The sequence below is a fragment of the Nelumbo nucifera genome, chromosome 2 (assembly GCF_055504915.1).
Source record: "Nelumbo nucifera cultivar China Antique chromosome 2, China Antique-T2T, whole genome shotgun sequence".
NCBI lineage: Eukaryota > Viridiplantae > Streptophyta > Magnoliopsida > Proteales > Nelumbonaceae > Nelumbo > Nelumbo nucifera.
The window spans coordinates 63,608,111-63,674,996 of NC_142650.1; the positions used below are offsets into that span (position 1 = coordinate 63,608,111).

The 66,886-nt window shown below is 35.2% G+C and overlaps 3 protein-coding genes and 1 non-coding gene across 5 annotated transcripts in view; 2 read left to right on the forward strand and 2 right to left on the reverse strand.

Moving 5' to 3' along the window:
• Positions 1–2,136, reverse strand: part of LOC104607666 (Calcium-binding EF-hand family protein) — a 4,616-nt gene extending 2,480 nt beyond the window's left edge. Inside the window, exons 1-2 of the mRNA XM_010273343.3 lie at positions 1,604–2,136; positions 1,465–1,511 (exon numbers count right to left, since the gene is read on the reverse strand). Coding sequence (XP_010271645.1) covers positions 1,465–1,511; positions 1,604–1,940 — 384 coding nt within the window. The 5' untranslated portion in view covers positions 1,941–2,136. The remainder of the gene's footprint in view (positions 1–1,464; positions 1,512–1,603) is intronic.
• Positions 2,137–23,453: 21,317 nt separating this feature from the next.
• On the forward strand, positions 23,454–46,999 carry LOC104607665 (Thioredoxin family protein). Of its 2 annotated transcripts, none has more exons than XM_088898847.1 (12): positions 23,454–23,885; positions 24,282–24,346; positions 27,479–27,599; positions 27,829–27,847; positions 28,676–28,795; positions 30,861–30,930; positions 32,049–32,092; positions 32,221–32,250; positions 33,317–33,376; positions 33,476–33,543; positions 46,366–46,423; positions 46,556–46,999. In XM_088898847.1, exons 1-12 carry the CDS (start codon positions 23,581–23,583, stop codon positions 46,646–46,648), a joined length of 1,053 nt encoding a protein of 350 aa, XP_088754973.1. In that variant the 5' UTR covers positions 23,454–23,580; the 3' UTR covers positions 46,649–46,999. The 2 variants fall into 2 exon arrangements, with proteins under 2 accessions (XP_088754973.1, XP_010271644.1); XM_010273342.3 differs by having other exon boundaries at positions 23,456–23,885; positions 27,527–27,599.
• Positions 47,000–50,506: 3,507 nt separating this feature from the next.
• On the forward strand, positions 50,507–54,197 carry LOC104607740 (alpha carbonic anhydrase 1, chloroplastic-like). Its single transcript, XM_010273441.2, has 6 exons — positions 50,507–50,693; positions 50,964–51,178; positions 52,564–52,670; positions 53,215–53,317; positions 53,420–53,602; positions 53,827–54,197. The coding sequence occupies exons 1-6, from the start codon at positions 50,627–50,629 to the stop codon at positions 53,953–53,955; spliced, it is 804 nt and encodes a 267-aa protein (XP_010271743.1). The 5' UTR covers positions 50,507–50,626; the 3' UTR covers positions 53,956–54,197.
• Positions 54,198–62,592: 8,395 nt separating this feature from the next.
• Positions 62,593–62,811, reverse strand: LOC148802270 (small nucleolar RNA U3). Its single transcript, XR_016083216.1, has one exon. It is a non-coding gene; the product is annotated as a small nucleolar RNA U3 (small nucleolar RNA).
• Positions 62,812–66,886: the final 4,075 nt, after the last annotated feature.

Below are 66,886 nucleotides of genomic sequence, written 5' to 3' on the forward strand. Positions count from 1 at the left end.
TTATTATTGGCTCAGGACCATTTTGGTTGTTCCAAACCAACTAAAACCCAAACTGACTATATGTATAATTGTGTATATGGTTATGTATATGTACATTGACATATTAAGATACTCCCAATCTAATACCTATTTTCTTTTTCACCATAAAAAAATACTTTGTTCTCATGAAATACTTGTAATATTATCATATTATGATGTCCAAAACTCCAAATGTGTCAATTTAACAAATAAGTAGGTTAATTGTCAAATTATAGGTCCAAAATATAACTACCAATTATTATAATCAGGTTTTATTGGGTCAGACCCAATAGTCCCAATTACAGATCCTATAGGGACTGGTGCAGAACCAGATCCCACACCAGACCAGACCTGATCAATTGACAGCACTAACAACAAGGCCTCAAAAGAGGCAAGCAAGATAAAAGATAAATAATGTTATAGATAACAAAAACCCAACCAAAAAACAACAAACCCCAAGTACAGCTCATTCCTCCCATACCCTAGCAAGGCCATAGTAGGTGATTTAGCTGATCTTGGGAGTACTTTGATCAAAGATATTCACTCTGAGCACCAATATTCCAAACAAAAATAGGTTTATCAATTAGGGCTGCAAATGGATCAGATGTGGATATGTAAAAACATAAATTCGAATTTGATTCATTAAAAAATCTGGATACCCAATTCGATTAGAAAATCAGTAAATTTGCAGTCCTAATTTTTTTGTGGAGGACATAGCAAGATAAAGTTTTACGAGAAATTATCCTAAGGATTAAAGCATCCTTGTTAACAGTCTGAAATCAAGATAAGAATGAAAGTATGAAATTGCTCCTTTACTGTCAGCAGACCAAATGCCACAACCAATTCCAATTGGGTCAAGAAAAACATTTTTAAAGATATTCACAAATATATCAGAAATCTCATGGTCTCATAAACCTCTAAGAAACCCAAAATACTGAGAAATCCTAACAAGTAACAATGAATCAAAGGGGGAGATAGGAGTATTCTTGAATTTGGAGATGGTGCACTCTAAGGAATCTTAAGCATAAAGAGATATTTATTGGAAAAAATCTATCCACATGATGACAAAGAAAATATGATAACAATCAAAGGCAAGGAGCACCACTTAAATGATTCTCAAATGTTTCAGGTGGCTCTGGAAAGTCTATCCCTAGCACTAAATGCCAATGCTACTTGTTCCATGAAATCAACGGCTGCAATCCTCAGACTCAGGGTGAACTGGATCTCCAAAAAACACAAAAATGGTAGGGATTCAAAGATATTTATATTTTAAAAAATGTGATATTATTTAGTAAAGTTTGTTTCTCTGAAATTTTTAATTCTGGAAGCTATAAATGTCTTCCAAATGGGGCCATCAAGCATTCAATTTACTAGGTATTTTTATTCCACTTAAGATTTAACCATTATTATCTAGAAGAGTAAAGAGAAACCAAGAAAAATACTTACTCGCCATTGCCCAAGACAATTCCATAGGGCAGCAAACTCAACAGGCCCTGTAACAGGAGAGTATATGAACGTCAGAGAACTTCAAACCCATATAAATTTTCAATAAAACTAAGAAAAAAGGGAGAACTCTCACTCTCACCTATCCTCGAAGGCTCGGTAGGATTCTTGAAAAGAAACATAAGCAACCGAATTGTCCGGAGACTGAACTTCTGATAACCCCAAGAAAGCACCTCCTGCAACTCATTCTTGTCAACAAACCCACTTCGGTCCCTATCGATCATCTGAAAACTTCTAATAATGTCCGGGTGCGTCCCCGGTGGAAAATACGGAGCATAGCTTGGAGCAAGAGCTGAAGAGTACCCATACGAGGAAGACTGTCCGTATGACTGGTGGGAAGAAGAGTATTGCTGAGCGTAGCACATTGGAGAAGCAGAAGGTGCATAGCTTTCATGTGTGTATATGTTATAATTCGCCATGAAAGGTGAAACAAAGATTTGGCGAGAGAAGATTGAAGAAGAAGAGAAAAGGGGTGAGACCTAGAAAATGAAAATTTACGTTACGTATGAAGTCTGAACCAGGAAATGGACTTCAAAGAAACGGCGTTATTTCATATTTGTATGCAGTTTCTGCGTGTTTCACACTGTTGCAGCTTCGCTTGAAACTTCGAAACGGGAAAAACCTTTAAGTTGCGTTTGGCTACAGCGCAAATCTATTTATATTAATGCAAAATTATGGTAGCGCAAATGATTTAAATGGAAATTCTGATTTATTTTCGTTTCAAGTCCCACCTTAGTACCTTATTTTATTTGATTTTAGTGAAAATTAAGTAAAATAAAATAAAATTCAATTAGAATTTACCTCTAACGCAGAAGCCCTCTCAAACGGCCAAACGCGCTCTCCAACGAAGGACTTAATAAGTTTCCTTATGAACACCCAACCCATGCGTATTCACGAATCACGAGACAAGGAGAAGCACTCACGTCCTTCGGAAGTCCTTCCAGGTATGAGCGTAGATATGAACTGGGTGGAGGGTGGGGATCAGGTATTGGATGAAAAGGAGGCAGTTTTTGCCTCCCGATTCCACGTAACCGCGTAGCAGCAATTTAGACCGAGCTCACATCTGAGGCAGCCTTAAGCCTTAAGGCCCATTTGATGACTAAGTATTTGTTAAAATTTAAAAAAAATACTTGTTTATAAGTATTTTTATAAGTATTTTTTAGAAGTACTTATTTTAATAACCCTTAAGGCTGTTTAGTAATTCATTTTTCAAATCATTTATTGTGTTTTTAAGTATTTATTGGGGTGAGAATGTTTGGCGAGCTACTTTTCCCATAAGTATTTGTATTTACACAAATGACAATTTTAACCCTTACTTCACTCATACATATATACAATGCTTTTCACATGTTATACTATATATTTCAACTGAGAGCCACGTGAATCTAATTAATAATAATAATATTATTATTAACAAATAATGAATAATATTGATAAATAACAAAATACTACCAAAAAGTGCTTTTACTGCATAGATTTTACAAATTACTTCCAGAAAGCACTTTCAAGGTGCAGTTTACACAAAATACTTCTAGAAAATACTTTTAAGGCGTAGTTTTCATAAAATACTTCTAGAAAGTGCTTTTAAAGTATAGTTTACACAAAATACTTCCATAAAGTACTTTTAAGGTGTGGTTTACACAAAATACTTTCAGAAAGTACTTTTAAAGCACGTTTTACACAAAATACTTCTAAAAAGTACCTTTAAGGCACAATTTACACAAAATACTTCCAGAATGTACTTTTGAGACATTGTTTTCACAAAATACTTCCAGAAAGCACTTTCAAGACGCAATTTTCACATAATACTTCTAGAAAGTGCTTTTAAGGCGTAGCTTTCACAAAATACTTATAGAATATGTAATTAAAGATCAATTTTCACAAACAAATTCCCTGCCCATATTTGTTTAATGTGCCCTAAAGTAATATAAAAGTGCGAACATTTGTAAAATTGCATATCATTTGGACATGTACAACATGCCCAATGTAATAACTCCAACTAGTAGAATACATGTGGATGCCTAGTACACATAGGTTAATTTGGATGCATCATTCCGACTAGACGGCCTAGCAATTGAAGAATCATGTAAAACTATTAAACAATGGAATTGACAATCTGCTTCTTTGTATGTTTTATATGAACAAAATACTGCACCACTGTATTGATGGATCTACAAGTTGCATTCGGCCCAGGTATCGTATATACCTGGATGACGACTAATGAACACTACGTAGTATTTCTTACCAGCCATTAATAACTTGTAATGAGAAAATATATACTATCTATTAGATTAACATAAAGTATCTAAAACACAAAGTTCCAACATACAATAAAGTCAAAAATATCCGCATTTGATGCATAATGTTTATCAAATCCAAAGAAAAACAAAAACCAATACCACCAACATTGGTTTTGTTGACCTACGCCTCCTCAATGGTGGCTGAGTTTTGTCATCATATATTGCATCTGCAATTTGTTGCCTAAGCAGCAACATTTCTTATTGTTGATCCACATCGCCAATAGCAACCTCATCGAAATCTTCACCACTTGTTTCAAATGGATGTTGAATTTCGATCTCTTCATCATTCTCAAACTCATTAAATAGTGTGTCTTTGTCCTAGTTGTCTCGAATGAAGTTGTGTATTGCCATGCAAGCCACAACTATCAACCATTGTGTCTTTAATAAATAGCATGGCATACACTTCAAGATAGGGAATCGAGCCTTTAACACACCAAAACTTTGCTTGATGACACTTCTCAATGAGGCATGGGCATTATTGAAATACTCTTCCTTTGTTGTAGGCTTTCCTCCCCTTCAAAAATTAGGTAAGTGGTACCGTGTATTACGGTACGGTGCCATGTAGCCAACGGTGTTGGGGTACACAGAATCAACAACATAATACTTACTTAAGAATAATAAAGAGAATATGAATATATTTTTACACTTCATATAATACAGAACAAATTGCAAGAACAAATGTAGTCATGTGCGGTTCCATACCTTGTGGTGGATGCAGGAAATTATATTTTGGATTACGTACGGCTTCATCAAATATGCGGTAGTCATGTGCGGTTCCCTCCCATCTAGTAAGAACAAATGTAAATCGCATGTCGAAATCACATGCGGCCATTACATTTTGTGTGCAAGGCCCTTTTCTATGCCAGTACGGTGTTTGCTTATCAGTAGAGGCCCATGCTGATATGTGTGTCCCATCAATAGCCCCTATGCAATTCTACCAAAAAAAAAACAACCATTATTTATGATGTAGCTTTAAAATGGGCTCAGAGTGTAAGAATGCTACCTTGAAATATGGCTAATATTTTGGATTCTGGTGGATGTGTGAAGGGATAATGTCAAAGTTGGGAATGCATATTATTGATAATGAGAGCTTGACTATCGCCACCAGCATATCATTCAAAAAGCGACTAATTGTCTCGCCGGAATGTTGGAATCACTCTTGCATCATCTGGTTCCTCTCATTATGTCCAACAATATGAAGGAAAATGGCTAGTTGTTCTTCCACTGAAATATCTCGACTATTTGCAATGAGGCCACGCTCTTTCAGAGTATTGCACAGTCGTATAAATATGTCTTTGTTCATACAACAAAGTTCATACAATTGGTCATTGTGCCCTTCAAGGAGAGACCTTGTGTACACTGCTCTTGTACAGTCCATGGTGTGTTTGGGTTCTTTATGAACCCAAGTATCATAATAAAACTCACTCACCATAGAGACAACATTCACAATGCACTCATGCTCATCATCGGTATCCATCACCCCATTGTAAGAGAAGCTACTATCGGAATCCGACTATGTATCTGATATTACTTCAATCTCTGTTTCAATTTCCTTATCAATAGCCATCTCTTACACTATCATGCAATTTAGTAAAGACAAACAAAATTAATAATCAATGAATGAAGACATAAATGCAGAAAATATAAAAAACACACATTTAATTAACATTAAAATATAAATCAAGTCCAATAATAATCCTACAAAATACTTGTCAAAATGAAGAATACTCAAGTTCTCTAGTCTATGTGGCAAACAAAAGTAAAACACAAATTGATACAAATAAGTTTCACACACTATTGGGACACTCATACAACTCTTGAATCAACCTCAATCGTAAGGCAGGAGACCCGATCGCAATAAACAAGTCACGGAATTCACCCTTTATGAACTGGAGACTAACAAACATGAATAAATGACTCCCCTCCTCAATCTCAGGGATCTCTTTTAGGAAGTTAAAGCATCGTTCCATAGAACTTAGCCTCTTGTCCTGACCAACTTTATGGGCAATTGATAGCTTAAATGTAGAGGCAATTCTGTCCAGATTCTTGCCAATCCGCATAGCACCCGACATCTTCTTTTTCTTGGTAGAGCTACTACTCTCCCCTATTTCTCTGTTGACAACTCTATATGAGTGAGTGCTTGTTGGAACCCTTCCAACATCCTGCATTGTTTTAGATGCAGACCTAGGTGTCTTTGGTTCATGTTGTAATTCCCCATCCATTTGGTCATCATCTAGAGTCGGTTGGGTTAACGGCACCACCTCTAGTAGTGTACCCTCATTTGGTACCCAACTATCGTAGCCGTGGGCAACTGTGCCACCAAATATAATGTCCAAATCAGTCACATGGGGAAGACCCTTGTATCTAAATTAAGCCGCATCAGGGTATGTCTATCACACAAGTATAGAACTATGTAAGGTTCTGCATAACAAAATGATTAAGCTACATGTTTATTATGTTAAAAATGCTAAGTTACCCCATACCTTCGGATAGTCATTCTAAAAGTCATCTCCAGCAGTGAATATTTCATTTCATTCTAACAAGTCATCTCCAGCAATGACTTGTTACAAGCATACATCCACCCAAATTTTATGCATTTTAGGAGTCCACGTAGCCCGAGAACTCCCCCCATTTCTCCCTTGACTACTAGCCATAACCTACTAATTATGCAATACTAATTATGTTAGTATTGACCATAAAATAGAAGAAAAAATGGACAACAGAATAATATACCTAAATCAAAGTATATGAATTATGTTAGTATTGACAAGTATATGAATTTGTTTATTCTTATTCAAATCAAGTTTTGAATTCAGGCTTGAGCCTGATATTTTGTATTAATAAAGGGGCAAAGTTCGGCCCAAACATGTCCCATGAACTAGAACATACCATCAAAGTTTTGGATGAGCTAATGAGGATTGTCTTTACTACTTCTACTATTAGTGGGTGTGAAAAGAGAGGATTTGATTTGACTTAAATACTTAGGGAAGACCGTTTCATTCTTATTTTGTCCTAAAATCCATGATCATTGAAAGAGGGCCACATATACTTGATTTGTAGGAAAGACAGCTTTTGCCTAATCGAATTCATAAATTTATAGTGAGGCTACATAATCGGCACTATTAAAAGAAACACAACACATACTTCATATTGTTCAGCATAACGAAACTTGTTGAAATCAAGACAAATGGTTGCAAACACAACTCATTTGCTTTGATATCTTTAAATGTTTATTCTATACGATCTGCTCTAGAAGGGTCATTTTGATTGGTTATTCCATTATTTTGCTCATTCCTCAATTCAGACCAGTTCATATTTATTGGAAACACAAATTAAGAAAAGATCTTATAAACCATGATTGCATTCTTTCAGTCAAATGTCTATTTATTGAATATAAAATATAAATACTGAGAGAAATTCCAACTGAAATGTTGGGAGAAATTCAAGCATGCAAGCATAATATAATGAAAATAAAAAATAATCATAAAAAAAAATATATTAGGATTCTATCTCATCTCCATGTTATACTAGACCTTTCCCTAGGAGGCAACTGAGCTTGTGAGCCCCGTAAAACAATTTTAGGCCCTATGTTTTCGGATTTCTCCCTAGATTCTCATTACATGATTTTTCTTCTAGTCTTTTATAGGAAAAAGAGCTTCCTTCTGGGATTTACTACATCTTAGGTAGACACTAGGCAGATATCATTTTGTTTGTATCAATAACATAAAAGATTTATTGAAGTAGTAGAGATGAAGGTACTATCATAACCCCATCCAAAGAGGCAAATTGATTAACAATAGATCAAATCAAAGAAGTACAAGACTCGGAATAGCTGATCCATGATATAGTTTTCTCCTCCCGACTGCATCCTTGATAAGAACATCAGCTAGAGATGTAGTCAGTCCTGGATATCTAAGGTAGATGTTCACTCTGAATGCCAAAAGATTCGACCTCCCTAATAATAATATAGCATGGAGTCTGGGGCCAAGGGTAACTGATGCATCCACCTAATAATAACATCTGAATTTTTTTGGATGCATCAGTAGAGCAGATTTTAAATCTAAGAGCTGTCTTGGGTGAAATCACAAGCAACAAATATGTGGGTTCTCTCACAACTGGCCTTATAGGGGATACATAAATGAGGTGACAATTTCCAATACTTATGTTGCCACCAAAGCATCTCATCTGTTAATATTCAAATGTATCATAGTTGGCAATAAAAGGATCTTCAAACGCCACCTTGCAAAAATCTCATGAGGTAATTTTCTTAGTTTCCACTATTCTCCTCTTCTTTTAAACATTGCCTTTTTACTATTGAACCTGCCGTTCTTTATATCTTGAAAATGTTTTTGCTTCCACATCATGTTTATGTTAGTCACTCTTGTTTGATTGTTATTATATGAATATGTATATAATATCTATTACTTTGTTAGGCTGCAGAGAGGCTCATTCTGAGTGAAGGAGAACTCAAAAATGAACTTGAAGAATTTCACAGTGACCCTTAAATATTAGGTGATCAGTTATTTTAGGCTTACTTATGAACCTTTTATTATTTGTTGTAGTTTACTCATATAAGTTTTATCCATATAAGGAAATGTTTGTTTTGGAAATTTTGAAGGCAATGGAAGATTATTTTTTTTCTCCTTCATAATTATTTTTTACTCAAATTAATAGTATAAATAGTCATAAAAATTGATAGGAGCTATATTCTCATAATCAGTGGGGTTCAGATAATAAGAAGTTAAGAACATTTATAATAAACAACCATTGCAGGCATACCAATCAATCCATATCACGAATATCAAAAACATATCAATCCATAATAAACAACTATTCGGATTTCTATTTCAGAGATTTGAGATCGATCTCTGTTTCAGATTTATGTTTTAGAGATATGAGATTGATCTCTATTTTAGAGATCTGAGATCGATCTCTGTTTCAGAGATTTGAGATTGAGCTTTGTTTTGAATTTCAGACTTCACGCAACCAACTTTGTCATCACTCATCACATATCAGAATGAACGAAAACAAAACCAAGAAAAAAATACAAAGATCGATCTCTATAGAGAACTAACCTCTTGTTGCCAGTCGTCGTTCGAGTAGTAGATTCCACAATAGTAGACCTACAAAGAATAAAGTTCATGTTAGAAAAAAAATGATTATATGAGAAACAAACTTCAAAACATAGAAGAAAGAGGCCAAACGACAATTCCGTTGGCCACTATTCCTCACCGCCGATCATCGCCGGTGGACTTGCAATTGGTGGTGCTGCTGCTAGGGTTTGAGGTTTGAATGAATGAAGGAGGAGGATCTATAACCCTCACGGGGGTATTTTAGTCATTATAAAAATTTGTCAAGGGCTGGTTTGTCCTATTTTTTTGAGAAGTACTTCTTCAAGAAGTATTTAAAAAAAGCCTACTTGAAGTCACTTTTTCAAAGAAGTACTTCTTTAAAAAAAGGTACTTCTTCCCCACTTTTTTACCAAACATCCTTAAGTACTTAAAAACCACTTAATGTGTGGTCCCATGTCTTAAAAGAAGTACTTCTTGTAATTATTCTCAAACACTACCTAAGCAATCGTTTGTGGCAGGTGTTCTAATTTTTTAGCAGAGACCCGTGAGATACACAGGATTTATTAATTATATTAATATTTTTAATAAAAATGATAAATTATTGTTAATTACTTAATAAAATAATTATTTTTCCCATAGTATATGTTAGTGTTCTATTTCATCTTTTTTTTTTACTTTATTAATGATCAAATGTTATATTTTTTTTGTAAATATCACTTAAATATTTAAAATACTTAAATATTAGTAAATATATACAATTAAGCTATAGTCATAATCAAATTAATCTATAGTTAATTTTTTACTCATAATTAAATTAATCTAAGCCCGAATTCAAGGTTCTAAAAGCACTATGACATTCTTAATTGGACTGAACCGAACCGGGTACAATCCATGCATGCTTTATGTTTTGGGTTTTAACTATTTTTAAATAATATTGAATCTAAAAGAGCTATGGGTAGGGGTGGATGCGAACCGAGCTTTTTACGAGCTATTCAAGCTCAGCTCGGCTCGGTCCAGACTTAGCTTCGAACCGAATTCAAGTTGGAATACTGAGCTCATTTACTAATCAAGCCGAGATCTAATATTATGCAATTCGGTTCGTTAGCCTTGCGAGCCTATTCGAACCCTGTATATATAATTTTTATATTTATATATAACATTCGTATATAATTATATAATTTATATTTAAATTTATTGGTATACACACTATTTGATCCCTATTGTATTTTATATTTTCTTACTTTATCTAATGCCTGGGATGGGAAGGGAAAGAAAAAACCCTCGATTGAATCTTGAAGACTTGAACTGCTGAACTCAAACTGGTTTGAGACGAAACTGCAAGTCTGCAACTGTGAAGACGAGTAGAGAGCAAGTGCGAGTGCGACTATGCAAGTGTGCAACAAGTGAAGACACCACCACCGAAGAGGACTGATTACCTACTGTTTGCGACTCTGTGACTCCAGGTTTTCTTCTTCTTCTTCTTCTTCTTCTTCTTCTTCTTCTTCTTCTTATTTCACATTTTCTCATGGATTCTGCAGGGACTTTGTAATTTTGGTTCATCTTGCAAGTTGCATCCACGCCATTAAAAAAGGTATTTGAAATCTGTAATTTTTAGTTGAGGAATAATAACATTCATTCTGATTTTCTACACGTCATTTTTTAATTAGAAAGTTGTCTCCCAAATTAAATTATAACATGCATGGATACTTTTTCTTTTATTTTGCTCTTGGTTAGGGTTATTTTGTTCTCGCATAAACTAAAGTGAAGAAAATGAATGGTTTTGATCACTGATCAGAAATTTGATATTTTTCTATTTTGGTTTCAATGTAAAATGTTTATGGAAAACAATCATAATCAATTTCCCAAAAGAATTTTTCATAGTTGTGAATGAATAGAGTTGGGTTGGATTAAAGTAGTACCTCCAAAATTTCTATAAGAATTAGGGTGGATTTGATTTGATGGAAAAGGGGGGGGGGGATTAAGGTAGTACCTCCCAAAAGAATTGCCCATTCTAATTCTAACCATTTGGTTGGGCCGAATGGGATTTCAATTCCCATGAGTTAAGTTTATTTATATGTTTATAAGTTTATTTATCCTGAAATTCATGATTTAATATATAATAACTAGTTAACATTTTTTAAGTTTTTCACCATATAAATGCTTGTTTGACAATCTTAAAAGGGACATCATATCTAAATGCATATATGAAATTCATGTTGCATATTCCAAACATGAATGGGGATAAGTTCAATTTTGAATTTGCATGAATGCTTGGTTTTTCAAACTTGGTAACTTAATATGCTTGCCCTTTGTTTCTATACTGTTGATCTCGGAATCTTCATGTTGTAATTAAACATGCATGTGATGTGCATTTTATTATGGATTGAATATTCTTTTAATTTCTTATGCTGAATTTGGATTCTTTTTGTATATTACATAATCAGACAAGTTGTTTTTTCTCTGAAATATTTCTCTGATAAAATATATTTAATTTTGGGCATTTGAAATTTTTTAGAATGCTGAAATATCCTTAACAGAATTGAACTCAAAACTTAAATGTTAAGTATATTTATCAAAAAATAAACTTATATGTCAACTTAATGAGCATACTTCTGTTTCATTTCTTTATTGAATTTAAGTAAATTTTGGAAAATGGTTGAATGTCATTTTCAAAATTCTGGTCTTTTGGTCTGAATAAAGTGTTCTGTCTTTGATGTTGTCATTTTAACTTTCTCTAGTCTTGTGTGTTGACTAGTTAAGTTTCCACCACGTGCAAAGGATATGGAGGGACACATTATTTTTCCCTCGAAAATGTTCTCTTTAAATAATAATTCTGTGATGAATGTGTGACACAAAATTTTCTAGATGGCTTAGCTGGTAATATTCGGTGGAAATAGTTGCCACTTGTGATTTGACTTGAAAACTTGTGTGACCGTGAATTATTTTGAGGTTGTAAACACTGAGCTTGGATTTGAGCTCGAATTCGAGCTCGGATAGGCTTGGATTCGAGCTCGAGTAGGCTCGGTTCATTTCGAGCTTGAGCCAAACTGAGCTCGAATATAAATGTTTTTTTTAGCCGAATTCGAACTGATATTTCTAGTTCGAATCTAGCTCGAGGCTGAATTCGAGCTTGATGTTTTATTGTCGAACTGAGCTCGAATAGTCAAGTATTCAGCTCGGCTTGGCTTGTATCCACCCCTAGCTATGGGGGATGGACTACCCCCATTGTGTAGCTCAATGAACAAAAAGAAAAAAAAAAACAATAAAAGATCATGGGCCAAACTCTGACATGTCTTAACAATTTTTAAGGTTGCTTGGCCTAGTCCAACCCACACCTCAAATTTTGGGTTGAGATTAGGGGTTGCTTAGCTTGGCCTTATCCGCTAGGGCCATCATTGGACTCCAAAAGTTTGATACCTTATTAGACTTTAAATTCGATTATCCCAGATTTAGATGTTAGAACTTGCATTTGATTAAAGGTCCAAATAAAAACCTCAATACCAACCCAAAACCGAAAACCCTCAATGTTCTATTCTTCTTCCTCTTTTTGTTCAAACCTAAGTTTAGCCACTAGCCTACCACCAAAGCCTCCATCTTCATTGATTCACTGCCCACCACCAATACTACTGACGCTAAGTATTCTCTCCCCTCATCTTTCTTCTTCTTCTTCCTGTTGGTGGACTTTGTTCACTCTAACCCTCCAACTCTGCCAACCAATGTTCTCCCCTCCTCTTTGGCAGCTGCGGTAGTTCTCTATTTACCGCACAACAAGCTCTCAACTTCTTTTGGTCTTCTTCCCTCTTTCCTTCTCCTCTTCCTCCTCCTCCCATTGCCTAAACCCTTAAAAATGTGATTCAACTAAATCACTAAATTCTTTAATTCTAATCTCTACATTATGCAACATATACATTAATTCTTTGTAGTTTATTTTATTTTAAATTTTTAATATTTAATTTTTTAACTATTGAACTTGAAATTAATTAATCACTCATAGTTTTGTAACTTTTGTTTACATGTTTTCTCAAATTGAAGTTCCAATTTGATCTTTGCTTTAGGCTTTCAGTCCACCAAATTTGGCGAAGATACAAGACAGTCCACCTAGTTGTTCAGTTTTGTAGGTTCACCTAAGCCCTCTTGAAAGCTTGAAATAGAAATTTAAACTTGAATAAATTGATTTCATATTTTGAATTTAGGTGATATTGATACTGAAATAGTTGAAAATTGAAATCAATTTTAGCTTATCATGTATGCATTATATTCTTTGAATTGATATTATTGAAATGCCTTTCTGATGGTAATTTTAGTTAGATTTTTAAATAAAATAAAATTTTGTTAACTTTTTTAAATTAAAAATTTAAAATTATAGGAAAATGGAACATACTTCTAGTTCTAAGATGTCAGAACAACAAACCATGAGTTCTACACCTTCCACTCGTGGAAAGGTTGACCCTATATGGAATCATTTTACCAAAGTCTGTGCTACCAATGGTTCTAAAAGTTATCAATGTTTGTATTGTGGATTAAATTACAAAGGAGTGGGAATTAATAGAATGAAGAAACATCTTGTTGGAATCAAAGGAGAGATAGCTTCTTGTAAAAAATTCCTTATGATGTTCACTTCCAAATGCAAGAATATCTTAAAGAAATTACTAATATAAAGAAAGAGTCTAAGGAAGCTTTTGAACAAATGAACCCTTATGGATGTAATCAAGGGTCAAAGTATTGATATGCCACTATGTATTAGTAGAGGCGTATCGATACTTAAAATAGCACGCTTTTATATTTTTTTAAATTTTTTTAGTTTTTTTTTAATTTCATTTTCAGGCCTATTTTTAACTATGTTTTGCATTAACAAAGGTTGGTTCTTGAAACACTTGTAAATAGGTGTATCGTAAAGTGCCTGATATAATATGGGGCATATTGTATCAAAATTTTGAACCTTGGATGTAATGTAGATGTGAATGAGAAAGAGATGGATGTGGATGTGCAAGAAATAAATTCAACAAAAGTTCATCCAATACACTTAGATGCTAAAGGAAAACAAAAGGCTAGTAGTGGAATTGAAAATTATTTTGCACCTAGACTAATGCCATGATGTCAACGACCTTCTCTAAAAAGTGTTTTAGTCAATAAAGAGGTTAGTCATCAAGCTAATATGGCTTCTAGGTGGTTTTTTTATTGTTATATCCCATTTAATGCCTTGAATTCAATTTATGTTCAATTCACAATAGATGTTATCTTAGCAATTGGTCCTATGTATACGCTTCCATCTTATGATCATATGTAGGCCAATTTATTGAAAAATTGTAAGAAAGAATGTCAATTGCTTGTTGATGCTTATAGGGCTAGTAGGGAAGACACTAGATGCATTATAATGGTTGATGGTTGGACTGATATTAGGCAGAGACTTAAATTAACTTCTTGGTACATTCTCCTAAAGGGATATGATTTATGAAATCAGTTAATGATTCTGATGTTGTGAAAGATTTAAAGACATTGTTTAATTTGTTTAAGAAGATAGTTGAATGGGTTGGACCAAAAAATGTGGTACATATAGTAACTAACAATGCAACTAATTATGTGTTTGTAGGGGGTTGTTGAATGAAAAATATAGCAACATCTATTGGTCCCTTGTGTAGCTCATTGTTTAAATTTGATTTTGAAAGTTATTGGTAAAGTGGACCATGTGGCTGACCTTGCACAACAAGCTTCTAAGGCAACAATATTTGTATACAATTATGTTTTTTTTTTTTTGTCTTGATTGAGTATAAGACCTAGATGAAAGAAAATTGTGCACCCAACAACAACTTGCTTTGCTACAACATTCATCACATTGAAAATATTTATAATCATAAACATGACTTGCAAGCTTTAATGACAAGTAAACGTTACATGAATTCTAAGCTTGCTAAAACTATAAAGGCAAATGTTGCATTATATCGAGAACGTTTGGAGAGTTTTGGTAGAAATGTTGTTCTTAATATGTTCAAGTGTATGCAACCCAATAAGTTATTTTATAATTTGCATTATTTAGTATTTATTTACTTGAATTTGTGATTTGTTTAGTTAATACTTGATAGAGTTTCTTGTGTTTATCTATTGCTTTTTTGACTTGAAGATGAATGCTGGAGAACGTTTGGGCATAGTGCTCCAAATTTGCAAAAATTAGCTATTCGCATTCTTAGTCAAATTTCTTCATCTTTGGGATATGAAAGGAATTGGAGTGTTTTTGAGCATGTTCATGCAAAGAAAAGGATTAGATTGGAGCATCAAAGACTTAATGATCTTGTATATGTTCATTACAACTTGCGCTTGAAAAATAAGTATGAATTTTATTTGAATACTTTTCTCTTCCATTTAATTTAACATGGGATATAACTTGTCTCTTATTGTCAAATGTAAATCATATCTTCTTAGGCTCTCTTATGAGAAAAGGACTTGTGATCCTATGGATTATGAGAGCATTGAGAAGATAGATTTTTGGGTAGTTGAAGAAGAATAAACATCAAAGCTTGATTTTAAAGATTTGGAGAATGTGATTTATCAAGAAGAAGCAATTCCAATAGTTGAACTAAGAGACTCAAAACATCAATCTTCTCAATGAGGTTAGTTTCTTACATTACTATTCTTTATAGATATTAAGTTATTAACATATATAGGGAATAGGAATTGGGATTTGAATTTATTAGGATGATAATGATGTGATAGGGGTTTTTGTCATTTTTTTTTGTAGATGATAATGAGGAAGGTGGTGTGATAGAGTTGCCTTTGAAAGAGTTGATTTGGAATCATTTGGGATTATACTAGTGATGATGGTGGTTATAATTATGATTGAGTCTTGAACTTTGTTGGATTGTTGATGTATTTGACTATTTGTTTTCATTGTGGGACATATTGTATTAAACTTTGAAATTTTGAAATGTTATTTTTATTTTGGATTAATTTTCCTTCATATTTAGTCATTTTTTTTTTGAATTTTATTTATTATATATATTATTTATTTATTACATCAGCACAGTTTGACCCCATTCAGACCTCTGACCCGTGAACCTTTGCTTTTACTTGGTCGATGTCCAATCCGATTCTTTAAACATTGCTTTTCTCATTTTTTGAAAATCACAAAAAGTTATTATGAACCCATGTGTGGCCAAATTAGTCTAAAATTTAATCAAATTGACCATCAATGTACAAATATGCATAGTTTAGGTTAGTAATTCAAGTAAAAAGAGAGAAATGGTCACTTGGCCCCTACATATTGTGAATTAGGGAGAAAAACTTTTCTCAAATTTTTCTCGATTTTTTAGAACCAAGAAAAATTACTGAACCCATAGGTGGCCAAATTATATTCAACCTTAACCAATTTAAGCATTTGTGTCTAAATAAATATCATAAGAATTAGTAACCCTAATACAAAGGGTGAAATGTTTATTTGACTCCTACATCTTGTGATTTATGGTTAATAATTTTTCTCAATTTTTAAAAACCAAGAAAATCCATTGAACCCATATGTGGTCAAATTAGAATGAAATTTAATCAATTTAACCATCAGTGTCCAAATATACTTCATAAGGCTTAATAACTTAAGTAAAAGAGAGAAATGACTACTTAACCCTTATATCTTGTGAATTAGGGAGGAAAACATTTCTTAGTACTTTAAAACCAAAAAAATTTACCGAACCCATAGGTGGACAAATTAGAGTCAACCATAATCAATTTGACTATCAATGTCCAAATATACATTATAAGATTTATTAACCCAAGCAGAAAGAGAGGTATGGTAAGTTGATCCTTGCATCTTGTGATCTGGAGTTGATAAATTTTCTCAATTTTTGAAAACCAAGAAAAATTATAGAACCCATATACAACCATATTAGATTCAACTTTAATAAATTTGGTTGTCAATGTCCAAATCTATATAATAAGGGTTTAGTATCCCAAATATGAAAATAGGCATGATTGCTTGACAGCTCAAGTTAGTGATTTAAATTTGAGAGCTTTTCTTGATTTTTAAAAACCAAGAAATATGGTCATTATACGGATACATAAACCCAAATATGGTCAATTTCTTAAGGTACCCCAATGGTTTAGGAAATTGACTAATTCTATCCTTATTGTTTACATATTATCTTAAAGTACCCTTGAGTTTTCTTACATTTATCTAAAACCTCCTTTATCGTTAATTTTCCATCATACTCCATTCACATGTGATGTTACGCGATTGATATAGTTTTTGAAAATTCCTAAAATACCCTTTCTTGGCATCTTCTTAGAAAAGCTTTTTTTATCTCAATTTTTGGAAAGAGCTCTGGGTAGGGAGAGATGATGAGGTTCTCTGTATATTTGAGTTTGATATTGGGAAAGACAGCACCATCACCAATGATAGAGAAGGTGGTAGTGGTGTTGTCATCATCATTTCATCTTGGTCAAAAAATTAGTTTTCAACAAATTTCAACTGAGGCAAAGTTAGTAGCCATAGCAGAGAAGGTGGAAGTTCGCCATTGCTTTCTAGGGTACTGGGAGGATGCATCCGAAGGGATTCCTTCACTATTGCTTGAAAGTAAGGCAGATTGGGCAGATCAAATCCAATACAAATCAAGTGGATCCCACAATAGAATTAGTTAACGAAACCCACGGTATTAGAATCTAATACAAATCAGTTCTTTCTGTCACTGTCTCCGATTAGTTTGGTTCCATCGTATGCGCATGCGTTCAATCCTTTAACTACCTCTTCCAAGACTCCGACTCTTTCTATTTCTTCTAGTTTAAAATGCTTGAACTTTAGAAAGAATAGTTCATTTTACAATAAAATTAATATAAAATATTTCAGAAATGGTGAATGGAATAGTAATAGGAACCATCGGATCCTCCTTCCCTCTCCATTACTACGATGGAGGTGTAATAGAATCTGGACTCTACAACACACGATTAGTTCAAAGACAAGGACAAGGTCTGTGTAGATTTCTTGCTTTGCTCCTATGGTTTTCCTTTTCTTGTTGCACAACCTAGGTGAATGATTTGTGACTCAAACATGAAAATTTTCATCAAGTAGGTGGGTTTTATTTAATCCTATAAATGGTATTCAAAAATTTGAATTTGATTTTGAGATCCGAGTTAAACGACTGAATTCGGATAATTCAAACTGAATGAATGGTTGAGTTTGAATATAACATGGTTCGATTCGACAAATATTTGATTTGATAATATATATTATAAATATATAAATTATATATTTATTTATCAATATCTATGCGATGTATATCGATTTTTTTATAAAGAAGCATATTAATATATTATTTTATTAATAGTTGAAAGACAATATATAATGACTTTTGATAAAACTGTCTTTTATTTTAGTAATAAAAAATTAATGAGAAGATATCCACAATAGAAGCTGTTAAAGAATTATTTTTTAATATTTTCTAGGGGAAGCCCACCTATCTTTAGTCTTAACTAGACCTATTCATGGGCTGGGTAGCCTGATGACCCAACCCATTATAAGTCGGGCTTGGTCATAATTTTAGGCTTGTGTGCTCGATCTCGGGCCTAAAGCACCGAGCCCAACTTTTTTTTGGGCCGAGCTCAGGCTTTCTCAAAAAAGTCCATCCCAAGCCCGAGCTTGACATGATACTATATAATAAATAATAATAAATATATTTTATTAAATAAAAATATATATACAATATTTTTTCTTTGCTCTTCTTCTCCTTTTTCCAAGTAGTAGTGAGATGTTTATTATTTTTGAGTTTTGAAGGTTTTTAATATAAATAAAACACTTTTTATTGAATAAAAAAGAAAACAAATTTCTGTTTTCAAATTTCTAGTTGGGCTTGGTCTTGGGCCCGGGCTTCAGCCTTTATATGAGGGTCAGGTTCGGGCTCAAGACCTAGGCCCGAGTGTTGGGCCGGGCTCGAGCTTGAATGTATTCTATTGATACATAAACAAAGCCTGGCTCGGCCCATGAACAAGTCTAGTCTTAACTTTTTCACTTTTTGTCTCCATCTTCATCGTCCTTTCCAGTTGAAATCTCTCTCTCTCTCTCTCAAGTAGTAGCAGTAGTCGGCAAGCCACATATTGACACAACTATCGGTCATGGGTTATTCATAAAACAAGAAAACCAAGTATCTTCTTGTTTGAAGATGATTATCAGACATTGTGAGCGATTTTTACCAAGCCAACTTCAATAAATTCGATTTTTCAACTAGGTTCTTGAAGACAACGAGTGAAATTCTGATGTTTGAACTTGAATCAGTTTAACAAGATAACAAATTATTACATTACTAGTCGGCGATTCCCCCTTGCAGGTGTGTTTTTCAGTGTGAAGGTAACAAGCGATCTAGTCAATCAAATTCAAATCGAATCTGGTTGATAAATTTAGAAATCCATCGAATCTCGAATCAAATTCAAATAGTCTTTTATTATTCAATTTTGAATTCGAATCAACTTATATTCGATTCGGGTTCGCTCTGGTTATAGGCTTAGTTTTATTTTGAAAATTTGAGGAATAGTAGAGGGCAAATTAAACATTTTGTTTTTTCTGTTAGTATTTAAAGACGATGTCAATTGTTAGAAAATTTGGGGGTATTTTAAGACATTATCTAAACGATAAGGGTAGAATTAGTCAATTTCCTAAGGTACTTTAAGAAAATTTCCCTTATCTATATTGTAACATTATGAAATAAAGAAAATAAAAAAAGTGTCTAAACAAACCATAACTTAAAAGGCTAGGTATATTGTTGAATTAAGCATCTTTAATTATCAACATTCCTAAATGTGTACTCAAAAAAGTCACTATTCAAAGAAAAAAAAAAGCTTTATCAACATGTATAGAATTCTACTCCAGTGGTCTTTGTCCACTGAGGATAAAACCCAATAATACCCCCCAAAAATATCCTGTACACCTGCCATATAATCTATCTTTTCCTCTATTGATTTTCCTTCATCCCTTTCTACTTGACTTTGAAATTGTTGCATGGCTTGTACACCTACCGAAAGGGAAACTTTAATTAGGTCTTTTACTAATTCAAGAGAGAGAATGAGTTATACATTGTAGTAATAAGCATTGAGATTAGAAAACTATAAAATTGTAGATGGTATGTTAACTTGGTTGAGTTGGATGTAAATATGCACTTTGGCTGTTTTGTTCCTTATTCTACATATATCCCCTAAACCATTGCACTTGGATAACTTGTGGACAATTCACATTGGGAGTAACTATAGTTGATAGACATGGGGTAGATGATAACCTAGTAGTTGAGGATGAACTACTTGCTCCTACTATAGATGACCTAGGTCTACCTATTTATAATGGAACTATTTTTGGCATCTAACAACAAGTTAAAGCATTACCTGTTGAAAAGTTGACTATTCTATATTAAGACTTGATTTATTAGTTGTTGGAAGGGGGCTTTTACACCAAAATCGCATAACCTCACTTCTAGTAGATGATGGACCAATCTTATCCTTCTCCCTCTGCCTATTTTATGTAGTTAGTTTACCAGACATTTTTTTTTTTTATTTTGGGTGGTGTTATTGTGTGCATGTTACCCCCAGGCCATAGTTTATCTATAGGGATTATATGCACCATAACTAGAGAACTTGCTTGAATGTGGAGACTTCAAATCCTTATGGAGTTTGAGTTTCTATTCTACAAATTAAGCCTAGATTAGCTTCTATCAGAACTCTACAATAACTAGGGAACTTAGCATAAGACTCAACATGGCGCCCCCTGATCCTTTCAAGGACTTTGTCTTTGCCCTATATACCCTCATGGGATGGACATCTATGCTAAATATTTTCATCACTTCCATTTTAAAGGCCCTAATAGACAAATTAGGATCAATCCTAAACCATTCCTCAATTTATAAGGAAAGCCATATTAGTAGCTTCCTTGTTTTTCATAACCCATATGCATGTATGCTTGCTTTTTAGTGTTTTCACTTAGAAGCTAGCTATTCTCATCGTGTGCTTGGGAATTGGGATGCATGTATCCTTCATGAGCAACCCTCATCAACACACATTTAACAGTGAAGTAGAGTTTGTTATTTTTCATTCTAATAAGTTGTACACCCTCCACTACACAATATGACTAATAGCATTCCCTAAACTCCTTGTTATCTGCAAAATTAAATTCATGCCAACTTCAAATGAGTGATTTGCAAAATTAAAATCAGTGTTGGAGTGAATAAATAATCTGTTTGGGCATCTTTGTGGGGGCTTTAATAATCACTTGTTGGTTCATAATTAGATAATCCATTATCATCATGGCATGGTTGCATCCTCTCATCACACTCTTCCTCATTGAATATAATTCAACAAATTCATGTACTCCATTCCCTTTCTCTTCCGAACTGACATCATAATAATAATAATCATCTTCATTCTCTTGCCCATCATCATCACTAGCATTTTCCATATGTTGTACATTGTCTATATATGAAAGTTGATGCATTCTACAAATCCACATGTCATAAAGAAAACAATTTCTTGCAAATCTCCTTGAATGTTGAACATGATATCAATGTCATTTTCATGAGTAAGTATCGCCATATATGTTCATGTAGCTCCCATCCAGTATCTTATAATTTATACTCATTATATCACCATTTGATATGCCATATGCTAAATAGAACCACTAACATATTCCATATTGCTATCATGATAACACCACTCACCCGTAGAGTTTACTGTAAATGTAAATATTTCGGTACTTGTACCTGCAAAAAAAATCAAAGAAAAAGGATAACACAAGATGTTAGAATGTAAATTGAATATCTAGCTATGTATTATAGAAATTAAATTTAATAAATTAGAAGATTTCCAAACCGTCATAGTAAATTAGCTAGGGCACTCATTAATAATGGTTAAAGAGGAGAAAAATAAAATAAGTAAGAATTAGGACATAATTTGTTTTCCTATCAAATGTTGTTTTTCAAGAAAACCATTCATTATTCTTCACTTCTCATGCAACCAAACACAACTTTATTTTAATCATCCTTATGTATGCATTTTTGAAATGTCACAAAAATAGAATAAAATTTTTTGGCTTGAAAATATTCCATTCATTTTTTTTTTTTTCAAAAATTGAGAGAAGTTGTGAATCCGATATTACAAGATGTAAGGGTCAAGTGACCATTTCATCCTTCATATTAGGATTACTAATGCTTATGGTGCACATTTAGACACTGATGGCTAAGTTGGTTAAAGTTAACTCTAATTTGGCCACCTATGAGTTTAGTGAAAGAGATAGTGAATAGACTTTACTATCTCAATGCTCTCTCCATTAAATGAGTGAGTGGTATCAAATCCTTTGCATTTAACCATTAAATTGATCAACAAGGCATGCTTAAATTGGTTTTGAAAGTAAGAGTATATATAATTAGTTTCTCAAATATACAAAGTATATATAAGGCGTTGTTTGGTATGGTTTTTGTTTATTTGATAAATGGTGCCATGTCATTGTTATGTGGGCATTTATCCCATCATGCTATTTCATACGCCTTGCAGTCTTATAAATTAAAGTCTTGATTTACGTGCAAGACAAGTGTTGGGAAAGCTTCATTTTAACTTTTTCCTCTAAGACAGAAGTGTTTATTTAATGTTTTGCTTATGTGGCGCCTAGTGGTGTTTAGCTGTCAATAAATACCAAAAAATGTTTATCAACCACTTTTTCTTGGTTTTCAAGACAAATGCTTTTCTAATAAAAAGAAGCTATACTAAATACAGACCAAGTAATTAACCCTTTAGGCTGCGTTTGGAAGAGGTGTAAAGTGTCATAAGTGTAAAAATACATTAATGACATTTTGCACTGAACCGTATATATAATGATTGTTGCATTTTGAAAATCGATATAAAAAATGTAAAGTTTTATATTGATAAAATCGATGTAGTTTTTACGTCGATTATCGATGTAAAACTTTAATAGTGATGATGTTTTATATCTATTATCAATGTAAAACTACACTCCACTCAAATGCACACAAAACTGAACTGAAGTATAGTTTTACGTCAATAATAATTTCACTCTTTTACCAAACGTATACAAAAACAAACTGATATAAATTTTACATTAGTTTTTGATTTACATCACATCCAAATGCAGCTTTAATAAATCACCCTTTTTGTCGTCAAACAACTTTCCCTTCCTTTCCCACTTGTTTCGGACCAAAATCATCAAAATCTACTATCCCAAAAATTGCCATAAGTTTTTTTCATCCCATTTCATCACATTCCACAAATCAAACATGGAAAGAAAGAATATTTGAAATTATTTCATATTTTTCCTTTCCACTCCACGGACAAAACGATCACGTGCAATAAACAAATCAACGGTGGAGCTGAGTAACTGTATTAATTTCACGTGGTCTTTTTTCTTTTTTTTTTTTTTATTTTTTTCAAAATTTCACGGGGTCTTATAGTCTATTCTCTTAATATTTTAATTTTTAAATAAATAAAGAAAAGTCATTGGCTTCATTGGCTTAACATCTGTCAATGGACATTGTCAGATTGTGGCATTGTGGGCCCCACAGGAGAATTGAAGTGATTACTGGGCCAATCCAGAGGAAGAGATTTGCGGCCATGGAAGACAATACGTACTTCCCCACTAGTCACCAGTTCATTTGTACTTCTGGCCTTCGGCCGCTTATAACCTTCCGAGTTCCGGCCACCTGACTAGAAATTCCCGTGAAATAATGGCCGGAGTTCTTAACTTCCGACCGACACCAGTTCTCCGATTACCTTCGTCCTCTAGAAAACCTAACAATAAGGTTTCGCTCAGAGTTGCGGCCGAGCTTTCAGAAACCTCTCTCCCTTCTTCTTCTGCTTCTGTCAGCACAGAAGAAAGACTTAACAACATATCTCCAACTATATCTCCTCCTCCCAATTTCAAGCCTCCCCAGCCAAAGCGGTTCGCAGTTCGCCCTGACAAGATTTTCGACATACTCGGGGCTTCTCTCGCTTTGATATTTCGTCTAGGAACTGGAGTTTTTGTTTCGGGGTATCAATTGCAGCCCTCTCTGATTTATCTGGTTTCTTATGGTATCTATTTGTTCTTTTTATTTGATCAGTTCGTTAGCCTCATGAGGTTTTCAATAGGGAGAAAAAATGGGTTGAAATTGAATATGCAGTTCTGTAGGATTTCAATTTCAATATCTTTAGTTATTTGCTTTAATAAATTATCTAAAACGTTCCTTCTTAATCATTTCTTTTCCTGTCTGTTCATTGTTTTTTGTGGGAATGAATTTATCTGAAGTAATGCACGTAAAATTGTTGCACAAGCAGACAGTTTTATTCTGTATCTCTCTCACTAAACGTTCATGCTTCAACATAACCAATGGAGAAGCACGGTTCCTGATTTTTTTTTTTTTTTAATATTTGTATTGTTCCGTGGCAGGTATTCTGCATCTTTTGTATCTTCTGATGAGATTCCCCCGGGCCAGTATGCACTAGAAATTGCAGGTAATATAGCACCCAAAAATGAACTCGAAATGCATGGGAAAGACTGATTTATTCTCTCTAACATAAGTTGCTAAGTAAATATCTACAACGTAAATGCCAAGTCAATAGAAGAAAAGAATATTGGTAACTATATAAGAAAAAAAAGAAGACATTTAGCATTGGAACAACCATAGGTGAACAACTTATGAGTCATGTTATGGGGACAGTGGCTGAGCAAAGATTAAATTGTGAAACAATAATTCTGAAAATCAATTTGCCTTCTTTTTCTTGTGATGTGAACTACTAGCTCTAAATTATCAGGCAATTGATGGAAAAAAAAGTTTATAGAGAAGAAAGGAGTTTCAAATGGAAATACCACCTGTAGTCTACCGGAGTAGCAGGTAAGGTTTGTGAGCTTTGAAAGTCTGGAGAGCTAAAGGAAGTTAGAGAGCTGAGGAAGTTCTGAGTGCAAGTGAAGGAATATAATGTCCAAACTGAGGCTCAGTTTCCCTTCATATAGTTGATATCGGATTTTGTCAGAAGAAACTTTCCTTATTTGTCCTTTTTCTTGATGCAGAATATTTTTTTTCCTTTTCAGGTAAGCTGTTAGGCAGCTATGCTAGCTCAGAACAACTTGTTAGACCATGCAGTCAAGTGGCTGAGGCTGATGTTGACATGCTGTTATTTCGTTATTTGATATTCAATATTCCCACATGTGCTCGTTGATTATCCCTTATTGCCTCATTGTCATGTTATTCCTAATTCATGTTCCTTTCCATTTTAAAACTCATACCCTTGGACCTTTTTGCAGCTTGTGCGTTTACTTCATTTCACAATTTTCTTTGACTCACAATTGGCATACATGCCCTAGTTCACATTTCACATTACTCTGCTTTAGTCTATGGTTGACATTTCTACCCTCTTACATCACCATTGTTAAAACGCTTGACCATAAATGAACAAATTTCAATTATAAAAAATCTACATCAAGAAACATTAGAAATAGAAATATAGAAGGGCATCTTAGAATCTAAAAGTTTTAAGTAAACAACTAAGACATCTAAAGTGTTGCAATTTTAATAACAAGTATTTTTTTTGATCAATAACAGAAATTTTATATACAGAAATTTTAATAACAAGTATGGAAGGAAGGAAATAGTAAATATTAATAAAAAATTCATCAAAGTGATTATTTTCAGTTTCATGGTTCAATACCATAAAATGGGAGAGGTTGAAATTGACGAAGTCCTCCCACAGAATGAATTGGGCAGAAAGAGAATGGCTATAAAGTTATCAATACCTTCAGGACCAAATGTTGGGCAATCAAAAAATAAATATCTATGTGTGAGTCTAGAACTCTAGATGAGATGAGGCTGATGATATTGAATATTGATACGACAGGAAATTATTTTTAGGAGTAACTTCTACTAATTATTAGAAAATACAAGTATCACAACTACTTAATATTTCTCCTGCGCTCAAGGTCCCAATGTGGTCCTTATTTAGTATTTCTGAAAGTAGCTTATCCACTTTTATCTCCTTGTCCTTCTCCAAGTTTCTCTTTTTCATTCTTAATGAATCTACAGAATCTGGGTTCTTACATTCTTGAACTTATGCTACAAACCATCATAATGACAAATCGGCAACTAAAACACAACACTTCTTGATGCAATGACAAAATTAACCTTCTTCTGTTAAAGCTCAATGATTGATGTTTAATTACTTATCTATTAAAAAAAATGTTTAATTACTTCAATGTTCAATCACCATTGAGCCATGGGTTTCATAGAAGGAAACAAAAAGAAATCCTCATACCGTGGTGCTTATCCAAGTAATTCTAAGAGTTCTCAAGGAACCAAAAGTGAAAAGGAAAATATAAGAAACCCTCCTTAAAATGCCATTCATCTCAATTACTCTCCAGAACAACGTATGCATGTTGTGACACACTCACACCTATTGAAGCAATACCCTTCACCAATAATGATAAAAGGGAGATGTGTATTGTCAAATGCACATTGATTTAGGTTGTGAACTGTTTTATAGGGAGGAGTTAAATAGTGTGGGCAACACCTCTTTAACCATATAGAGTTTGTAGAATAAGGAGACAGATTGGTAGAGAGGGATTTTGGGTTACTGGCAAGAAAAAGAGATCTGTTACAAGTTGAAGGGGCTAGAAGAGCTAGGGGCAGACTGAAAAGGACTGGATGGAAGTAATAAGAAATGATTTAAGTGCCCATAATTTAACAATGGATATGTCACTGAACAGAATGGAATGGTGAAACAGAATTTATGTAGCCAACCCCTATAATTGGAACAAACCTTAGATGATAATGATGATGACTGCCACAACATTTGTCCTTCCCTAGGAGTGACTACCATTTTTTCTTTTTGATTCCAGTGTTTCAAAAGGTACTGGTGCTTGTCATTATTTTTTTTCCAGAATGATAAGGGGAGAGGCCATTGCTTGGTTTAATGGTGAAAATCTTGGGGTGACAAGTGTGAGAATACAGGTTTGAGTCTGAGAGCACTTTATGGAAAAATTGTAAAGGTAGGCCAGTGTACACGGTTTCCTTTGTATTTGATTTTCTTTTGAATGAAGTGCCTTACCTTATTCTTCCAAAAAAAAAAAAAAACAGATAAGGCCCCTAGGCACACAGATGAGACACATTTCAAGGCATGCACCTTGCCTAGGTCCAGGTGCAGCTCCTTTGAAAAGGTTTGCCCCGGTCATCTTTCATTTGTTGAATGGCCAGTTGTGTGCTAACCTCCATGCAATTTATGTTCTTTGACAAGTATTTATAGTTTGATGATATTTGTAACAGTTTTCTTGGAGTCAAAGAAGAACCTCAACTCTATCGATATCAGCTTCTCTGTCTTATGTTTCTGTTATATATTATTGTGCTTGATTGATCATACAGGATCTGGCCCAAATCATTCTTCAACCATGAGTGGTAAACACGTATTATCTATTACTACCTCCCTCAGAAAAAAAAAGAAAAAAAAAAAAAACAGAAGAAGATGTAAAAAAGAAAAAGAAAGTAAGACAAAATACCTTAAAGAAAAAAAAATCAAGATCATCAAAGGAAACTCCTGTAATTGAAAACTGGGAATGTTATTATGATGATGTAATGTGTACTCTATTGATTTTTACAGTTATGATGATTCTCTTGCCTTTCCTGTTGGTTTCAAATGCTACAACAGGTTTCAAGGTGAAAGAGACCTCAAAATTAGGCCCTCGTCCAGAGAAGCCTATTGAGATCTATGAATTTGAAAGGTACTATGTTTATTTATTTATTTTCTATGACTTATGGACCTTATTTAAGGTTCCATGGTGTTTCTAAGGCTTATTTTCATGATTGGGCTCAAAACATTGTTATTCTTTTTTGGTTTATGGTTTGTCTTGTGAACTTTATATATCAATTATTTGCAATGGCAAATGACTAACTTAGCACATATATTGCTTTCTTATATGTTGATCCTCATGGACCACGTGGAAATTTCAGCTGTCCATTCTGTCGGAAGGTAAAATCAACGAAAGTGTTAATATCTATTATTTTTTTGTTTACAACAATCACATGCTTTTTTGGTCTTTCCTCTTCTACTGAATTCCTTTCTGACTAGATGTTTCAAGACCTTAACAGAAATAGCAACCTGCACTCAATTCATCAGCTAGGGCCCTTTTTGCTCAAACTGTATGATACCTCTTGGATGCTTTGTACCCACGATTTAGTCCTGCAAACTTCAACTTCAACTGCCCTATTTTTGAAAAGAATCTGACTGTTATCTTATACTCAAGATTTTAAAGTTTGTCAAAATTTCAGAAATTGGACATTTGATTCTGGTTTCTGCTATTGCCAAGATGTAAAAAGGAGAAATAAGGCAAGATATATATGAGAGAAAAAGAGGAAAGAAGAGAGAAAAATAGGAAAAAATATGAGATTTTTTTTCCTGAACAAACATAAATTTTTCTTGTATTTCATCCACAATGATGAATTTCCTACCGGATATCCTAAAAAGAAATTCATTTTTAGAAGGGGCCACAGCACATTCAAAAACCAAAACCTTACTTACGTCCAGGTCAGGCTTTGTTCGTGTTTAAGGCAAGATTATCTTATCAATCTAAAACTTCCCCATCCAAAATCTGATCCTCTATTTGAATTGTTGATAAATAAAGAAGGAAGCGTATATATTTGGTGTGGAAAGCAATGCTAGTGATTGGGTCACTCATGTCCACCATATACACTTTTTTATTTTTGCATATAGTAGTTTAGATATGCATATTTGACTTAGCTAGAATGGGAAGGACTGATTTTAAAATGTGGTTACTTGTTGGTAACATGTGTTGCACAGGTTAGGGAAATTGTAGCTGTCTTGGATCTTGATGTTCTGTTTTATCCTTGTCCAAGAAATGGTCCAAATTTTCGTCGCAGAGTTGCTCAGATTGGTGGAAAACAGCAATTCCCTTACATGGTCAGTTAATGAGAAATAATGATTGAGAAAACATTTTTAAGATGATGTAGACATATTTGAAAATTATTTTTTTTTAGAAAAAATAAAGTATATTGTATTATTGTGTGGAAGTGGTAACTCCAATATAGAGACTGGCTGTACATGAAGAGAGAATGCACAAATATCAGTTTTTAATGTAATTAAAAAAAGAGAGCATCAGTTGAATGATTTTAAGCTTTTCCCCATGGAAAGATTTTTTCTGACATATTGTGTATGATTTCATCATTTTGAGAGGATCTGCCTTGAAAAAATCTGCTATATCTTCCCATCTGTATTGACAAAATAACAGCCACAGGGAGCATGCTCCAGATAATCTTTTTTTTGATTAGCAACTCAAGAAAATTTTATTAAGATTAAAGAACAAAAAGGTACAACAAGAAATTGTTTGGTCAAAGACCCTTTACAGCAAAGATTCCCCCACACAGTTAACATTTGAGCCCAAAACAAATGCTGCCTATGAGTTCCTTGCTTAGCCAATCCATCCGCCAACCCTTTTGCAGACCTCCTAACGCAACTTACATGGATTTGCATATTTATTGTTCATCTGAAATCATTTCTGAATTGCCATAAAACCCCTTCTTCTTTTTTCAACCAGCCAAGGATTATTTTTGAGTCCCCTTCAAGAATCAGCCTAGTAATTCCCATATCCTTAGCCTTTTGCACCCCAACAATAGCACCCAAAAGTTCAGGTATCACTGAGTCACCTTGATCAATAGGTCCTGAATACAAGCCACATATATTCCCATTCTCATCTCTAAACACTCCAATTCCAGAAGGCCCTGGATTTCCAAAGCTACTTTCATCAAAGTAAAGCTTCACCCACCCACCACTTGTGGGGCTTCAGGTCTCCAAGATAATCTTGACATATTTGGATGTTGTTTCCCCTCATGTACATTCTTCCCTTTTCCTTTTTAATGAAAGTTACTTTTTTCAACATATATATATATATATATAAGAAACAAGACCCTGAATACATTGTACATTTCATTTTCCACTATTTGTGCAGGTTAAGAGTTTGGGTGGGTTAGCTTCTATTTGTAATATAGTGGAAGCAACCTAATTGGAAACATTTTACTAAGAGACAACCTAATTGAAAACCAATAGACAGGCAATGAACAATAAGAAATATTCAACTCATTTGAACTTGGCCTAGGCCTTCCCAACTATTTGGAGTCAGCTAAACAAATCCTGTTCCATCTTTCACTTTGTCAAGGATGATGTAGTCTTCATCTCTTTCACTACTTCAGTGCAACATTCATTTTGGCCATCCCTTGAGGTCAACCCTGACCCAACCCAACGTGTTAAAACCTCAATAAGTCTAACCATAATCCAACTTTATCTTCAACCTGAGGTTCTCAATCTTAATACAACCTGATCATGAGATGAGTTGTTTGGGTTGGAAGCTTACCTACCAAATTTGCGAGTACATGCATAGGTGCACACTATCATATCCCCATATTTATACATGCACATGTACAAAATAACATGATATAATAATATTTTACAATAAACCATCCTTTATCATGTCCCCTCTCCTCCCTCTCTCATAAACATACTTGTATCATATATAATGTACATGGATATATAATTACGAGTGTAATACAATGGGTTTGGGTTGGGTTGGCTGCCCAAGGTATCAACCTAACCCAGCCCAACTTTATATCAGGTTAGCATTTTTTCAACCATCACCCCAATTCAATCTTCAAACGAACCCTTTTTTGGGTTGAGTTCAGGTTGTCCCAGCCCAAATTGCAACTTGCAACCCTAACATCAGGTATCTTTTGTCCACTATGAGCAATGTAGCACATAGCTCTTGATGTTTCACCAGCAGTAATGTTTCTAATAGTTTGTAGGATTGACCGATATGTCCACCCATTAAATTGATCCTTTTTTACTTGCTCTTTCTTAGTTTATTGATAATATAAATCTAACAGTGTCACACTATTTATTCTTCAGTTGTATTTAACTTATTGTTACCTAGAGAATAATCCAAATAAGAATGAACCTAACTTTTCTTTGGTTGCAGGTGGATCCAAACACTGGTGTATCGATGTATGAATCAGATGATATAATTAAATATTTGGTTGGGAAATATGGTCAGTTTTGTTATCCTTTTATAAATTTCAAGGATTTATTCATTATATACATTGTTATTACCTATTTAGAGCAAGCTATTCCATTATTAATCCTTTTTTTTATCAATAACAGATTCATTATTAATCCTTCTATAGTTCTATATCAGTTTCATTGCTTGGTGAAAAAAACTTATTTCATTATATACATTGTTATTACCTATTTAGGGAAACTAATTCATTATTACCTAGATATTAGTTTCATCAGTTGGTGAAAGGAAAAATAAAGAATATTCAAATTTTCCTCCTTAGAGTGCTCAGGCAGAAGTTGATCCAACAATCATAGAGCACTAAAAACACTAACAAACACAAGAAAATAAAACCAGAAATGACAAGAGACACTACAGAAGAGATTTACATGACTTGGCTTGAAAGCATGTTCCCGGGGGGAAAGGTGGAGATAAATCCACTATTTAGAAAATGGAGAAGGTGCAACAGTCAAGCCTACAGTCATTTCTTTCTCACACTCTCTCAGATCAATGGCTTAAAGAAAAACTTGGAACTCAATACTCAAAATTACATATAAGCCCCTTATAACCCCACAATTATATTGATAAAAAAAACCCCACATTACACACTATAATCCATAAAATCTAATTAGATTACATGAACACCCTTTGTCTTCCAACAAATTATTTATAGGGTTTTCTTTTTGACTCTCTTTCCTTAGTGGATGTTGATTTTATAAAAGTACTTTTTTAGTTAATTTAATATAGTTGCAGTTTTTAATCTTTAGCATATTTTGTATAGGTGAAAAGAGAGCGAATGTTGAGGGAGAAACAAAATACAAAGAGAATGGGAATAGAAACTATTGCCCTCTATTCCCTAATTTTATTACTTAAGCTGCTGTAATTGGGAAATTTCAATAAAACCCCTATATTAACATGCATAACTGCTCTGTCATATTCCATAGTCCCAATTTCTCATTACAAATATATTGTTTACAAAAGTAACTCTAAATTACTTCATTTTCTTATATGGTTATAAGCTACTGTTCTCATGATTTATTAATGCCTTACATATTTAATCTGTTGACCTTGCTGATAAAAAAATATTTTATCTGTTGACTGTGTCCGTATTAGGTGATGGGACAATCCCTTTGATGCTGTCACTTGGGCTACTAACCGTAAGCTTTTGATTCTCTGGCTGAATCTGAGTGCTTATAGCTTAATCTTTTTATTTCTACTTTAATAGTTACCAGTTTATAGGAATTTTTGCTTTCTTACTGTTCTTATATACAACATTATGTTGCAGAGCTTTGCCATGATTGGTCGTATGGGAAAGGTAAGATGGTTTCCCTCTTACTCAATCTTCTATCGTGTATCTTGAGAAATAATAAGGAAATAGACTTGCCAAGACATCATTTCCCAAAGAAAACAATAAGATAGGTTATGCAACAAAAGCTTGCAATCATTTTCTTCTTCTGGTTCATTTTGGGGAATTTTGAATGGGAGGAGCATAAGAATCTCTGAAAACAACCAGAACCTATAATATATTTTTTTATGGATAGGGTGGCTCTTTGAGGTTTAACTAGAGAGGAATTCAAAGGAAAGGAATCTATTATTCATCAAAAAAAAAAATTCAAAGAAAAAGGAATACCATGAATGCTATCTTGAGAAAATAACTCTTAATTGCAAATTATGCTCTAAAATGACAGTGAAACAAGATTGAATGACCCCAGAAGAGGGTAGACTAAAAATTGAATTTTGATGGCTTCTGTTTAGGTAATCCAGGTCTATCAGGAATAGGTGGTATATTTGGATACCTTACTGGAAGATCATTCTTACACTTCTATGGTCCAATCAAAACTGGTAATTCTTTAAGGGTTGAGTTGACTGAAAGGCCTGAAATTAGCTTCATCAAGGGGATGGGGAGACTTGGTGGAAGGTGACTGTATAGTTGTGATTGACTGGTGCATTATTACAGGGGAAGGACAATGGTTACTTAAATTTTTATTGGTTGAAGCCAAACTCTAGTAGCCAAACTAAATTGCTCATTCATTTGGATCCCTGGATTTGCAAATGAAAAAGAGAAGATTCTCTAGTTAGAAGTGGTGTCGGTTGTCAGCATTTGTTTGTATTTGCTCTTTTGTATCCTCCTTCCATTTCTAACACCTTGAAACACCTTTTCCATCTAATATCTAATAAATTTATTGACCATTACTGATAAAAATCATAATGTAGGTTTTCTGTAAAAGTTGCAAACATTGAAGGTATGATGGCCATTCTTGATTGGTGTAAACTATTATAAGAATAATTTTTTAAGAAATAGTCTCCAATTTCATACACAGAACTTTTGGGTGGAAAACCATCATCATCCATTAAAACTTGTTTCCTTTGTCTTTTTGCAGGGAACATCATATTCTCCTTCAAAACTGCCCCCTAAACCACTTGAATTATGGGCCTATGAGGTTGAACACTAAAGAACCAAACATACTTGATTTTTTTAATCTTGCTATGACATTGTTGGAGCTTCCAATATGACATAAAATTGCAATATTATCCTTCAGGGATCTCCCTTCTGCAAAGTTGTACGTGAAGTTCTGGTTGAATTAGAGTTGCCACACCTGCTTCGATGGTATTTCTTTTTAATTTTAATTTTATGATGTTGTCAGTGATTGAATTTTCTATATGCCATGCTGTAATGCCATTTTGGTGGGCTGATCACCTAAATTCAGGCAATTCTATTAGTTTCCCTCTCTCCTTTTCTTCTTTTTATCAATTCATAGGTGGGGAAGTGTCTAAAGATCTGTTTTTTCCCGCTTATATCACACCTAGTGAATTGTTTAAGCACCACGAATAACATTTTTTGCTTCTTCATGCTAGCTTAATAATTATTTTATTTATCAGTGTTTTGCCTATTGGATTCCAAGTAGAAGTTCCATACTAATATTTTACCAATCTAAGCTGGTGTAAACTGCAAAAAAGTACTCAAATGTGGATTCCCAAGGTTCACTCGGATCTGATGATTCATGATGATGTCCATGTAGTTTCGTTTGGGTAAAGACACTGTGGTACATGAAGCAGGGAGGAAAGTTACTAGAATGAAGGCCAAAATAAAAATAGATGCAACAATCAGAAGTTTTACCTTCAGGAATTTAACGAAAACCCTCCTATAAAATGATCAAAGAAAAAAGGAAAAAGAAAAGCTCTCAAAACTAATTTCAGTATAAACATTAGAAGGCTTTTACAGAATTCCAACCCAGAAGGAATTTTTTTTTGATCAATAACTCGCAGATTTCATTAAAATTAGAGAGAAAAAACACAAGTACAAGAAGAGGGAGATAAACTTTCTTATCTCACCTAACCAAAACAACAAGACGAGAACAATTACAAGATAGCCCAGAACAAAGAGTCCCTAGATGCCCCTTGTTTAGCTAACCCATCAACAAAGGAGTTATCACTTCTTTTAACCCAACTCATCTTCACCTCAATATTCTTGGTTAACCAATTAAATTTCCTCTTCTCATGGCTGTAGTTCCAAAAATTAGCAGTATCATTTCTCAGCCAATCCACTACCACTTTAGAATCGCCTTCTATGACCAATTTGGTGATATTCAGTTCAATTGCCTTTCGAATTCCTTTGATAACAGCTGAAATCTCAGCTCTAAGAGAAGCACCCATTCCAATTGGCCCCAAAAAGAGAGCAATTATCACTCCTCATTTCTTAAGGCACTCCCAATACCTAATGGACCCGGATTACCCATGCTACTTCCATCAAAATTAAGTTTGATAAAACCACTAGGAGTCCAAGAGGGTAGGGATGTGTCTTTAACCGGAGCTGAAGTTGCAATTTCCTTCCAATTTCCGAATAAATCATCCGTTGAAAAGTCTATAAAAAGAGCCAAAGACTTCAGCCAATGTACCGCTCTGATCTGAATCAGCTTCAGAATTTCTGGCAGTCTTCTTTCCCTATATGAGAAAATTCTCCTGTTTCTTGCTTCCCAAATAGTCCAGCAAACAGCAGCCCTGAGACATCTTCACATAACTCTTCTTTTTTTTGACCAGCTATATAAGGATGGGGCAAAAAGTCTCTGTACTTCTGGTGGAGGAGACCATCTGCATCCAAACAAAAATGAACACCACTCCCAAGTGTGATTAGTAACAGAGCAGGAAATCAGTAAATGGCAACCAACCTCACCTTCAGCCTTGCATAGAACACACCAGTGGGGAGATAAACAACTCGTAGGCCTCTTTCTCTGAAGAAGATCACAAGTGTTCGACTCTTTCCAGGATTGCTTCCCAACAGAAACTCCCAACCTTCGGAGGGATCAGTTTTCAGCTAACTTCCTTTACTAGAAGAGGCTGCCCTAATTGACCCAATGGATGAACTAGAGCTTTGAAGTAAGAAGCACAAAAAAAAGTTCCAGAGGCTAATAAAGTCTAGACCCTTGTATCTGATTTAGAGGGATCTAAGAAAATACCTTCTAGTATATTAAGAAGACACAAAGTACTATTCAGTCTGACTCCCTAACTGCTCTTCTAAAACCCAAGTTCCACCCAAACCCTGAGGAAGCTTGTGAGGGCACCAAGATACTTGATATAGGCTTATTTTTCAAATTAGACAAGGCAAACAGAGAAGGGAACTGACCCTTCAATGGAGAATCCCTGATCCAAACTTCTTCCCAAAATTTAATAAGGTTACTGGAGTGCAAATCATACGTTGTCCATGGAATGAAGAGAGGTAAAGAAGCTTGGATAGCTTTCCATGGAGAAGCTCTTGTAGTCCTAGCCGAAATTCCTGCATCCCATCCATTGCTTGCGAGCCCATGAATACTTTCCATGATCTTTACCCACAACCTCTCTTTCTCTAGGGGAAAACCACCATAACCACTTACCCAACAAGGCCACATTCCTCTTCTGAATATTCCCTAACCCTAGGTCTCTACACTCTTTGCTTCTGCTCACTAGATCCTACCTAACCCTATGATCTTTTTTCTCCTCACCTGGGTCCCATAGAAAATCCCTCATTAATTTTTCCAGTCTTCTGGAAATCCTCCTTGGCATTTTAAAAACTGACTTTAAATATATCGGAAGGTCGGCAAGGGTAGATTTTATCAATGTGGCTCTCCCCCTTAAGGATAGGTAATTTCTCTACCATCGAATCCCAAAAGTTTTGTCTCATTGGATTATCCTCAAGAGGCAACCCCAGGTACATCACTAGCCAATTGGATACCACACACTCTAAAATGTTTGCACACTCTTCCACCTCTCTCTCCTCAAGATTCACCCCTACTATACAACTTTTGTCAATGTTCACTTTTAGATTAGACATTTGCTCAAACAGTTGTATGCTAAATTTCAAATTCCTAAACAATCTACAAACACCAACTTCACAAAAGAGGACTATATCATCCGCGAATTGCAGATGAGTTAGGGGTACCCCATCCTTACCAACTCTCCACCCTTTTATTAGGTTCCTAGAGTCTATTCTAGTGATCAATCTTCCCAAGACATCTGCTATCAAACTAAACAAAAACGGAGATAGGGGACCTCCTTGCCTTATTCCTCTTAGAGCTGGGAAGAAATCCACCACCGTCTCATTCACCAAAATGGAGTAGTGACAAGACCTAACACACCCCATCACCCACTTACACCATCTCTCTCCAAAACCAAAGTTCAACATTACCTGGAGCAAAAATGACCAATCCATTGAATCATATGCCTCTTCCAAATCCAATTTACATACCACACCCCTCTTCCCAGATCTTTTGAAATCCTCCACACTTTCATTTGCTATCATAATTTGATCAATAATCTGCCTTCCCTCGACAAAAGCTCCTTGGTTAGGTTTTATAATATTGGAGAGGACTTTCCTGATTCTACAGGCCATCACCTTTGCTATGATCTTATAAAGACTATTCACCAAGTTGATAAGTCTGAAATCTCTTGGGTGAATGGCTTCTTTTTTCTTGGGAATTAAGGCCACAAAGGTGGAGTTCAAGCCAGGATTAATTATTCCCCTTCTATAGAATTCCCCAAAGGCTCCCAAGATGTCCTCCTTCAGTATATCCCAACAATCCTGATAAAAGGCCAATGTGAATCCATCTAGACCCAGAGCTTTGGAGCGATCCATAGAGAAAATTGCCTCTTGGATTTCTTCCAACTCAAACTTTCCTTCTAACTAAACTCTCATCTTAGAATTCAGCCTAGGCCACTCCAAACCTTCAACCCACACTCTCGCATTCAGAGGCTTCCTGAAAATTGATCTGAAATGATTTTGCAAAAGCCTTTGCTATTTCATTTTGATGAACTAAGGTAGCACCCTCCACATCTAGCTTGGAAATGAAATTTTTACTTCTTCTCCCATTTGCTAGGCCGTGAAAAAATTTTGTGTTCCTATCACCCTCCTTGATCCACTTACACCCAAGGTTCAAAGTATCGACACATATCGGCCCATATTGGCCGATACGATCGTGCTGATGGCTTTTCAATATGCACCTCCAGGGGTTGTATCGATAGACCATTGTTCAGAGGGTAGCCGGGACTTAAACCGACCCCTCTGAATTGGTTTTGGAAAAAATAAATAAAAAACATATAAAAAGCACCGATACAGGCTGATACGCCCTACCGGTGTACCGACTTGTGTTGATACTTTGAACCTTGCTTACACCTCGATTATTGCTTCCAACTAATCTCCTCTTTGAACAAGATATCCACCAACTGCTTTCTTAAATTCCATCTTTGTTCCCTATCTCTTTCCTCTAGACTGGGTTCATTCCAACAAAAGCGGCAAAGAGATTGGAGACTCTCCAAAAAATTTTCTTGTGGAGGGGTTGGGGGGAAGAAAAGAAGATTCATCTTGTCAAATGGGATCAAGTATGCCTTCCTATGGAAGAAAGGGGACTGGGTTTATGGAAGATTAAGGTGACAAATTCGGTTCTTCTTAGTAAGTGGATCTGGAGGTTTGCCATAGAAAGGGGTGCTTGGTGGAGAAGCCTGATAGCTGCCAAGTTTGGGGTAGAATGGGGAAACTGGAGGGCGAGGGATCCACTTCCAAATTGGGGCTGCTCTTTATGGAAAGGCATAATGAGATATCTTCCCTTATTTAGAGAGGGTGTAAGCTTCAAAGTAGGCAGAGGAGACAGAATCAGATTATGGAAGGATTCTTGGTGCTTGGACCACCCTTTGGCTGAAGATTTTCCTACTCTTTATCAGTGTGCCACCAATCAGAATGCTTCGATTGCTGATTCTGACAATTTCTCGGGAAATGAGGTGACATGGGCTCCACAGTTTAGAAGAAGTCTTTAGTGGAAGAAGTTATGAGATTGTTTGAAATTTTACAGGTTCAGAGTGTTGACTCTAGTCAGGATGACTAGTGGACTTGGAAGTAGTCTAAAGAGGGTAGCTTTTTAGTAAAATCAATGGCCAGTAGACTCAGTAGTAGGGTTGCAGTGGGGGATTTTCCATCTAAGCAGATTGGGACTTCAATTAGTCCCTCAAAAGTGAACTTCCTTGTCTGGACTATGGCTTTAAATAAATGCCTGTCCAGAACCAACCTAGAAAGAAGAGGCTTGCAGATACCTGATGACTCTTGTACTCTTTGTGGATCACACCAGAGACTGCTGATGACCTTTTTATTCACTACCCGATTGCTGCCCAGGTGTGGGACCACTTCTTACAGGCTGTGGGGATTTGTTAGGTCATGCCTTAATCTGTAAAGGAGGTTCTCGGTAGCTAGAAGATCAGCAATTTGAAGAAAAAAGGGAAGCTAATCTGGAGTACTATCCCAGCAGTAGTGCTCTGGGCCATTTGGTCTGAGAGAAACAGCAGAATATTTAATCAAAAAGTGAAAAGCCCAGAGGAGATAGGGCAGGCGGCAGTCAGTAAACTGATGTCCTGGATTTCTGTCAATCCAGAATTTAAACATCTAAATGTATTTCAGCTGTTGAGCTCTCAGTCGATTTGGTGTTTGTAATCAGGGATATCCCAAATCCTGCCTTGACTTTGGCAGGATTCTGTTTGTAACTCTAAGTTTTTCTAATAAAATTACCTTACCTTTTCCAAAAAAAAAAAAATCTCTTTCCTCTAGACTCCCATCTTCTTCTTTTTGATCAATCTCCTCAATTTGGTCCACAAGAGCATTCTTCCTCTCCTCTATCCTCTCAAACTCTACCAAATTCCATTCCTAAAGTCTCTCTTTCAAGTATTGAAGCTTCTTATGAAACCTCATTCCTTTCCACTCCACTCTAGGGTTACTCTCCCTACACCAGCCCCTAACCTTCTGAACGAAATCTGGGTGTGTTAGCCACATGTTTTCAAAGCGAAATGGAGTAGGGTCAGCACTCCTTAGTGTCCCATCATTGATCACTATTGGCCAATGGTCTGACGCTACCTTTGGGAGTGCTCTCGAGATTAATCCACCCCAATGTTCTTCCCAATCTAAAGAAAACAAGAATCTACCCAATTTGGAACAAACTAGGTTAGCTTGTAGGTTGGACCAAGTGAAGTTACTATGATTCAACCATAGTAATTTCTCTTACAATGTCATGGTAACAATGAGAAAAGCAACTGTTTAAAGCTAACTTGCCCAGAGTAACAAATATCAGCTATCCACTTTAATATTTTTTAATTGTTAATTTTTAATAAAATATTTCTTTGATGACAGAACTAAACCTGGTTTTCACCAAAGTTTTGCAGGGAAGATTTAGAGAGAGAACTTTCTCTCTCTAGAAAAGGTATGTGGATGTTGAAAATTGAATGAAATTAAGAAGAGACTTACCAGGGATCAAACTTAGTCCTTTAATTGATGCTAAATGATGGTTTCTGTTGAGTATTTATAATTTATCTTTGTATATACTGCAAGGGCATTAGTGTCATTTTACCCTCTTTTATTTTTGTTATGTCACTATTATAAAACATAAGTGCCACCAGCCCTTGTTTTTTGGCCCTCATTCTCTTCTCTTCTCCACTCTCCCCTCTCTTCTCTTCTCTTCTCTTCTTTGTTTTCTCCGTTTTCTCTTCATTTTATTCAGTTAATATGGTATCAGTATCAGAGCAGTCTGTGAGGTTCTGAGAACAGATCGAGATCCTTTTTTTATTTATTCTTTGTTCTCTTGGATTGAAACACAGCCACAGATTATAGACTTGGTCTGAGGCAACCATAGGGCTTTCCACACTGTTTTTTCTCTTGGTTGTGTGCCAAGATGTTATGAAGGAGTTTAGAAACTTCTTGTGGATTGTATGATCCTATTGTGACAAGGAATGTGTCCTTAGTAGGTCTGGTATGACCTTGTGGTACAGTAACAGCTGTAGACTGATGTTGTGAAGCAATCGTGGGATTGAGTTGGTGCAGTACTGTGTGCGTCCAGACCTAGAAGTTGGAGGTGTCCAGAACAGTGTTTGGAAGGTGTGTGATCATTCCCCCTGTAAGGGTGCTGTTTAGAGGTACAACATTATTTTTTGTGAGAAATCTAGTGTGAATGGAAGCAGTTAGGGTGTTTAGGGTGCTATTACGATGGCTTTGGATGATAGTGCTACCTCCGGTGTTACATCTGGACAAGGACTGAATAATGGCATAGATTTTCCCAATGGCAATTGCTCCTCTTGATGGTAGAAATTATTTAGTATGGTCCAAAGAAATGAAATTGTATATCATAGCTACAGGGAAGATTGGTTACATCAATGAAACAGTAAAAGAACAAAAAACTGATATTGTTAAACATGGTAAGTGGAATCAGGAGAATTGCTTAATCATGTCTTGGATTATCACCACCATGTTGCCATCAATTAAGTAGAGTTTTATGTGGGTAGATACAGCCCATGAGATCGGGGAGCAGGCAAAATCCACATACTTCGAATAGAGGCACTACGCTAGGATCTATGAGTTGCAAGCAGAGTCCTCTACATGCAAGCATGGAGAATGTAGCCTATCTGCTTGGTATTTTTTCCTCTTTCATTTGGAAGCAACTTGATCACTATTAGAGTATTGAATGGGAGAGCAATAAAGATGCTAAAGCCTATCAGAGTATAGAGGCACTACCCTAGTCTCTTAGTAGCATATATTTGCCTTTTTAGATGGGCTGTATTCAGTGAATGAGCCTATTGGAGTTTAGATCTCAAGTAGCAAGAACCTTCCTTCTATCAGTGTATGCTTTGATATAATTTGAGGAGAGTAGAAGAAGTACTATCAATATTTCAGAGGGGGAGCATATTGCCTTCTCTCCAAGGAATATTATGAATACTAATAAAAGAGGTCATTTTTAGAAGAAAGGGGATGAGAAGGATAAGTTGTGTACTCATTGTCAGCAGCCCAAACATACACGTGAAAATTGTAGGGACCTAGTTGGAAAGCTGAAGTGGGCTCAGGAACTGAGTAAGAAGTCAACACTGGAACATAACAAGAAACCAAACCCTTAGTATTAGGATTGTTCTTCATGTGAGAAGTATACCTTTGCTAATATGGTTTCTTAGGAGCAAGCAATTGGTTCTTCCATGAACACATATCAAGAGTGTCTTGGTTAAGATCCCAAATATTTCACCAATGCCTTTTGTGACCATTTGGAGCTATATGGTAGGGCTCTTCGACAGATGGATTCTGTGTTTATCCCCTCTTCCTTTGCGTCTACATCAGGTAACACCACCTCTGCTTTTCATGTTTCCTCTCAGTCTTTGGAATCACTATGGATTATTGATTTTGGAGCCTCCAACCATATGATCGGTAAGTCTTCTTTGTTTTAGTCCTATACTCTTCTATCTGCCAGAAAAAAAGGTGAGGATAACTGATGGCTCTTTCTCTTTCATAGTTGGTTTGGGAGCTTTCTCTCCGCCTTTTGGCTTTGCTCTTTTAAATGCACTTCATGTTCCTAATTTACCTATTAACCTTTTGTCCATTAGTAACATTGCTCATTCTTTAAATTGTTTAGTGACCTTTCTTCCTCATTCTTGAGTGTTTTAGGATCTGGATTTCTAGAGGACAATTGGTAAAGGAAACTTGATAGATGGTCTCTACGTGTTGGAGAATAAAGTTGGTCTTGTGGCTTCAAAGTCCTTGAATCAGTCCCTTGAGAGTTGTGTCTATGTATGACACAATAGTCTGGGTTACATGTCCTTTGAGTCTTTGAAAATTTTACTTCCATAATTATTTAAGTTTATGTCAATAACTGAATTATAGTGTCAAACGTGTTAGTTGAGTAAGCATTATAGAACCTCTTTTCCATTAAGAAATAACAGATTGGATTTCCCTCTCCATATTGTGTATTTTGATGTGGGGGGTCCTGTTATTATACCCTTTAAGGCTGGTTACAAATATTTCATTACATTTATTGATGATTACTATTGCTACACATGGGTTTATCTGATGCGTTTAAGAGAAGTACCAAAAATTATGCAAGACTTCCAGCATATGATTTTCACCTAGTTTCAGACTAAAATACAAATATTTCAGTTTGATAATGCAAAAGAGTATTTTCGTGGTGATTTGACAGAATTCTTTGCTTCATGTGGCTCTCCATCAAAGCTCATGTGTAAAAACACCCCAACAAAACGGTGTTGCTAAGAGGAAGAATCGTCGTTTGCTTGAAGTTGCTTGGGGCATCTTATTACACATGCATGTTCCCAATCGTTTTTGGATGGATGCTGTTTTATTTGCCACATATGTTATTGGCTACATGTCTTCCCAACTGTTAGAGACAAGACCCCACACCGACTCTTGTTTCCTAAGGCTTCGTTGTTTTCCATTCCTTTGTGTGTCTTTGGTTGTCGATGTTTTGTTCTTGATTTGTCTTCCACTCGTGGTAAACTTGATCCCAAAGCCATTCCTTGTGTTATCCTTCCTCTCAAAAGGGATTCAAATGCTTGGATCCTATGTCTTGTAAGTATTATATCTATGGATGTCTCTTTCTTTGAATCTAACCCTTCTTTCCTGTTTCTCCTTAGGGTAGAGTAGGGTTGAGTAGAAATTTATTTAGGTTCTGCTTCCTCATCTTCATGGTCCTCCTCCCTTTCATATTTTTCTACATCGTTGCAAGGGTTAGTAGAGTTTAGGAGCTGTGGGACAACCTGAATTCATGCAACCGATATCATAAAACTCTTTGGGGGTATATCCTCATTAGCTAGGTACTCTTATCCTTATTGATACCTCTGATTCCATTAATATTGAAATTTTTGCTGCTAGTGATCTAGACCTTCTTATTGACAAAAGGAAGGGTGTGAGGTTGTGCAACACTAGTCATCCTATATCATATTATATTTCCTATGAAAAGATCTCTCTTGTTTCCCGTGTCTTTCTTCTATTGATAGCATGTCCATAAGGGTGTGAGGTACTCTATCTGTTTTTGAATGGATAGATGCAATGAAGGAAGAGATTGATGCATTACATAAGAATGGTATGTGGGAATTGGTGGATCTTCCGAAAGGAAAAGAACCAGTAGGATGTAAATGGGGCTTCATAGTGAAACATAGGGTAGATGGTATAATGGAGAGGTATAAGGCTCGGTTAGTAGCAAAAGGGTTTACACTTTACACAAGTATATGGAGTAGATCATGCAAAGATCTTTGCACCCATGGCCAAAATGAATTTTATCAGAGTTCTGCTTTCTTTGGTAGCTAACTTGGATTGGGAACTTTATCAATTGGACATTAAGAATACCTTCCTAAATGGTGTCTTAGAGGAAGAAGTATATATGATTTTGCCCCTTGGCTTTTGTGCATGAGGTAGTGAAGGGAAAGTGTGTAAGTTAAAGAAATCTCTATATGGTTTGAAGCAGTCACCAAGGGCTTGGTTTATCAGGTTTCATTTGGCTGTTCAACAAATAGGATTTAAGTAGTGCTGATTAGACCACAAACTCTTTGTGAAGAGAGGGCAAGGAAAGATCCTAGTGTTGATAGTATATGTTGATGACATAGTAATTACAAGTGACTGAAGTTCAGAAGTTTAGAAACTAAAGGAGTTCTTGGCTACTTAGTTTGAAGTAAAGGATTTGTTGGAAGACTACTAGTGATCCTATTAAGGATGTCAAGCAATATCAGAGACTTGTTGGAAACTTTTATACTTATCTATGACCAGGCTATATATTGCTTATGCTGTGAGTGTACTTAACCAGTTTATGCATTCTCCTAAAGTTGCTTACTTAAAAGTTGCTGAGAGAATTCTCAGATATCTCAACAAGTTTCCTAGAACTAGGCTATTGTTCAAGAAGAGTGGTCACTTAAAGGTTGAAGTATACATTGATGCTGACGGGCTCAATCAGTTGATGACAGGAGGTCTACTAGTGGGTATTGTACCTTTGTAGGAGGTAGCCTGATTACTTGGATGAGCAAGAAACAAAGCATGGTAGCCAGGTCTAGTGTAGAGGTCGAGTACAGTGCCATGTCTCATGGTGTTGCAGAGATCCTATGGGTAAAGAATATGTTGGAAGAATTGAGTTTTGGTGTTAATGGTTCTATGTCACTCTATTGTGACAACAAAGCCACCTTTAACATTGCTGGCAATCTAGTCCTGCATGATAGAACCAAGTACATAGAGGTGGATAAACATTTTATTAGAGAGAAGCTTTAAAGTGGGGGAGGTGTGTACCGTCTATACCGTCTGTACTGTCTGTACCGTCTGTCAGTTCCAAAGAACAATTAGTAGATGTGTTTACAAAGGGGCTTCATCATTTGCAGCATAATAACCTTTCTGACAAGCTGGGCATGATAGATATCTTTGTCCCAACTTGAGGGGAGTGTTGAGTATTTATCTTTGTATATACTGTATGGGCATTAGTGTCATTTTACCCTCTTTTTATTTTTATTATGTCACTGTTATAAAACATAACAGAGGTGCTGCCAGCCCTGGTTTTTTGGTCCTCATTCTCTTCTCTTCTCCGCTTCTTCTCTGTTTTCTCTTCTTTTTATTGTGGTTCTATAAAATGTTTTTGCATTCTTTATTTCTTGAGATAATAATTAAAAATAGTATACTAGATTATTCATTTTGTGGGTTTATATGCTCATTTCTTTATATTATTTTCTTATTTGTTAGGTTTCAATGCATAAATGTTGGTATGCTGTCTTGAACCCTTGGAGACTTCAAAAACCTGAACCAATAAACAAGGAAGAACTTTAAACTGTCCAATAGGCATTCTTCTTTTCATCTTCTACCCTTTTTTATTCTTTTCCTAGGACAAAAAAGGGGCTCAATCCCTATGTTTTTTGAATCTTCTTTTCTTTACTTTTTCTTTTCATGAATATGTTGATTTTCTATGATGGCCTGATGGGTAACATGATTTTAAACATTTTGGGGGAATAGAAAAAGGGGGACAAGTGACCACTTTGTGGTTCTTGGCACTTTATCATTCTTGTAAATATATCCAAATATCCAATACTTTTTTCAAATCAATAAAGTTAGATGTTACCAAATAAAAAATGTGTTGATTCTCTCTGTTTTAATCTGACTTTATAATTTTTATGAAGATTATTGATAATTACTAGTGAAAGATGGTTGTTGGTTGCTAAGGAACCTAGGGAATTACTTAGGATTCAAGATTTTTTTTTTTTTTTTCTTTTTAAATCCATTGCCTACGCATCCACCCAAGTGGGTAGATGACAAGGTGCTCTTCTATTGCCTAGCCTTGCCTTGGTGCCTTGAAAACTATAATCTGTAAGACAAATAAAGCTACTATGCTAATAGAACTAAAAATAATGTAAAAGTAGCATTCAACTGTGCCTGCTTTCTTTCTTTATAAATAAGGGGACTAAATGCCTCCTATGAGTAAGTTACATGACGAACTGACAACTTGGAAGCTAAAAGATGGGCATAGTAACTGGTCTGTCCAGGCCCATTAAGGAAAACTAGGTGTTTTCTTATCAGTCTCAGTCAGCCCCTGCACAACCTCTTTCTCCAGCATCTTTTGGTGGTCATTTTGACCCTTTATTTTCACCTCTTAGCACATGATTCAAAAGTCTAATACCTTGGGTTTTATCAGTACATTTAAACATCAGATCTGCTATGAACCACTGTGAAACTAAAGGCCCTTGGGAAAGAGAGGTCCTTTATGTAATAAGATGTCTCCATGGATGCTTATTAGCATCAAACTCATGGTAGAAAATGCACCAAGCTTGTTGGAACTATTAAATATCCAATCTGCAAGGGAAACCTAGGAGAAGCAATGTCAAATAGAATGGTCTTGTGTGTTATGCCCAATGAGGCAACTAGTAGCTTCAGACCTGATTCAGAGGTGTTATCCCTATTTCATTCAATAATGATGGTACATATGCTTTTTTTAAGAAACCTAAGTTTAGCTTATCTCCTTGTGACCATATTTTTTAGAAAGGTCTTCCATGCATTTTTGTTGTGCATTACACTTTATGCCTAATAGCTATTGTTTTTCTATTTTATATTCATAATATATGAGCTTAATGTATATGTATATGTACATGTTACAAATATTTCCTTGGTGTATTAATGTAAGTTGTTTTGTAGCTGTGCTCGTGGCAGCCCAAAACGGCAGATACTATATCGGCAAGCAGGGCATTTTCAGGTATCTTTCTTTTCAATATTTTGGTGTTTGATATTTGTGTCGATTATCTTGTTGTTTCCTAACTCCATCATACCTTTCCTTTTGAGATTCCATGTTCTTAATTATAGGATTTTAACATGTTTTGCTGGACAGGTACCTTATTTAGAGGATCCCAACACTGGAGTAAAAATGTTTGAAAGTGCAGAAATTGTAGAGTACCTCAGAGCAACTTATGCTCTTCCCTAAGAATAGCTTGCCTATAGAATTTGAGGTTACTTGTGCACTTGTATATGATTCACCATATACTTATGAACATTTTTACATGTAAGTATTGATGATAAGAAAAAAGGTCCTTCTACAAGCTTCACTATGATTAATATAGTAATGTTTCACCCCTCATCAAATGATATCCTTGATCTTAGTGTATTTAGTGAAGTAGGTTTTCACACGCATAGGCTCATATGTATGAATCCTGTACATTAACAGCAGCTGGTTTTACAATGCATAGAGAAAATAAACCTTCAATCTTCTCTAGTGGAGGAGACAAGTGTTGGTTTATATTGAAAATTTGCTTCAAGGATGGCATGTCTATTGAAATTTCACTCTCTCCATTAACTGATTTCTGGTATCTGTTGATCGAGTATATTGGGTTTCAATACATGTATTGGAATTTCGCTTTTTTTTTTTTTTTGGGGGGGGGGGTAGCCCATCCCCAACTGAGCCACCATGAGTTGGTGTGTTGGAATTTCGTTTCACTTGGGTGGTCTTTTGCTGCTTTATCAATAATGAAATGGTTATTGACTCAACATTCAACACGAAAATCGTAAGAATAGTTCTTTAGGTTGTTAATGTCTCATGGTGGTTTTTCTAGAAGTTTATGGTGTTGTCTCCATTACACCATATGCTAGAAAAGTATTTTAATTTTTTGATAAAGCAGCTAATGTATCATACATACATAATACTAGATTACTAATACGTACAGGTATGTACATGTGTATCAGTTTATGTATATATTTTAATAAATTATTCATTAAGGTTGCATATCAATTGTTTTTTAATTCCTTGCTTATTTTAGATTTTCTAGTGATCAGCGCCAGCGGATGGCTCACATTCAAAGTTTCAAACATTGTTTTCTTCTTAGAGCTTGTTTGGGAGGGCTTCTATTGGTGTGGTGACAGAGACTCTTCGAAAAGCTACTTACAATAGTTTTATCAGAAAGTCGATTTTTAGGCTCATATAAGCTTATTTTCAGCTTTCCAGATTTTTACCAATCAGTGCTTCATGACTTTCAGTTTTCAAGTTTTCTGGTTCATATAACACTAGAAGGCTAGAAGCCACTGCATGGAAGCCCTTCCAAACAGGCACATAAGCGTCAGTAGAGGGTTGTCAGAAGTGGAAGGGATTTTCATGGGTTTTGTTTTCATGTTTTCGGAAAAAATAAATAAAGAACAGTAACCAGTGGTTTTATCAAGGGAATAGGCCGTTAAAGGTTTGGGTTAAGTTAGGCCTGTTGACATGTCAAAAATTAGTTAACCCCAAGGGTTCAGAAAGCTAGATCCAAATAAGGGTGTCAACGGACCGGTTTGGATTGGACCCTGTCCAGTCTAAAATCAATTTGGACGGATTGGATGGACCAACAAGATATATTGGATTGGACCAATCTGGTTCAAATATATATTAGATTGAATTGGACCTGATCCGTCCGTAATAAATTTATATTGTACTGGGTTGGATTAAGCCAATATCTGTCCATTGAAATAAGATAAGAATATTGGTGCCGATCGACCGGGTTTGGGTTGAAACCAGTCTAAATCAAAACGAATTTGAACTGATTGGATGGTCCAGACATTGAATTGGACCGGTACAAAATGGCCCAAAAGATTCATTGGATTGGATTGGACATGATCCATTTATAATGGACTCACATTGGATTAGATCGGATTGGACCAAATCCAGTCCAATTGACACCCCTAGATCTGAAGTGTGCAAAGAGTATCAGGAAGGCAATTTTAAGAGATGTATTAGGAATTTAAAATAGGCTTACAAAATGTGAAGATATGGTTCAAAAATCAAGATACACACAGGTAAGCAAGGAAACTCATGTAATAAATAAAAAAATGTCAATATATGGGGGTGGTTACATGAATCCTGTTTCACCATTCCTTTTTGTTTAGTGCCATATCCATCATTAAATTATGGACACCATCTATAGTTTGGTAAAAGTTTTAGTGATGGTTGCCAACCTGATGCAACCCTCCTTTATCTGGGTTTGGGACTAGTTCTATAAAAGTGCCATATTGACATATTTAGATTCACTTAAGAAATGTTAAAGATTAATAAAAGAATAAAGAAAAAACATGCATTCACATATCAAAAAACCAATAAAAATCTCATTGGAAGTGAAAACAATATAAATCTTATTAATATTTAAAATATTAATTTTAATGATCAATTAATTATTATTTTTAAATTTTCGGAATTGATATAGTTCTAAGAAGTCTCATATTTAAAATTTAAAACCCATGCATTTCTAATAAATTGTTCAATGTGGTACAGTTTTGAAGCTTCTTACCATTCATGCAGGAAACTTGGGTTTGATTTTCACAAAAAGCATTTTAGTTTTGTACGTTTAAAATGATAAAGAAAAAAACAATTTAAAACTAGGTCATCCCATCAGTGCCTCATGGCGGTATGAACAAAAACTGATACTCCAACTAGGGGTGGTATCCAATTTGAAGATTTGGCAGTGTATTGGAGCATAGGTTTTCAGGCCAGGTCCATTCAAATTCTAACAAAATCCAAACTTGAGCCCTCCAAGTTACATCTCTATTTTCAACATGATCTATAGTTTACATCTCAAATATGATTGCCATTCTATAGTGTTTGGATTTTCTCCTCACAAAATGGTCTTCATATCCACCTCACAAGACAATGCAGCCACACATCCAGAATATTTCTTGTATTTTATGTTATCATTCATGGGGAGATATTATTAATACACAGATGCAAGTGTTGTGACATGGGTGTGAGGAGGAAATCCAGATCATTTCCATAAAAACCAATGCAAAGCTTATAGGTTCCATTCTCGAAAATGGATGGTCCCTAGCCGAAATCTGATGGAAAGGAGGCCCAAGAGAAGATAAGAGGGCTTTTGTCTTATAAAGCTGACAAAAATAATTTAATTCAGGGTCCGTTTGGTTCGTAGATGGAATCGGAATCAGAATGGTCTATTCCCATAATCAGTTTGGTTCAGAGTGGAATGGGAATGAGAATTGGAATTAGCAGGAATGAGATTTCATTCCCAAGGAAAGAACAGAAAATGACCATTCCCTCAAATAGGGGAATATCATTCCAGCAGAAACAGTAATGGGATTCCAATTATGCCCAACCAAACAGTTAAAACCGGAATAACCCATTCCGATTCCAATTTCAGACCCCTATTCATCCAAGTTTTTTCTCTATGAATTAATCAGCCAATGGAACTTATTCTCTGTAATATAAACCTTCTTTTTCTGTTTCATCTCCCTCCCCACGAAAAAAGAAAATTCAAGAAATGACAATATATAGTGTTAGGCTTCTAATTATGAGTTTTAAATGAAAGTAAAACAAAATCATAAACGCATTTTGTTCCTTTGACAAACTGAAATTCAACCATTTGACCAGTCCCAACTCCCAAATGTGGGTCCTCAGGACTAGACTACTAGTCATTCTGGGATCACATATTCCAAATTCATGAACATCTACACCGTTGATTAACATGTTCTAAGAGAGTTTGGATCTGCTGCCATCAAAACACTCCTAACACTGTCCTAACATGCCACTACTGCTGCACATTAGGAGCATCTTCTCCTGAATGACAAAGTCACAAAGAAGATGTTTTCAATGTGGGGCTGTAGTGGCCAGTTGGGACAGTGTTGAGAGTGCTTTGTTGGTAGCAGATCCCTACCCGTACCAAGAAGCTGAAAGAAGAGCAGGTCTGAGGGGAACAATCTGAAAATAGTAAGAACTCTCTCTCTCTCCCCTTCAGTCCAGTCTATGTTTAGAGGAAAATCAACTAACTAATTTAGTCACAGTTCTCTAAACTTAGAGCTCAATTTGGAGGTGAATGAAGCCATCACAACAACCTCAGCCACATACAAATTACGTATTATAAATAAAAAGGAAACGGCCTTTATTACTTCTTGATACTCAGAGAAGGAGAGATCGGGAAAGAGATCGCAGGTAATGGCATTTCATCTCGCCGTTTATGTCACCGGACTTGTTCTATTGCTGGCTTCTCCACTGACCGGGCGTAAGCACCCATCTAAGCATCTGTTCTTATTCATGAATATTATTTCTTCAATTCATTCATATTTCAGTTTTCTTTTGCATGGAATCAAATGCATGGGAATGCAAATTCTATACAAATAAATAAACCAGAATTTCCACTCCTATTTCTTTGCACCAGTGCAAATGAAATTGCACTGGGAACACACCAGGCCTTAATGACGTTTTCAATTTGGAGCTAAGAAATACTTTAGTTTTTGATGAGTTGATGATGTGTTTATTTCCAAACCTGCAGAAAGCCAAGAAATCCCGTTTGGTTACAGCGGCGTGAAAGGCCCTGACAAATGGGGAAGCTTGAACCCTCATTACTCTACATGCTCCGCCGGAAAGCAGCAGTCCCCGGTGAACATTGCAAACGACGACGTCGTCAGTAATTCAAAATTGGGATCTCTAGACATGGATTACAATTCTGCTAATGCTACGTTAATCAACAATGGCTTCAATATTGGGGTCTCTCTCTCTCTCATATCCACAAATTAATTTTTTTTTTCTATTAAATTCTTAGCGTTTCACTGTTTTGCATGATCATGTTTATAGTGCTGCTGAGCATATATATTTGCTTCGGGTAGGGGTTCAAACAAATTAGATTTGAAGCAAAACAGATCGGATTTGAATGGGATATACCTAGATCAAATTTGATCTATTAATAGTTGGATTTGAATTGAATATAGGGGACTTGAACCTATCACTCTTTGAATAAAAAAAAAACCTGTCTTTTAGGCTGTATTTGGTTGCAATGGAAATAAATTTGCACTGATACAAAACTATGCCAGTGCAAATGATTTGTGTAAATTTTGACCTATTTTTTGTTTCAAATTTTAGCTTATTTTGTTTGATTGACATTAAGCAGAATAAAGTAGAATCCAAAACAAAATTAAACAAGAATTTACATTTTTTTATATTTGCACTCCTATGCATTTGTACTAGTATAAATAAATTTGCACCGCAACCAAACACAGCATTAGTAAAAATACAACACAAAAAATCTATATTTGGTCCAGCTAGAAATGGATCAAATTTAAATGATAAAAAACTACTGAAATGTGCATTCAACCTACTGAAACAAAAATAGATCAGCACTCCCATGCACTCATATCAATACAAATGAAATTTACACCATAAACAAAAAAAAAAAAGCCTAAAATTTGCACCAGATACAAACAAATCTGAGCCAGAGACAAGATTTGTACCAGGTTCATTTTTGCATCATTTGTTTATAACCATAACCTGAACTTCTATTGATTCAAAATTTGCACTTATTGTTGGTACAAATTTTGCATATAAGGCTCCATTTGGAAGGAGTACAAATATAAATATGTAGAGCACAAAATCTTGTATTTTGTATTATTTTATACATATTTACACTGTATATATTTATATTTGTACTCCTTCCAAACTGAGCCTAAAAAACTTATGCAAAATTTGCACCACCTTTCTCCTACCTTGATCCTTTCATATAAAGTGAGGACTAATATCATTTTGCTTCCTACCTTATTCCTCCCAAACAAACGACCTTCCTATTTCTTCCATCATTTTTCATATAAAGTAGGGGTTATATAATTTTACTTCTCACAAACAAACAAGGTCTCAAACCAGAATGCTCTATGGGAAAAAAGAGTTTTCTGGATGGGCATTTCAGTAGTATCAAATAAAATACAATGAAAAACCCTAACTGGTGACCTTAATCGAATGAGTCCCGAGTGGACTCACTTGTTTGCAAGCTGTGCTCCAGATATCCATGAGAATTGAGAAGGATAATGTTTTTTATTTTTTTAATCTCTTCCTAGAATGTAAACATGAAAAATATTTTGAGGGTATTTTTGTCTTTTATGCAGATGCTATTTGGGAACGATATTGGAGAGTTAATCGCTGATGAAGAGATATATTACCTGAAGCAAATGCATTGGCATACCCCTTCCGAGCATACAATTAATGGAATCCGGTTTCTTTCTCTCTCTCTCTTCCCAAATACAAATGATATAGTCGATTGGGTTTGGGTCAGTTTTAATCGGGCATCGGGTTAAGACCTGCTCTCATAACACTAATGGGAACATTGAAAAAAATATAGGGTCTGTTTGGTTCAAAGTTGGAAGTAGAATCAGAAGTGAAATGATCTATTCCCATAGTCTGTTTGGTTCAAACAGGAATCAGAATAGGAATTAAAAAACTCATAAAGCCCAAAATATGCTGTCATTTAGCTAAAATCTTGGCTTTTTGGTGAAACATGTTTTGATAGCTTCTTCAAAGATCCTCAATGTATTAGAAGGGGTGTTGGACTTGGTTGGGCTAGATGCTACCTCAACCCGGTTTTAGACAATGGATAGACAATGAAAGGGAAAACAGAAAGCTTTGGTCCGGTCAGGTCTAAGATGCCTAACCCAACCTGATCCAAAATTGTACCATGTCTAGGAATTTGGGAAGCAAATTAAGCACCTTTAGTTATATATTAGCATTTAGAATGCAAATTAAGCATTGAATAATTGCAGTTATCCTGTGGAGCTTCATCTAGTTCATGTGGCTGATGATGGCAAGGTATTAATGGTGGCAATCCTCTACCAGTACGGCAACCCGGATCCGCTCATCGAAGAGGTGTGCAAGACATTGCTCCATAAATCCATATACAGACTACTAGTGAAACAGACTGAGATAGATTTCATTGCACTAATGGTTTTCCCTTAATTGTGATTACAGATTAAGAGCTACTTAGATCAGTTGGCTAAGGAGAAATGTTCAGCTGATGAAGAAATTCATATTCCTGTTGAATCAGTGAAATCCAATAACATTGAGCGCGATACTAGTAAATATTACAGATATATTGGCTCTCTTACCATTCCTCCATGTACAGAAGATGTTACCTGGTACATCCTTGGCAAGGTACTTAAGGGTTGGTTTGTTTGCGGTGCAATTTCATTTGTACTAGTGCAAAATTGTGAGAATGCAAATGAGTTTAGAGCATCTTCTGGTTTACTTTTGTTGTGGACTTTATTTTGTTCATTTGCATTGCAAATGAAGTCAAGTAAAGCCTGAAGCAGAGTGAAGTAAAACATGAAGCAAAAATAAACCCAAAAACTGATACTTCTTTAATGGCATGGATGTAGGTGGTAGAGATATCTAAGGGACAGATTGATGCTATGAAAGCTCTAATGGATTCAGAATACAAGAACAATGCAAGGCCTATACAACCATTGAATGGGAGAAAGATTGAGCTATATGAAGATGGTCATTGAACTAGAACTAAAAGCATGTATGGTCATGAGACATGAGATCATTATCATCCCCATGTGGCCATGGATGTAGTGGTTGACCATGGTGAGGTAGAGAAGTGTAACTCTTCTTCATTAACTTGTTATGTGAAGCTTGGAACTACAGAGTAGGTAAAAAGAAGTCAGAAGTGTGTATTCCAGGGAGGGTTCATTCAATTATGGTCTCTTGTCATAATGTCATTATACATAGAGCACAGTTAGCCTTGGATGAGCAAGTTCTTCCTCTGCTAGCTATCTAGGTTCCAGGTAGAAGTTAGCCTTGGATGAGCAAGCTAGTTTCATAGTCTGCAGCTCCATTTGGTTTGATTTCTAGGCTTTTAATTAGCTAAACTGCAAGTGGATATAGGAAGGTGGAAAACTTACAATTTGGCTAGAATTGTTCACTCAAAATTTCAAGTTTGCCAGTGTTAATAGAACAAAATGCAAAGGTAATTAGATCTAGGGGTGCCAATTGGATTGGATTGGGTCCAATCCAATCCAATGAATGTGTTGGACCAATTTGGACCGGTCCAATTCAATGTTTGGACCGTCCAATCTGTATTCATTTTGATTTAGATTGATTCCAACCCAAACTCGGTCCATTGACACATATATTCTTATCTTTATATCAATGGACCAGATATTGACTTAATCCAACCCAATCCAATATAAATTTGTTACGGATGGACCACGTCCAATCCAATTTAATAAATGTTTTAGACTGGATTGGTCAAATCCAATATATCTTGTTGGTCCGTCCAATCCATCCAAATTGATTTTGGACTGGATGGGGTCCAATTCAAAACCGGTCCATTGACACCCTTAATTAGATCAAGTTTGGCTAGAAATGTTCATTCAATTTTTCCTACTGCTGAGAGGTGCATTGAGTTTTGTCAATCCGGGCGCCATGGTTGCAAAAAGCGAATATCCGTAGGATGATAGAAGCTTAGCCAAGGCCATGCCCTGCCGCCTATGCTCCAATGCCTCAGGCCTGAAGCATAGGATGCTCAGCCCTACATTGGGCTTGGAAGAATTGGGTCCAAACCCAGCCTGCAATTTTTTGGGCAGGAGGCCCAGGTCCAATGGACAACAAAAGACGAGATAGGTGGTAACTGGTAAGAATAAAAAGGGTTAGAAATCTGTGAGACAAGCACACGACCATATGCGAAACTGGATGGGAACGATCCTCTTAAGTCTGTAGCTGGATGGCCCCAGTAACCAGACCATCCAACGGGCTAGAGTGAAGTGGAAAAAAGACGGAGATGGCAATACAAAATATTTCCATGTCTTAGGCTCGAATCATCGAAGGAGAAAATCTGTAAATTGGCTGAAAAATTCTGATGGCATTTGGACTTCCTTGGCAACAGAAATATGTGATATTATAACATCTTATTTTGAGCAGTTGTTTACTTGTACCAATCCTGCCCTTGATGATTTTCATGGGTTTCCTACAGTTGTTACACAAACAGCTACCTGAGGCCTTAGAAATGAAGAATGTTTTATTTAGTATTCCTACAGCAGTCTTTCAAAGGTGTTGGGATATTGTGAAGTTGGTCCAGCATTGTTTCTCCAATCCAGAGGCGATTTCTTTTATGCACTACTGTTGAAATGGACTCTTCATCGACCTAATGGAATTTTGCCTAAAAAAATTGGGGTAGACAAGTTAGATTGCCATTTCTTCCCACCCCGGAGCCATAATGGAATTTTGCCTTTTACAAAAGTTTCCAAAATTCCTTTTTACTACACTAATGATTTTCTTCCACGGTGCTGATGGACTAGCTCAAGAGTGCCTCTAGGTCTAGGTTAGTAAGGAGGTCATATTCCCTTAGGTGGTGGTTCCATGAGAGCCAAAATTCCATTATGGCTTATCTATCATTAACAAAAAGTACTTTAATGCAAGGTTAAAAATATCACAATGCAAAGGTTTTAAAAGGCTAAAGCCTAAATGCAGAGGCAAGGCGGTTGAGTGTCAAAATAATATGGATATAATAATAATCCTTAAATAATAGAGACATGAAAACATAAAATTAATATTTTATATGACTTGTTTGATATATTAGATGTGGGTTTGAATCCTAGGTGTTTTTTTTCCTAAAATTTAAATACTATAAGATCAATGCAATATAAACCTAACTGCTTAATTTAGGCATATGGACCAATAAGTTCAGATTTTCTCCCAATAAATGCTTCCAACATTTTCCCAGCAAGCTATTATAGTTGCACATTGGGAACATCTCCCCTTGAATTACAAAGGAGATGTTCCCTACTTGAAATTTTATTGGCCTGTTAGGATAGTGTTGAGAGCGTTTGTTGTATATTGAAGGGAGTCATCAAAACCGGGGGTTCATACATGTACATGCGCACATAGGACTTGTACACAAGAGAGGGACACCACATACAACCCAAAAGCTTAAGCTATTGGGTTATGGGCTACTCTTGTATATAAGTCCCTTGCACCTTTTGTTCTTTTCCAATGTGCGATTCTCTTCAACCACTCATACATGAATCCCAACAATCTCCCCTTCATGTATGAGTCTCTTCTACGTTGAGAACTCCAAACTCCCCTCACACCATTCCCATGGATAGAGACATCACGGGAAATCAACCGCTCTTACCAATTATTCACCATGTGCATCTGTTTATACTTGCGCCCAGCCAAACCTTCAGCTCTAATACCACATGTATATTTAGGGGAGTCATCAAAACTGAGGGTTCGTATACATAAATGCATGCGTAGGACTTGTACACAAGAGAGAGACACTACATACAACCCAAAAGCTTAAGTTATTGGGTTATGGGCTACTCTTATATACAAGTCCCTTGCACTTCTTGTTCTTTTCCAATGCAGGATTCTTTTCAACCACTCATACCTGAATCCCAACAGTGCTCTGTTGGGAGTAATATCCTTATCCCACCCCAATAGACTTTTAAAACAATGTATATGATATATATCAACTTAAAGGCTCAATCTGGGAAGAGTGCAAATATAAGATTATATGCATGCATGCTTGTATTTGAACTCTTCCTAAGTGGAAAGAATAACAACAAAGTTTAGTGGGGTTGGGTTTTGCATACACTATCCCCGACCTTGAACTCAAATACCTCACTTCGTACTCCAATGGGGCTAGAAATCCCAACCCTATCCTTATCCCTGTATGGAGCAGAGATCTTCGAATTTGTGTTGCCCCTCCTTGATTATTCCTACTTGCAAATTTTATTGCGCTAAGAATGCAGTTGTCCGAATTAATTCTTATTGAGCTAAAGTGATTGATAATTCACTCAAAAGAATTAACCTTAGAGAGCAATGGTTAAAATTAGGTTTGTTTCTTAGGCATTCTCAAATTCTTTCACAGACTTAAAAGTGAAAAATCTAAGATTGGAAACCCAAGGTGTTGATTTCCAGATCTCTAAAGTCATACACTCAGAATTTCTAAGGTTGAAAACTATCAGTAGTCGACTATCCTTGATAGAAAAGACGGGTGTCACCTAGTAGCCGACTACCCATATAGATTCAATTGATTACTTGTGATAATAACCGAGGTTAATGCCACACTGACATTGGTTGATGGTCGACTACCAATAAGCTATAATTAACTATATCTCACAACTGAGAGTAGGTATTTGTTAGAAGTTGAATATCAGGAGGAAGTAGTTGACTACTAGAGAAAAGAGCTCATGATAGTCAATTACTTGCTTTAAACATTTCTAAGTTTGGTTGAATCCTTTATTAATGGATCTATAATGGTCATATTCTCTCAAGCATTATAAATCAATGGTTTTGAATTGAAAAACTCAATAGCTTGAGCTAAAGATTTAGAAAAGTGAAAAAAAAAACATTTTGAATAATAATGTTTTAGAAAATGTGAGATTTGTGGGATTAATTAGATCATATAGGTGAGAAAAGCTTGTGTAGTCTTTGGGCTTATTTGTTTCTCACTAAGATTTTTTAAATTTCTCCAAGTGATTGAGCCTATAGCATCTGTGCATACTCTTGCGTTTGAATAGTTTTTCTTGTATCTATTTTATCAACATATCAAGAGGCATTTGTATTATTTGTGCTTTTTCAATATTTATAATAGGGTGTTCAAGTTCGAATATTATCAAAGGTCTGGTTGGCATTTGCAAGCCTAATTGTTCATGTTTAATTCACTTTGAGAAGTTCCATCGTTCAACTTTTGTTGCCATTCATAAATCCAATTATGTAAGATCACCTAAAAGTCCAACTATTGTAAGGTTTTGCTAGTACTTGAAAGTTTAATTGATTTAGTGAAAATTCTTATGAGGTTGCTTGAGAAGAAAACGTAGGCCTAGGTTTAGCCAATCCTCTACAAGTCTATGCTTTATTTTGTTGTAGTTGATTTATTTCACTTGTTTATTGACTTTGTTAATTTATCATATTGCATTACACACACAACCTTCTATTCCATTGAGTCTTGCATTCAAAGGTTTAGAATGCATTAATTAGGTTAAAATCCTTTAGAATCCAATTCACCACCCTTGGGTTAGATTAAGAATATATATATATATATATATATATATATATATTTGTCCACCTTCCCCATCCCTGTCACTAGAGTTTTGGGTTTCCTTGAGACCCACCTAGATGGGGGCAGGGGGAGCCCCAACAGGGATGTGTCAAATTGTCATCTTTGCTAAACTAGTCTAAGGGTCACCAATAAGCCTGTTATTGAGATTTTAAACTTTTCATCACTTTTAATTGACCATGTGTTGTATTATTTAATCTCAAATTTCCAAAACAAAAAAGTAAAAAGAAGGAGTTCTGATGCTTTAAAAACTCTTGACACACAGACAGAAATACATCTAGAGTATCAACTCACAATACCTTGAACCAAGGTTTTAAAAACTGACCCGAAACTAGAACCACTTTGTCCACTACTTTTCGGGTCAAACTGTTTGACTGTCTAATCCAAACGGTTAGTCCATGATACTTCTAAAATTAAAGAAAGGTAAAAATTAATTAAATAAATGACCCAAAAAACATTGTTCAGGTCAAATGGTTTAGTGGCTCAATCATCCATTTTAATTGTTTGTTGATCAATTCAAAGGTTTTTTTGGTGAATTCAAGGCCAGATGCAAAATGGAACCAAATAGGTGTCCAGTTCTTAGGTCAAAAACCATGCTTTGCGCAAGTTTAAAAATTTAAAACACATTATATAGCTAATTCAGTACTTGTTATAGTTTCCATCTACAAAGATTAAAGATATATCCCAAGGAGTAGCCTTTCCAAAAGTTGCAATGGATTCTATAATGGTAAAATGGGTAATACCCTAAATTTTCAAGAATTGACGTATATGCACATCACAACTGCCCCATATGCACATCTCAACGTGCATTAGGAACATCTCCTGTATTTATCATGGGGAGATGTTCCCAATACACGGCTGGGAAGTGCTATAGGGCTTGTAGGGCACATATGCGAATTCACCTTGAGGTTTTAAAATGGACTTAAATACATCCCACTCGACTTAAACATACATTAAGGAACATCTAAGTTAGAAGAAAATAGTTGACCTCATCTATCTATACTACTTTAAAAACCACAAATGGCTTCAAGAATATTTTTGGAATTTTCTAAGGACAAAATTTACCCCTCTATATTTATATTTATTGATAAAAAAATGCAGGCAAATAGGGTAATCGGTTCTTGATATTAAATGAGTTGAAAATAGGTAATTTAAAGATATTCAATGCATTCAATTCCCTCTCATTAAATCCGATATTTAATTTATTAACTTGCACTCATGTTCATTGAATCATATATTTAAATCAATTTTGTTTCTTCTCATCATTAAGTTTTATTAATTAAATCCCTACTTAATAAATCAATAATTCCAATAATATAAAAGCTTATACTTTTAAAATCTACCTAGCAAAAATAGTGATTTCATCTAGGTGGTGGTAAAAAATTAAATAATTTTGGGTCAAATGGGTTAATCCATGTTGCTACGAGAAATTGTAAAATTAAAAAAATAGATAAAATTAAAAAAAAATTAAAAAATTGGGAACATTTTTAACATACATATTAAACAATAATAAGTATGATAAATAAGAAATGCTTTTATTAATGAAGGAAATGGAATGTAAAATTTAAAACCAATTGGAAATAAAAATATTTTCCTATTCTCTTTCATTAAATCCTATATTTAAGATATATTTTTTTCATCATTAAATTATTGTAATTAAATTCACAATATTAATTTTAATAGTATAAAAATAAATATTTTGAAAACAAAACAATTTTCTTCCCTCCTGGTGGTGTGTAAGCAATTCGATCATTCGGGGTCAAATGGATTAATAAATAATAAAAAATTAAAATAAATAACTATGAAATGTAAGAAGTATTTTTATTAATGATGAAAATGGAATGCCAAATTCAAATCTACCTAGAAATGAAATGATGTCATAGTCAAATAATAAAATTTTTAATAATAGAAAATGCAAGGAATCACAAAAATAAAAATAAAAAAAAGATAGAGAAATTTTGGGCACATATCTAATGTTATATATTTATAAAAATAAAATATTGGGTACATCTCTAATATGCATTCATTATATTGAACAAAAATAAGTTTTATATATAAGAAATAATTTTATCAATGATGGAAATGTAACACAAAATTTAATGTCAATTTAGAAATCAAACAATTTTTATTTTTAGATGGTGGGTTAGTGGTTTGAGTCAAATGATACCATAGACAAACAAAAATTAAGTATGATAAGTAAAAAATATTTTATATAATGTAAATGAAATATATAATTTAAAGGGAAAATTATAATCAAAGTCAGTTGTACATTTAAAATTAGGTTTCAGGTTGGTCCAGAAACCAACAAAAGTCTGACAATCGGCTCTACATTTCAATTTATAAAAACCGTCGCCATGTTATTAATGGCTTATGTGGTTGTTTCCAACATGAGACTCTTAGTCCATGTTGGACACATCAAAAAATCTATGCCGAAAATAGGTTTTCAGTTTCTCTCTCACTTTCTCTGTCTCTCGATCTCCCTCCCTTATCTCTCACTCTTATAGTCATCTCTCGATCTCCCGCTTCCTCTGTCTCTCCAACTCTCTCAACTTCTGTAGCCAAATCAAAACCTCTCTCTCTCTATTGTTCTCCCTCAAATTTTCTCATTCTTCTCCCTCACTCTCCTTCTCGGTCAATATCTTTTTCTTTCTCAATCTCTATTGTTCTCCAATTGATGTAAATTTCATAGCCAAGAGCTTCTTATGATTTTTTATCAAATTGGTGTAATAATTTTTGAACCATAACAAGTTGGTCTCATGTTCTTTTATACGATCTGATTAATACCATATAAGTGTGTAAGAAAATAAAAAACAAGAGAGAGAGAGCAGGAGAAAAACTGAGGAAGAATGATAGAAATTAAGGGAGAATGAGAGATCGACCGGGAAAGAAAATGAGAGAGCTTGAGAGAATGATAGAGAGAAATCGATATAGATAATGAAAATATAGAAACCAAAAACTATTTTTATTTATTTTCAAATCACATAGTAGTTGAGTAGATAAAGATGAGAGAGAGAGAGAGACTAAAAACCTTGTTATTTTCCAATCACCCAACATTAATGGGCAATTTTAGTATAAATTTTTTGTTGTGTCCAATATGGATTAAGAGTCTCATGTTGGCAACAACCACATAAACCTCCGATGACATGGTGGGGGTTTTTATAATTTGAAATGTAAAGCCGGTTGTCAGAGTTTTGTTGATTTATGGACCAATTGTAGCCTAAGTTTAAATGTATAGTCAGTTGTGATTATAATGGAAAGCTTTTTTCTTATCTAGATAGTGGGTCGGTGACCCAACTTTTCAAAGAAACCCATGATGTCATAATTGAATAATAAATATTTAAGATTATTTTTAATCATTTTGTTATTTTTTTTTTAATTTTCAATTTCTATCTTAACTATGATATATTTAAAATTCAAGTCATTAATATAAAGAAAAATTTCTCACGTACAATGCATGTGCTTAATTACTAATTCAATAAAATGTCTGAATGGGCACTTGCTACTGTTTGTTTATTTCTGGATTTTGTAAGAAACTACATTGTTAAGTAACTAAATACCCTGATTTGCTTTTTAAAAGTTCAAATCTAGTTGGGCACTTGCAGAAGGGTTCTTGTCTGCAAACTGCTTTTAGTTATGGATTCACGACTATTGACAGATCAGAAGGGGTTCGTGGTATACGAGGAAGCTAAAATTCTTTTGCTCCAGATCAGTGATCACTAGAATTGCCACTCTTAAAATTAGTTAGTAGTCATCTCATCTACTATTTTGGAAGGATCAAGAGCAGAAGAGAAGGAAAAAAGAACAAAGTGGATGAAACAAGTGGTTTTGGGAAGTCTTTCCTCTTAATATCAGAGCCAGGTTTTGATAACTAGACACCACTAAGCATCTGAATAAATGCTTGGCCATTTGTGAAAAAATACGAAAAAGCAAGAGAGAGAAAATGCTGAGATGATGCCTGGCACCTCGAATAAACATTTACTCAATATATATAAACAGAACCAAACACCCTCCTACTTGGGGTAATGGATCGATATGCATGATTGTGGAAAGAGGTTGGTAAAAAGTAAAAAGAGGTTTTAGTCTGTCAGACAACCGCACGACCATCTCATCCTGGCGAAACCGGATGGGAACGATCCTCTACAGCCGAGATGGCCTAGAAACCAGACTATCCACGCCATTAATCACGCTCTGGTCGCATGGTCACGATTCTTCCACCAGACTTAGGCTCCTGTCTCCTTTGAACTGAAGGATACAGAAGTACGAGCCTATAGAACAGATCCTGTTCAAGTAAGGTCGTACCCTTATTTTCTTTCGCACAACCTAAAAACTCTCTGAAAATTTTATATTTTACCGATATGGGATTTTAGACAATAAGAAGCGAAATAGAAGAAAAAGATTTTGGGCACCCCTTTTCTTCATATAATAATATCAGAGCCAGGTTTCGATCCTGGGACCTGTGGGTTATGGGCCCACCACGCTTCCGCTGCACCACTCTGGTTAATTTATTCAAAATAATTGAATGGAGGTTGAAACATAGGTCAAAGTCCGTAGTAGAAATTTGATTTTGGGACCACTCTGATTCATTGGTTTCCTGCTTTCTTATTAAAAAAATTTTTAAATCGAATCTTATAAAGAAATTGGCCAAAAATAAGTTAAATAACTCAACAGGCTCGAAGGGATAACCTCTTAATCCATAATCCATAATATAATTAAATGATTTATCAGTAAACCATATATTGGATTTGATATTAAGTAACAGAAGATGTTATATATCCTTATAATATTTTTCAATAACAGAGAATAACCACATTGAAGTATAGATAGATGGTCAGATGAATGAAAATGGTACGTTAATAAAAGAAAAAAGTTGTGATGGATTAATCAATTTGATCGGCTCCATTGATTTGCCTTCTCTAGGCCCTGAGATACTCAAGACACACCTACTTCCATGAACCATGGATGTCAATGCATTGGGTTAAATGGTAGATTTGGCTTGACTCGAATCTATATAGGGTTGGGTTAGGGTTTTTGATGATTTTTTTGATCTGAATTGAATCGGGTTCAGATTTTGGCTAATCCACCCTGTTGGGTCATGATATCCTTGCACATACATAGGTAGTTTTCTAATTTGTTGATTTCTAACTCTATACTCTCAAAAGTTTAGGATTTCTTTTTATATTTATTTTGGTTTTCCTCTTTCAATGACAAAGAAAGTGGCATTTTAGAACCTATAAATAAATGTCCAATTTAAATTAACAGCTAGCATCTTAGAACTTGTAAACAATTTTCAACTTAAATGAACAGCTGTTAGGTTTTGAAAATGGGTTATAAAAAGTACAATTGAAAGGATGTGGTTAGGTCTGGTTGGTATTGATGACGGATAATTTGGCCCGACCCATTGGTACGCAAACATGTGGAGTGACCTAATAATTAGATGACAGCTCAACATTTTTGAACACCTCAGTAGGCCAGGTCAGCTCGGGCACCTTGGCTAAGACCGAGGTCCGAGCAGCTTGTGGTGTTCTAACCTACCAAGGTGCCATGCAGCCCTCTTCTAGAAGCTAGCCAGCCATCTCCGATCTTTCTTGGATCACATCGCACATCAGCATCTTTATCTCGCTTGGATCGGACGAACTCGATAAGCCTTGTTATCTCTCATGAAGTCCATCTCCGGGTACAAAATGAACTCTAGCTGATTACGCAGGCCAGAGATCTCGGATATATAAGGACATCACCTTCAGTCTCATAAGGTACATGCGATTTAGCTCTTTTGCTCCCTTATTCACAAGCAAATCAGCTCACTATAACACTATTCGCTAATTTAAGCATCGGAGTGCCCATATCGGGTAAAGCACCCCGAGACCTCTGATATTGTGTTTCTTACGGTTCGACCGGCCACGTGTTAGTCCAATATCCAAACTGCCTTCTAGCTAGGAGCAAACAGATCACACATGAGCAGGTATCACGTTAAATCAAGGTTGGTTCAGGTTTGAAAATTACATATTATTAAGTCAGACTGGGTAGGTTTCTGGTTGGAGTTGGTCTTTACCATGATTGGTCGTATGGGAAAGGTAAGATGGTTTCCCTCTTACTCAATCTGCTATCATGTATCTTGAGAAATAATAAGTAGACTTGCCAAGACATCATTTCCCAAATTAAACTATAAGATTGGTTATGCAACAAAAGCTTGCAATAATCATTTTCTCCTTCTAGTTCATTTTGGGAAATTTGGAATTGGAGGAGCATAAATCTCTGAAAACAAGCAAAACCTATAATATATTTGTGTGTATGGATAGGGTGGCTCTTTGGGGTTTAACTAGAGAGGAATTCAAAGGAAAGGAATACCATGAATGCTATCTTGAGAAAATAACTCTTAATTGTTAATTATGCACCAAAATGACAGTGAAACAAGATTGAATGATCCCAAAGAGGGTAGACTAAAATTCAATTTTGATGGCTTCCGTTTAGGTAATCCATGTCTATCAGGAATAGGTGGTATATTTAGAGACCTTACTGGCAGATCGTCCTTACACTTTTATGGTCCAATCAAAACTGGTAATTCTTTAAGGGTTGAATTGACTGAAAGGCCTGAAATTAGCTTCATGAAGGGGATGGGGAGACTTGGTGGAAGGTGATTGTATAGTTGTGATTGACTGGTGCACTATTACAGGGGAAGGAAAATGGTTACTTAATTTTTTATTGGTTGAAGCTAAACTCTAGTAGCCAATCTAAATTGCTCATTCATTTGGATCCCTAGATTTGCAAATGAGAAAGGGAAGATACTCTAGTTAGAAGTGGTGTAAGTTGTCAGCATTTGTCTGTATTTGCTCTTTTGTATCCTCCTTCCATTCCTAACACCTTGAAACACCTTTTCCATCTAATATCTAATAAATTTATTGATCATTACTGATAAAAACAATAATGTAGGTTTTCTGTAAAAGCTGCAAATATTGAAGGTATGATGGCCATTCTTGATTGGTGTAAACTATTATAAGAATCATTTTTTAAGGAATAGTCTCCAAATTCATACACAGAAATTTTGGGTGGAAAACCATCATCATCCATTAAAACTTGTTTCCTTTGTCTTTTTGCAGGGAACATCATACGCTCCTTCAAAACTGCCCCCTAAACCACTTCAATTATGAGTCTATGAGGTTGAACCCTAAAGAACCAAACATACTTGATTTTTTTAATCTTGCTATGACATTCTTGGAGCTTCCAACATGTTTTCTAACTTATGACATAAAATTGCAACATTCTCCTTTAGAGATCTCCCTTCAAGGTTCTAGGTCAAATCGAGCTTGAGCTCGATCTTGAGTCTTGTACTATCTTAGTGAGTCGAGTTCGGGCCTTGTACTATTCGGTTTGGCTCGGTTCGAATCCACTCCTACCTGGTACATCCTTGACAAGGTACTCAAGGGTTGGTTTGTTTGTGGTGCAATTTCATTTGTGCTAGCGCAAAATTGTGAGAATGCAAATGAGTTTAGAGCATCTTCTGGTTTACTTTTGTTTTGGACTTTATTTTGTTTTGAAGTCAAGTAAAGCCTGAAGCAGGGTGGAGTAAAACATGAAGCAAAAATAAATCCAAAAACTGATACTTCTTTAATGGCATGGATGTAGGTGGTAGAGATATCAAGGGACAGATTGATGCTATGAAAGCTCTAATGGATTCAGAATACAAGAACAATGCAAGGCCTCTACAACAATTTGAGCTAGAACTAAAAGCATGTATGGTCATGAGACATGAGATCATTATCATCCCCATGTGGCCATGGATGGATTCTTTAGTAGTGGTTGATCATGGTGAGGTAGAGAAATGTAACTCTTCTTCATTAACTTGTTATGTGAAGCTTGGAACTACAGAGTAGGTAAAAAGAAGTCAGAAGTGTGTATTCCAAGGAGGGTTCATTGAAATATGGTCTCTTGTCATAATATCATTATACATAGAACACAGTTAGCCATGGATGAACATGTTCTTCCTCTGTTAACTAGCTAGATTCCAGGTAGTTTAAGTTACAAAATAATTCTGGCAGAAGACTGAATCAAAATGAGGTTAAATTTTTTGAACTGCATTGAGTGGGCTTAAGCTTGTCAGATTTGAGAAGCTAGTTTCATAGTTTGCAGCTCCATTTGGTTTGATTTCTAGGCTTGTAATTAGCTAAACTGCAAGTGAATATAGGAAGGTGGAAAACTTATAATTTGGATAGAATTGTTCGCTCAAAAATTCAAGTTTTCCAGTGTTATGGTTCCATTTGAAAGGAGTAGAAATACAGATATGTAGAGCATAAAATCATTTAATTTGTATTGTTTTGTATGTATATGTACAGTGCAAATGCATATAGAAGAATACAAAATATAAGGTTTCGCAATCT

Coding starts and splice junctions, on each gene's coding strand:
- LOC104607665 (XM_088898847.1), top strand. CDS start 23,581: ATGGCCGGAGTTCTTAACTTCCGACCGACACCAGTTCTCCGATTACCT. Junction 24,347..27,478: donor GTATGCACTAGAAATTGCAG/GTAATATAGCAC, acceptor TGATTTTTACAG/TTATGATGATTCTCTTGCCT. Junction 33,377..33,475: donor TTGAATTATGGGCCTATGAG/GTTGAACACTAA, acceptor ATTATCCTTCAG/GGATCTCCCTTCTGCAAAGT.
- LOC104607740 (XM_010273441.2), top strand. CDS start 50,627: ATGGCATTTCATCTCGCCGTTTATGTCACCGGACTTGTTCTATTGCTG. Junction 51,179..52,563: donor ACAATGGCTTCAATATTGGG/GTCTCTCTCTCT, acceptor TCTTTTATGCAG/ATGCTATTTGGGAACGATAT. Junction 52,671..53,214: donor CATACAATTAATGGAATCCG/GTTTCTTTCTCT, acceptor GAATAATTGCAG/TTATCCTGTGGAGCTTCATC.